This window comes from Alosa sapidissima, chromosome 23 (assembly GCF_018492685.1).
Source record: "Alosa sapidissima isolate fAloSap1 chromosome 23, fAloSap1.pri, whole genome shotgun sequence".
NCBI classification, from domain to species: Eukaryota; Metazoa; Chordata; class Actinopteri; order Clupeiformes; family Clupeidae; genus Alosa; species Alosa sapidissima.
In genome coordinates, this window is record NC_055979.1 from 6,558,936 (window position 1) to 6,626,792 (window position 67,857).

At 42.0% G+C, this 67,857-nt stretch overlaps 2 long non-coding RNA genes across 2 annotated transcripts; both read right to left on the bottom strand.

Annotated features, from left to right (window-relative positions):
• Positions 1 to 18,839: 18,839 nt before the first annotated feature.
• On the bottom strand, positions 18,840 to 27,706 carry LOC121698676. Its single transcript, XR_006026831.1, has 3 exons — positions 27,497 to 27,706; positions 23,919 to 23,921; positions 18,840 to 18,849 (listed from the first exon to the last, which is right to left on the bottom strand). It is a non-coding gene; the product is annotated as an uncharacterized LOC121698676 (long non-coding RNA).
• Positions 27,707 to 31,913: 4,207 nt separating this feature from the next.
• Positions 31,914 to 52,233, bottom strand: LOC121698653. Its single transcript, XR_006026823.1, has 3 exons — positions 52,223 to 52,233; positions 49,585 to 49,591; positions 31,914 to 32,046 (listed from the first exon to the last, which is right to left on the bottom strand). It is a non-coding gene; the product is annotated as an uncharacterized LOC121698653 (long non-coding RNA).
• Positions 52,234 to 67,857: the final 15,624 nt, after the last annotated feature.

Below are 67,857 nucleotides of genomic sequence, written 5' to 3' on the forward strand. Positions count from 1 at the left end.
TCTGTCCACATAATAAATAGCTGGGACCATGGAATAATAATTTAGCTCAATAGTAACTATATTACAGTATATGACTTTTAATGTGCATATGAAGTCTTATGTGTATAATGTAATAAGGTCTGTTACTTGTGGACCCATAGTGACCAGAGTATCAGATGAGAGCCTAACAGCTGTGGTCAGACAGCTTCATAATAGACACGGTGCATGCAGGTGCAGGTCCAGTGAAGAGTAAGCCGCAGCATCTGTGGCACCAATATAAAAATAGATGACTGTGTCAACTGGTGTGTGTGTGTGTGAAGGTGAAAGAGTGGGTGCTTCTCCATGATTGTGCATGATTTATCAGCCATAACGTTTGTGCCCATGCATATATCCACTCTAGCCAACGGGTTGACCGTTCCCACTTGGTGGCTGTAGCTACAAAGTATAGTTTAGTTATACACACACACACACACACACACACAGGGATATTTACAAAATAGCATAATTAGCTAAATAGTATGTGCAGAATTATATAAAAACGAGAAGTGAGTCATCATTAATGCATTAGTACTCAGAATCTCACTCAAAAACTCACATCGCAAGAGAGAAAATACAAAATACAGACAACTAACAACTGCTCACCTTTCTCTGTCCCTTTGCTGTGTGTGTGTGTGTGTGTGTGTGTAAGTCTGTGTGTACAGTATGCGCATGTGTATGTGAGTGTGTATTGTGTGGGGGTAAAATAGCAGCGGTCAAATAGGTAAGGTCCCCTTTGACAGGTTCTCTATTTAGCAAAAGGCCACGGACACAGGCTGTTTCTTTGCTCTCACTAATACTAGGGCATAATGGACACTTCCCACCATAAATGAGCTCGCCATTCACTTTAGGCTGTTGGTGTGAGACCCAATCTTCCCTTTGAATTGCTTTTTAGATATGTTTTGACAAATTTCCTTGAATAGCACCGCGGCCACATCTGGGAAGCTTACTGAGAGTCATTATGGAGGGAACTCATTACTACAACAGAATGAGTAGACAAAATGTATATCTTGTATAAGGAGGCCTCAAAATCAGCCTGCATAAAGAATATGGATATGAATATGAATATAAAACATGAGAGGAATTAATGATGAAGAAATGACTAATAGAGGTAAGATTATATTGCCACCATGAAGAAATGGATCAAGGGAGAGAAAATAACAGCAGTTTAAAAATGATAAATGCTATATGTAATTACATTCATAAACATGGATAACATAATAGCTTAGCATGTCATTGACATTCTATGGGCTTGTCTTGAACAGGCAAACCAGTTACATTTAGCTAGGCCAAAATAGTTCATTATTAATGATCCTGAATTATTTACAATAATAGGCACATGAATTTTGCATCAAATAAATTATTGAATCCTATCAAATTTAAATGTTTGGCTTGTGCCCATTGTTACAAAGTGTCATGCTATCACGGGTGATTATACATTGACAAGGTTTGTCCTTGTCCATTACAAACTCAAAGGTGGAGTGTTTTAAGTGTTGCTAAATACTGGTCACTCTGCTGGGAGCAAATAGCAATGCAGGCAAACATTTATTGATTTTTCTCATTCAGTAAATGGAGATATATTTTTTTTTCTACTCACACTATCCCCATTGCATAACAATGTTTAATGCATTGCTCACTCCACAGTCAGATTCAGTAAACATCTTGGCTGGATGAGAAACATCAATGATAGGCCTTCTGTCTCATGGGGACTAGAGTGATTTGGGTGCGATGAGAACTGGCCCTCCTGGGATCGTAACCAGCAGGCCTCCCATTACACCATGCTGAGAAACCCACATCAATCATCAAGTGAAATGATTAAACAAATGAGGGGGAAAAAATGCCTGTAATTTCCCCACCTTCCACACCATCCCTTGACCCTTGATCTCGTTGACCTTTGACCTTTGATCTGTAGCAGGGTCAAACGGTTGAACTCCTCATTGTTGAGGTTTGATGTCGTCATCAAGAATTCGCATGGTGGTAGGATCAAACCCTGCACTCCTAAGAGAACATGTCTATGCGCAGTAGGAGCCGTCAGTGTACATAATCCTCACATCCAGAGGTAATATGGAGGAAGGGCAGCATGAACACTAATCAGTCACATTATAAAACCACCACGCCGATTCCACTGAACGGCCGCGCAGTGGCTAAGCACACATTAAAGGTAGATTATGCTAATGATTTCACATTAAGAACAAGTGGCCAAATTCACATTTTGTACCATTCAGTAGTTTGGCACCTGCTGCCGCTCACATTGACGATTTTTGATGGCTAAGTGAATGTATCTATATTAGGTTTTGGTAGGTGGGGGTATTTCAGTGCATATTTCAGCATAGTGTTTAAGTATATTACATGGCTTACTGTATGTATGAATGTTGCCGTTTACATGTCCAGGAATCACAGTTTCCAAAAAGAAAGAATCTATTCCATCTATTAATCACCATGCTTAATGAATGCTGTCCATTTAAAGGAGAATTCCGGTGTGATATTGACCTAAAGTGTGTTGAAACATGATACCGAGTGTGAACGTTTGTCTCATAGCCCATCTCGGCTTGTCCCCTGCACTCCAAAATCTGGCACTAGTTAGCAGATGCTACCAACAGCTTTTTCAATGGTGGTGCTTCGGCATCGGGCTAGCCATGCAAATAAATCACTGTTTTACACCATTTACGAGGCTCAATGTATCTCCACACTTCATTGGTAGACTTCCGAGGGCCCTGACATTTAAAACGAGACATTGAGAACTTTGAAAAAGCACTTGTAATTTACTTACAAGACGATTTATACAGACAGTATCTTCATGAAGTTTAGCGTTTGCAGCCATCTTGAATTTAGTCAGGATAAGTCGAGCGACGAGTAAGAATGAACAGGTATGATAAGGAATCAGATTCCAAAAATAATTCCGTGGAAATGCATGGATTCCAGTTGCTGCTACTGGAAGAAACTGGAATCCATGCATTTCCACTGAATTATTTTTGGAATCTGATCCCTTATCATACCTGTTCATTCTTACTCGTCGCTTGACTTATCGCTTATACTTATTTTCTTCTTTGTTTAACCCATACAAAAGTGATTAACTTGCAGACTAGAAGGATGTAGAACTGAAGAGAGGGAGAGGTTGGCTACAGGCCTAGGCTACATCATAGACCATTTTTTTTGTACCCTCTCTGCTTGTAACAGAATAAACCTGATTCCTGAGTGTTCCTGAAGTTTGCCAGTCTAAGATTAATATTATTCACCACAATTACTTTCGCCCCTCAACAAAGAATAAAAAGACATGACCCTCCCCTATTTTCCTCCGGTGACCCCGTTTATAAATAACGAACAGTCCCTAAATAGTTAAAAAGCCTTTATTTTTGAGGCTTGGTCATATTAAACCTTTAAAACACTCCGATGTGTTTTAGCATCAAGCTTTCATCAGGGAGTCAAAAGTGTTGTAAAGGTTTAATATGACCAAGCCCTTTTAACTATTTGAAACCGAAAGTGCCTTGGAACTTCTTTTAGGGAATAGTATTACTCAAAATTAATCAAAAAAATATCCAGAAAAAAAAACATCCAAAAAATAAGCAATGAATGGACAATATTTACCCTGTGTGAGAATAGGGACTTCATATCAGTTCACTAGAACTTTTGTGATACTGAAAGAGTAGTGTATGTTGTTTCATGGATCTAGTGCATGTTTATAACCTTCTTTATATTTTAAGACTCATCACAGTTGTTGCAGTATGCTGATAATGTTGCAGACTGAGAGCCTGCAAACTGAGACAGCCATTGGTCGCTCACTACGTCATGACAACTGTACTGTTTACCTCTCTGTTCTGACCTAGCTGGACTGCAGGTGACAGGAGGTCTTAGCACCTCATGTGTAGTTGTAATGTCCGACTGATTGTATTCTCATGCACCATGTTACCATAGAGATGAGGAACTACCATTCGACCAGCACCTTTGGAGCAGTTCACAGAACAATTTCATGAAATAGGACTGAACTTCTTCAGTGATCTTTAATACATTAGAAGAACTTGGTACTTCTTTGAAATATCAAAAAAAAAACACCTACATCAGTGTGCCAAGCCTCAGCATGGAAGTGTGCGCGCACACACACACATACACACACACACACACACACACACAGGGATTGAGAAAGGTGAGAAGTTGTTATTTCGAAACACCATGAACTTTGTAGCTACAGCCACCGAGTAGGAAAGGCTGGCTTGAGTCCGACGCATACATGCAGGGGCACACCCGTTCTGAATGATAAATCGTGCATGAATGCATTATTCACAAGGTGGTGGAGGGTGGGTGGGGGGTGAGGGTGTCCAGATGCACTGTGGCTCAGTGTTCTTCAGATCATTCTTCACGGCCCATTTACTAAGGTAGCCGGCCAGTACAAGCCTTTATAAAAAAATATATTTTTTTTTAATAGCAACAGTAACCACGCTCAGTTTCACATTTACTTTTATTTGGACCTTTACAGACTCGTGGCTCAGCGTAAAAAAGGGCTGAATCATGATGATTATTATCTATCTAACTAATATCCTCCAAGCTGATGAGCTGTGCACTTCGGGAGGGGTGGGGGTGGCGGGGAGTGAGATGCGCGCGTGCACCTGAGCGCGCAGCCATGTGCGTGCAAACAGCGCTGCTGAGCTTTGCTGACTCAAATGCCCATCGCTAAGCCTGTGGTAAACAGTCATACTCTCCTTGTTTGGCTTCAACAGCCCCCCCCTCCCCCCAAAAAAAAAACAAAAAAAAAAACAACAACACCCCAGCACTTGACCCCACGCAATCCTGGCTCAGCTTTTATGGGCTGGGGGGTAGACTGTAGGATAGAGGGACTGTGTGTAATGTCTGCTGGGCATATTATCCGGAAAAGTCAATCTCTTTACACAGGACCGTTTCTGAAGTGGTGTGGCCAGCTCAGCATAAAAATTCAAGGGGGTGGGCAGCTGCTGTCCTGCCTCTTGTCTCAACCTAACTCTGCACATTTCACAGCTTTATGATCTCAGAGGGAGGAATGACACCAGACCAGCCACGAAAACCAAAAGAAGCGTGTTTGTATCTGAGAGGACGGCTGCCCATGAATCATTTATGGAGTGTCCTCCGAGACAAATAACTTAATGGTAACACCCGCCACTTTCAGATTTTTACTTGGTTACTTTAGTGTGTGAGAAGAGGGTGGTAATATCCATTGAGCAGTGTTAGCATCAGAGTCAGAGGATTTTAATGCCCAACACTATGAGAGAGAGAGAGAGAGAGGGAAGAATATCTCATACATGCTGATCTGGGCATCAGCCTAAAAGACGAAAAGAAAAGGCTTTTTCATGCATAATTCACAACCAGTGCATTTACAAAACATATTTATGTAAATCCAAACTGAGATAATAGACCAGGGGTAAAAATGCTAATTTGCCTTCCAACAATATATATGAAAATGATTACCTGTACAGTGTTTCCCCTGTAAAAAGGTCACACGTTATGCATAAATGCATTAATAAACCCTTATGTCATGTACACAAATTCTGCATCCAGAACCTTGTGATTGAAGACCTGGCTCCCAGGAATCAATATGGGGGACCAATGAGAAGCCCAGATTTGCAGTGACATCAGCAACACTCTAGCCTATGAGAGATACAGTGTCACCATGTGCTCTTCTCCCTCTCCTGCTTGACATTTAGAGTGGTAAAAGGAGGCATTCACCTCAGGGTGAATGGGTTTTATGAAACCAGGTGAACTTCACACAGGCGCCATCAATTTCCCCCTCAGCCGGGGCATATAACATGTCATCTGTTGAAATGTTAGTGCGCTTGATAGACTATAAAGGCCTAAGCATCTCTGAGCTCGCCCCATGCTGTCGGATTTGCATGCTCGTCAGTCCCAGTGCCAGACAGCGGGGCGGGGAGGTGGCGGCACACGTGTGGCCCTGAGCTGGCGCAGAGCTGGCATCTGAGCAGCACATCTGGCATCTGGGTCGTCTCACGTTTGTCCAAGGCTATCTGCCATCTAATAAAGCTTCTGCAGATTAAGTTTTAAAGTTGAGGGCAGGGCATCACTCATAAACACATCAACACCACCAGGTGCTTGAGACACACACCAGCGAAGGTGTTAGCATTTTCACTCTGGGCACATCTCAGTCCCTTATCATGAGGAGTGGATTCATCTCATTGTTACCCTTAAAGTTTGGTGGAGGGAGGGGGGACACTAAACATCGGGATACAAGAGCAATCGTAATGATGCTTCGTGCCCATGAAAGCGAGTATTTGCATCGAACATGGAATGAAATTTACGAGGGTATGAGCAAAGGGGGACAGACACACACACACAGCACTGCCATCAAAATAATGTCACAGCCTCAGGGCCTCTCAGATCAGGCCACTCAGAGCATTCGGTCAGGGACTGAGAGTGCTGCAGCAAGGAGAATTCCCTTCATCAGATCATCAGATTCTATGTGTGTGTGTGCATGTGTGTGTGTGTCTGTGTGTTTGTGTGTGCATGCATGTGTGTGTGAATATTTGTGTCTGTATTTCTGTCTTGGTATGGAAGTGTTTGTGTGGTGTCGGTGTGTAAGTGATGTGTGTATATGTAAGAAAGAGAGAGACAGAGAAAGAGAGTTGTAGAAGTTTTAACTTCTAGAATCCTGGTTGAATTCTAACCCTTTAACAAGGATGGATGAATGCATACAGAGTCAGAGAGAGCAGTTCATTTGGCTGTGTATTGCGGATAAAATATCTATCTCTGTGGAATCTCCCAACACTTGTCCTTGGAATGTGCACAAAAGACTCACAGACAATCTATTCTCCCTATAACGTGCAGAACTCTACAGTACTCAGATAGCAGGCCCACAGTGCAAATGGTAATAATTTTATACTCATCCTACTCCCTCAGATTAAATGAAAGGATTGTTATCTAGCCCCACCGCAAACGACAAAAATGAATACACACAACAGCAGGGTTAATAGCCAGGAGGTATAGTATTGTTATCAAGGTAAAATCAGGCATTAAAAGTAATGCAACAATATGTAAATTAATGATCTATTATACCACCTATTTACTCCTTAAGTGTACTGTTCCTCAGCTCGAAAAAATAACAAATGCATTTAATTATTACATAATGCATGGTTAGCTGCCATTTAGTATGCTGTAATGCAATTAGCATGATTTAAGATTTAAGCCATGCAATTTTCAAAACAACACATATAGCAAGTGCTATATGTGTTATATATAAACTATGATACTATAATAACATCATGGTAGGCCTTATTGTCAAGCTTCTGAATTGTTTCTCATAACAATATAATTCCCATGAATAACAATGCTTATCTAAAGCTTGGCCAGTTGAGACTATACCCAAGGACTCTTGCCATGCATCTGCCACAATGTCATACAACATTCTACAGGATATGCACATGATTATGACTTTCCGGTCAATAAATCCAAATGAACCCCTGCTCTGTGTGAACTGTCACTTTAAGTCAATGACTTCAGTAACTTTGAAGGCTTATTCTTTCAAAGGACAAAGTGCCAAATAATAGCTTAAAGCCTTTCCATTGAGGTGAGGTGAGGAGAGAAATAAATTTACATTGAGTTATGCAGATATTCCCTTAAGCAAGACGCCATGTCCATGTCCTTGGTGTTATTAAGCGCCAGCAGTTATGGGCGGATAAATAGAAAAAAATCCTTATGCAAGACAGGAGACTTGGGACAGGAGACTTAAATTAGTAGAACTTCTTTCATTTCATCCTACCCCATAGACATACCTGACACAAGGCTTTGGGCTTTCGGACTTTGTAGTTATTAATGGAGAGAGGCAGCATTCTACTGCTAGCGGGACAGGTGCAGCTAAGCGAAATGTTAAAGGAAAAGTTTGGTGTGATATTTACCTAAGTGTGTTGAAACATGATACCGAGTGTGAACTTTTGTCTCATAGCTCATCTCGGCTTGTCCCCTGCACTCCGAAATCTGGCGCTAGTTAGCCGATGCTACCAACAGGTTTTCAAAGGGGGTACCTCGGGCATCGGCCTAGCCATGCAAATAAATCACTGTTTTACACCATTTACGAGGCTCAAAGTAGCTCCACACTTCATTGGTAGACTTCCGAGAGCCCTGCCATTTAAAACGAGACATTGTGAACTTTGAAAAAGCACTGCCCAGATAGCTGGCGGGCGGACCACTGTCGGTCCATTGGGGGCATAGCTGGCGGTCCGCTGGCATTTTGCTGGCAGTCCGCTGGCGGGTTGCAGACAAATTGCCCAATATTTTGCCACTATTGGTCTAAAATCTTTTACATTTGTTCAGTTATACTCCATATATAATTTGATTCACTTTTCTTAATATATTAATTACACGTTAAATTTCAAGAGATGTTGGTCCAACCGGCGGCATACCATCAGCGGTCCACTATCTGCCAATCTGATTTTGCTATCTGGGTGGTAGTTTATTTACAAGACGATTTATACAGACAGTACTGTATCTTCAGGAAGTTTACCGTTCGCCGCCATCTTGAATTTAGTCACGATAAGTCGAGCGACGAGTACGAATGAACAGGTATGATAAGGGATCAGATTACAAAAATAATTCTGTGGAAATGCATGGAAACCCTTTGAAAACCGGTTGGTAGCATTGGCTAACTAGCGCCAAATATTGGAGTGCAGGGAAAAGCTATGAGCTATGAGACAAAAGTTCACACTCGGTATCATGTTTCAACACACTTTAGGTCAATATCACACCGAACTTCTCGGAACTTCTCCTTGAACAAAGCAGTGCTAACATTAGCTTACCAAATTCACACTATTGTTGCTATTCAAAAACAATCCCTAATCTATTAATAATACATAAAATGTTTAAAGTAGTTAATAATAGGTTGGAAATGACTTTTTATTTTTATTAATTTTATTATTAGTATTATTATTTTTATTATTATTATTGATTTTATTATCAGTCCAATGGATTGTATCTCCTTATGGTAATATCTGTTAATTGCACTGTGTTTCTAAGCAACGGTAGAGTTAACCCAGCTAACAAGCACACTTTGGACCAACGCACAGCAGCCATTGGCATGCCATTGGTTACTGACTTTGGGCCAACGTCATTTTGTCCGGTGGAGCAACGTTGTTGTGACGTTGGCATTCCAACCGAAAATCATTACACAATCTGCTTAGCACCAGCGTAGGCTACATATTAGAAGCATAGATGAGAGCTACCTGTAGATTACCTTCATCATTGAAACATGGCACTACATTTGACATAACCTACATTTGACATACATCAAATCAAAAACGCATATCGCACAGCTTCATACTCACTAGAATGCAAGGTTCGCTGTAACATGGTTGCATGGGCTGATTCACGATGAGCATCAATATCCGTTCTCGCCGGGAGTAATAACACCTACCTCATGTATTAAAAGCTGAATGACTTTATAGCCCTTTTTTCCGCGTACATAACGTTCATGGTGACTCTATCATGGCAATGATCATGGATGCAGCCAGTCGGTGGACTGCCGTTGGCGTGACAGTATTTCACTTAATAAAAGTCAAATTGTTGCGTTATTGACAATCTCTGCAGTTGCAAACAATCGGTGGACTGATGTGGACGTGACAGTGTTTCAACATTGTAAATCCTCTTGTTATGAGACGCAATACAAAGTAGGCCTATTCCACTTTGACAGTGTATTCATTCAGACATTGCTTTAATGTTATTTGAAATGCTGTTGCATGTACTTTGTGTAATAATTGCATTTACAGTATGTTGACTTTAGTGCCAAACATGACTAACCTATAAACCAACATTCGATATTCGAGTAGCAATCATGCTACTGGAAGAAACTGGAATCCATGCATTTCCACGGAATTATTTTTGGAATCTGATCCCTTATCATACCTGTTCATTCTTACTTATCGTGACTAAATTCAAGATGGCTGCAAACGCTAAACTTCGTGAAGATACTGTCTGTATAAGGCGTTCTACATACTCGACGCACCCGACCGGTAGCGCGACACCGTGACGTCAAAATGACGTAGATCTTGCTGGCGCGCCAGGATTTTAGCCAGGTAGTGCGAGGTAGCGCACCACTCATTTTTTTTCAGACGAGCGCGACAAAGCGGAAACAGGAAGATGGACTAGTTCAAGGGCAAGCGAGAGTTGCAGTGTTTTGTTACAGTCGTGAATTTGTAATAGTTTGCTGGATAAGTTAATAAAGTTACCAGCGAGAGTTGCAACACATGGAATTAAGAGGAAAGAATAGAAACGATTTATTTTCAAATAAAGGATATCTATTAAGGCCTGAACAAAATCTCTTTCCACTTCAGGAAATTACACAAACTCAGCCAGCTGCTAGCTAGCTAGCCAGCTAACTAAACTGTTTAAATTATTAAAATTTCCCTTGGGATGACTAAAGTATCTATCTATCTATCTATCTATCTATCTACCTACCTGTGCGCACACCTTGGAAACTAGATGATAATGATGGTGGTAGTTGTGAATAGTAGCAACCAAAGTCTGAAGTACCATCACAGAGGCTAGCTAATAGCAGAGCCCGTTTACATTCTCTGCTACTAGTGTTTCTTAATGCAGCTTCTTCTGCTGTGTAACGTAGTTAGCGTTAATCTTTTCACAACAGCGACACCTCTGTTCAGGAGAATTTTGCAACTAGTGTTGTGACCACGACGCACGAGTATTTGGTTACGGCGCTTCTGTGACGTCACATTGTCGCGCTACAGGTCGGGTGCGTCGAGTATGTGGCACACTTAAATCATCTTGTAAGTAAACTACCAGTGCTTTTTCAAAGTTCTCAATGTCTCGTTTTAAATGTCAGGGCCCTCGGAAGTCTACCAATGAAGTGTGGAGATACACTGAGCCTCGTAAATGGTGTAAAACAGTGATTTATTTGCATGGCTAGCCCGATGCCGAAGCACCACCATTGAAAAAGCTGTTGGTAGCATCGGCTAACTAACGCCAGATTTTGGAGTGCAGGGGACAAGCCGAGATGGGCTATGAGACATACGTTCACACTCGGTATCATGTTTCAACACACTTTAGGTTAATATCACACCGGAATTCTCCTTTAAGGCCAGATGTTATCAGGTGTTCGACCGTCGGCTAGGTCCGCACTTTCCTCTTATCTGTCAGATTTAGAACTGAGGGTGTCCACATATTTGGTTGTGCTACTTGAGAGGCTGTTCCATTATGACACTCTCTCGTCCATTATACAGAAAAACAACAATAACAACAACAAAACATCTATAGTTGCTTCATTTTTGAGCATTTCCATTTATTCATTTCCAGACCCCATTTCTTATGTAAATCTCTAGCTGTCAAAGTTTCTTCTGCACTGTCAGAAACATGTAGTGATTGTAAGGGCCTACAAAACCCAAATCTACAGTACATGTTCAAAGGTAGGCCTACATGTTTTGACAATAAGTTAGTTTATTTTTAGAAAGGTGTTATAATCCCATCTAGCATTCTGTGGGCCATGACATAAGGATGGTCTTATTATGACAATTCCAGTGATTGTCTTCATTTTTGATGTGTTGTTTTGTTGCAACAGAACAGAGTATAATTGCAATCATCCAATGTATTGCATTCAGAGTTTCTTTTTTTTAAGACTCAAAAGCCTGTCTCCTTACCTTAATTACCCAGAATACATTCCATAAGTTGATAGGAAAATAGAGGGTGTGCAACAGAAGCAATACATATCATAGAAAACTCAATCTTCCTAAATTATGGAGCAATCGGGGCTTCAAAGCTCACATGTAACCTCGCGCTGAACCAGAACCCGAACCTGCCTTAGTTCCAGAGTCTGGAGAAGCTCTTTGATGTCACTGACACGATACCCCCCCACCCCCCACTGCGGGGGGAGATTGCACCGGGGCCATTTGTCTGGCACTGGGTGACACATTTGCCTGTCACACAACATGTGCACACACACACACACACTCAGACAGACATATGCACACACACACACACACATGCAAACACACTCACTCACACGCACGCACACACACACACACTCAAACGCAGAGCATTCTGGTCCAGGAGGGGGCAGATGGCATGTGAACCTGGATTGGATTGGATCAGAGGGGGACTTGGCCACAGCCCCAGGCCCCCACGTAAGATCCGTACCAATCGCAGGCCAATTCCGTGCCAGAACAGAACAGCGACTGCCAACTGCGGGCCGAGCCTTCCCATAATTATGACTGGGCTTCCTCTCATTTCCGTGATTCGTCTGAAGTCCCCCCAGAGTGAAAGGACTTTTTCCGGCAACTGGCTGGAAGGCCACATTTGATGTGCTCTGAGTTATTATTTTATCTTCCTTGTGGGACGAACAGAGGATGATGGGCTCCTCTCTCTTGAGCCTGCCTCTGCTTAATGTCTCCTGCGCAGTGGCCACCACTTGTTAAAAAAAGAATGTTACATAATTAACAGTGTCCATCTCAGCAATAGACAGCAAGTGTGCAAGGCCGTGGCCAGGATTTTTCAAATACCGAGGTCAGGGGTGTCGCTAGAAATTTTGGGCACCCCGAAATGCTAGGTGTTTCTTTTAATTTTGTGGAAACTAATTGATAAATTGACATAAATATATTTCATACATTATTCACTCTCATTTAGCAAAGTAGCCTATATAGGCCTATGCAAGACATAGGCCCCGTTTACACGAAGGGAAGACACAGATATTTCCCTGCGGTTTGGCCTCTCATTTACACGAAAACCAAAAAATGCTTAACGTCATGTGAGTGCCCTATGTTTACAATTTGTTTGGCTACTGATCATCGATGCTATTAAAGGTAAACTATGAAGGTTTTTAGCTTAATATGCAAGTTTTTAAGCTTAATTTACCTTCATTTAACAGCTTCAGAGTCATTGGAATGGCTATATGACTTTTTTTGGTTTTTGGTCTTGCTTCCCCCCTAGCGCCTGTGAGCGGAAAAAACACCCTTGCAACTGTGGGCCGGCGGGCCGATGGCCTCAGTGTCAGGAAGTATAACGAGTGTAACGAATTGCTTTACTGCTTTCAAATACAAATACACGCCAGGCACCGGCTAGAAAAAGGTAGCGATGGAGTTTCTCAGACATTCGTCATGACAGAGCTAGCGAAAAAGAAGCAAAAACTGAGAAAACAGTAAGGAAATTGCCAATACTGCTTAGTTTACCTTTATGGTACTCATTTTTACATTTGTGCAAACGCTTTTGGCCTGTTTGCCTTTGCAAACACAGTTCAAAAGAGAAATAGGAAGTGATTTGTTGCTGTTGTTGCTAAATTCGGGATTCTGATTGGCTAACGTAGGATTGAGCTTTTCCTTACACTGCCAACGACAGGTTTGGCATGGTCTTGACAGCATATATACACAGGGAAACTTCTCTGAAACTGACGATGTGTGCACAATGTCATTTTTGAAAACGGAGAGGGTGAAATGTCTGTTTATGAAAATAGCCGGCCATGTATAAATGTAGCCTAAACCATAGAGAAGGCTGAAATATAAAGGTTATCCTGATCATTTTGTCAACAATGATGTAGAACCATAGATTTGTTCAGTTTATAACAGGTTTTGCTTTTCCCAAATTGACTTTGGATATTTATACTGGACCCTGTTCAATCTGTTATTAAGAATGCTCTTTTTCTCATCAGCGTAGTGTAGCAAATGTTGCATTCATAATTTGCAGGGTACTGTAGGCTGCAGAGCTTGTTGGCTACCTTCTGACACAAGCAGGACATCTCATTTCTCATATCTCTCTCCTTCATTCCTCCATCCTCCTATCGTTCCTTCCTTTTTTTCTTAACAAAAATAATTAAAAGTAGCGGTTAGGACTAGCCTGGCTAACGCCAAACCTTATCTCATTGAGATGGGGTCTAGGAACTACATGCACATTTTCTCGTATTTGAAACGTAGTTTACGAATGCCCAGAGCTGGGCGCTACGAATGTCTATCAAATGCATCTGTACATAGCTTCGGTGTGTCATCATCATCTTGCTGGCCCTCCCCCCCCTCTGTTCTGTGATTGGTTCCTTCGTTGAGGTGAAAACTGCCTAGACGCGTGAATAAAATTGTGTGCGTAAGGCAGCTTGGGAAAACCCAGGCTAGGTTAGGACAGGAGAAAGGAAGGAAGGGAGGGAAGAAGGATGGACAAATGATCTACACCCAGTGAGCAGGCGCGCCTGCAGGTGTACGTCCGTACGCACTGTGCGTACCATCACTCAACAACGAGAGAAAATGTACCTTGTGTGTGTGAATTCACACCATATTGGCCTACCATACCTTTCCAACTATGCACAGTATCCCATTAGTTGCATGCAATCAGGCTATTTACAATTTTCTATTAAGTAAAGTTAGTGAACACTTGTTCGAGCAGGAGAGAATACGCACGCAGGCACGCATAGGCTACTTGTTTTCTTTTACTCGGCTTTCTATATGGTTATCAGCACACAATGTTGAGCTAATTCACTAACTCAATACTCATCATAGATATCACAAGTTTAAACAACGAAAACAGAAAGGATGGAGGCAGCAAAGCTAGAGGAGTTATTCAAGATGGGCAAGAACAAGGTTGGCTAAGCAATTGGTGTGCTTGTCAGAACGACTGCATTACAGCTGTTTAAAGCCAGACGTACGCAGTACGCTATAACACAACTAAAGGTAGCTTTAGCCTGTATAGGGATGTATAACGTTGCCCAAATTAATAGATAATTGTCAAGTCAAGTCAAGTCAGTTTTATTTGTATAGCGCATTTTACAATTGTAGACGTTGTTGTTGCATTATTGCACGTGGATGTTGTTATGCTATGTATGCACGAACCTAAAGGAAAAATACTGTCCACGCGCCATTCGGGGGGGGGGCATACTAATTACATTAATTCCTGCAGGCGCCCCTGCCTGTGAGTGCCACATCTTGACTTTCATTCACTTGGGAGGGCCCTTCATTTCCTTCTCTTCTTCTCCTCCTCTTTTCCTCAACTGCCTGATTTCTATCTTCTAGGTTGCAGCCTTTTTTCAGGTCAGGTGAATTAAGAATACTGGCAGAAATTAACAAGCTGTCAAGTTTATTTATTTTGGACAATGGATTTGTGGGTATTGAAGTTTACTGTATGTGAGTTGCGTCACGTTCGTTAATTAATTTAGGACACACTCTGCGATAGCCGAGTCGACTCATACATGTACGTTCGTTTTGACATGTTAGGGGTATCTGCAACGATGCATCACGTGACGGTGCGTTGATGCAAGGATAACTGTCTCGTTGGCTATTTGCAGGCTATTTAATAAATGATATGAAACTTGAAGAAAAAAATACCTAAGACATGATCTCGGTGTCCTCTATGGTATACGGCCTTGCAAGTGTGCATAACTAAAGATTATTTTCCATGACTGCTCTGTGTGAATTGTTATATTTCATTTCTTTCAATGTGTGTGTGTGTGTGTGTGTGTGTGTGTGTGTGTGTGTGTGAGAGAGAGAGAGAGTGAAAGTGTCTCTGTCTGTTTCTATGTGAGAGTGTCTGTCACAGTGAGGGTCTGAGAGTGTAAAAAGACTATTTTTCTGGTTTTGACAGAACTTTAAAAAGGACCATGCAGACAAAGTGCCTAGTCTGAAAGCCTTGTTGACTGCTTTAGAAAGTCTCTAAGAGTTGTTGTGGTTGTGTATTTACATGCTTCCTGCTCAAAAGAAGCAAATATCCCTTACAAAATTCCTCACCTTCTATCTACTGTAGTTCAGAATGCTTGGAATGGTGGTGAGAGTTGTTTGTTATTGGTTGCACCACAGAGATAGTATGTTTGATCAGGTTGTTTGGCACATGTTTCATCAGACCTGCCTCTCCAAATATCCAGGACCAACGAAAAATCTAGCAATGATCCTTCATGTTCCTTTAATCTTTTGGTTTAATTACAACAGCCCTGATCATAATAAATGAAATAATAATAAAATAATTGTTCTATTTATACATTTGGCACTCGCTATGGTAGATATTTGAGAAATCATTCATCCTTCGGTTTGTGCCACTCTCATTACGCTCTTTGATAGTGGCAGAGCTACTTTTGATAAAACACGTTTGCATATCATTTCACACATGGTTAATTCATTTCCTCAGCCACAAGCCAGCCCATTCGACTGTGGCTTCCAAGACACTGAGCTTGGGCTGTAATTAAATATAAACTTTTTTTAAAAAGGTTTTCGAGGGGAACATGGATTCACACCAAAGTCTGCAATGCTGAGGATGGATTCAGGTATAAAAGACATTAACCATCAGATCTTGGTATAAGAACAGAATCATCCATTACTGGGAAAAATATTGAAATGTATATTTGAGTGACTCATATTTATGAGCATGAAATATGACATCTGTCAGAACTACATAGTCATGGGGGTTTCATCTGCTGAGCTGTTTGAGGTGAAATACTGCAGGGTTGACCCAACAAGCAGAGATTTGGTCAAACAAGGGAGAACATACATAAAAAAGGTGAAGTCAGCAGTAAGTGTAAATTAATTGAACTGGGCCTCTTCAAGCTGGGCCTACTTTAGTTAGAGTATAGCTATGCCACTGTAAATAGGCCTAAGGGATGCTATAACACACAATTAAAGCTAGCAAAGAAGACCATCTATTCTACATGGTCAAGTTAGGTCAAGAGCACCTGTAAAACACAGCCAATGAAAGCCACTAATAATATTTTACCAGTGACTGTGCAAACAGCAAATACTGTACATAATTTCACCCAAAGACAGTGAAATGGGCATTGTATCACATTAAAGTATGGCCAAATGTTACAGATACAAAGCTTGGCCAATTGTTATAGTATAGTATAGCATATATAGATGTCCTATAAGGATATTCTTTCGTTATTCGTTCGTTACAGTTAAGGGATTAATTAATGAAGTGAAAGGTCCATGAAAGGTGGCTCATACCCTGAAGGCACTGTTGGAGGTGTGACAGGCAGCAATGTATAGCAGGTAGCCCTTTTACCTGTGCTTTCATCAGCAATCAATCAAATATTTCCCAATCAATTTTTTGTCGGAAATATCTGTAAAATAAAATGATTGCATAATGGGCCTGCTTGCATTATTACATATACTGTACATTTCATGGTAAAATAGCATAATGCCCATCAACATACAGGACTATAGTTATGTGTGTAACACACTGTTATTGATACTGAAATGAACATTGGGTCTGTATGACTCTTCCATAAACTGGTGGGTCAAATTGCAATTCTAAAACTGATAGTTCCAGTCCTTGATTGTAATTGGCTGAATCACGTTCGATGCCGTTGTAAAATGCAGCATAAACATACACCTTGACCGCATTTTGTTCTATATTACTGTGCTACCATAACTTGATACAAAATTTAAAGTAGCTGCGTCTCGACGTTGCTTGGCAACCATTCAGGTAGAGGAAATATATTTCTTGGCGGAAGAATGATTATCTAGGAAGAACTTGTTATATTGCTAGTTGCTGCGCATTTAATTTATGAAACTTTGCCAGGTATTTATAGTAACAGTTTTAGAAAAGCAATAAGCCACTCGAGTCCGTAGGTTACACTGATTCTACAACAGCTAAGGGGCGTTGTTAGGCACGACGCGCTAGCGGAGTGCCTAAAACCCCCCTTAGCTGTTGTAGAAGCTCTCGGGGCTTATTGCTTAATTGTGTCCTGAAATCGACATATTTTATTATGCTATTTTATTCCTGCTTGATAACCCTAGTGAAATGCTGTCGTAGGCTGTGCTGTTGGTGGTGTTTTTTGCCCACAAAGGTTGATTTGTGATTTTGTTTTTGATGGTAAATATGCTTGGATGTTGATTGGCCGCTGTGTGTAATCCCCTACCTATAGCACTGGGAATTTAACATTTCTCCTGTCCATATTTGAAAAAAATACACTATGTTTGCAGCATTTTTGCTTTTTGTCTGTTTTGTTGGTTCACATTTTGTATCCAACTCTGCCATTGATGAGCAACTGTACTAACTGTGATGCCTACTTTCAAACCAAGCCATCTGTGAAAGGCTTTGTGAAAAAGAAATCAACACACAAAGCACATCAATCAAACAAAAAACACAACCCTTGCCATGACGGAAAAATAAGAGTCCAAAAAGTGCAGCTTTTATTACAAGTCGATATCTCAATGCAATCCATCTTTAAATCTTTTATCAACTCAATAGTATCTCTCCCCCGCTCTCACACCTCCCTCTCTTTCTATTGCTGTGGACAGTCCGGTCATAAACCCGCGCTCAGATATATTTTCTGTCTCTCCATCCTCTCCACTTGGACTCTGTTCACCTCCGGCGGTCCCGCTGGGAGACTCGATTCTGTTTAGAGCTCTCTATCTCCCTGTCTTTACCTCCAGGGAAAACAGATGCCTCTCTCTCTTTTTCTCTCTCTCTCTCTCTCTCTCTCTCTCTCTCTCTGTGTGTGTGTTTGTGTGTGTCTCTGAGCTGGTGCAGCCGTGTGTACTGCATCGTTAACTCCTTGCCTTCATGCACCCCGGCCCTTGTGGAGCTCAGGGGGGCTGCAGTAGGGGGTGAAGCGAGGATGATAGCTGCCTGTTTAACCAGCAGATGACTGGTTAAAAGGGTCACATTTTATCATGCTATCTGGCAATTGTTTTTTTTTTCCCTCATGCGTTCAACTGGCCACAAACTGGATATCCATATGATGCCTTTGTGAGTAATCCGTGTCAATTTTTTTTTTGCACTTTGGCCTTAAATGACTTTTTTATTTTTTTGTGTCGGAGAGGCTAGGGCCAATAAAATGCCAGCAGTTACTAAAAGCCTGGCACTGAATGACATAGTCAGGAAATGGCTCCCGTTGCAAAGTGTTGCGATCCAGATTATTGAATTGTCGGGTGCCAGGCCCCCCACTCGTCTCGTCTGACAAAAGGGGGAGCAGACAACCGGCAATTTGGTCGTGCTTCGATTGTCACTCTTTCCCATGTTTACAGATCTTTCAAATGTATTGTACAAACAGACTTTTAGGCTGCAATTTGTTTCGCCTTCTCTGTGACTGCGTATAGATTGTTTCACTTTGTTTTGCGGCCCTCATTATTTAAATGACACTGGCAGTCTCTCTTTCTCTCTCTCTCTCTTCCACACACACACACACACACATAAACACAACTCAGGATATTTAGTCAGGGCTGTGATAATCATTATGGTTTCAAGGAACTTAAATACTATCCACTGGTATGTGTTCTGCCAGAATCTGTATTACTATATTCATGACATAATGCCTCAGCTATAATTTATGGGGATGATCCAGAAATGTTGATCAAAATAGTCAAATAGCAAGATAGCAGACTCTATAATCTTGCCCTTGTGTTGTTTATCCTTAAGTTAGTGGACGTGGTCAGGTGACCAGTTCCAGCCAAAACAATCCATCTGCCTGGCTATTTTTATCCTGGCCCACATGCGATATTAAAACTTGGGAATGATTCAATTCAATTTGCCAACAAGATGCATGTATGTAACAATATAAATTGGATTGCTGGTCCAGAATTGGTAGCAAACAAGAGGTGTGTGTGGGGGGGGGGGGGTAAGGAATGGATTGAGAGTCGCAGGAAATGGAGTGAAAAATGATTGAATGTGAGGCAGCAAAAAATATAGCAGGAGAGAGAGAGAGAGAGAGGCATGATAGGAGAGAAGAAAGGAGACTGCTAAAGAAGTGGAGTAAGAGGTTTGGAGGTAGAAGTAGAGAAAGAGAAGGGTAGAGAGCAATAGAGTGAGAGAGAGATGATGATGATTTGACAGCTGCATAAATTAATCAGTCAGGACATTAGATGGAGCAGCACTGTCATAAAAGGGAGCTCTTCACACTTCTCAGAACATAACAATCACCCCCAACCCCATAGGGCCTGTATGACTCTTCCATACAGTATACAGGTGGGTCAAAGTCCTGACTATGTGTGCAGCTTTATGTCTGTTTTGTTGATTGACATTTTCAATCCAACTGTGCTCACTGTGATGATAAACAAGCCATCAATGAAAGGTTTTGTGAAAAAGAGATAGAATTACACTAATATGCCATTGACAAGACTTGCCACGTCTTCACTGCATTCCTACAGATGTCCTACATTTCCTATCAAGAGCATTCATAATGCCGCAGCATTACCTGACACCTATTTTTGAATCATAACAGTTCATATCCCTGCTGGGCAATTATAAAGGTCCCTGTAAAAGACTAGGAAATAGCATCTAAGGCCTTTTGAACTTGAATATTCTCCCATCCCCTCCTTCTCCTTCTTATAGGACTAACACACTAACCCCCACCCCTCCCTTACACCCCTGGCTGTCCTGTTCTTTCTTTTGTCCCTCGGGGATAAATAAACTTTTTTAATTGAATTGAATTGAATTGAATTGAAAGAGTGTTAGTCCCATTTTAATCTGTCCCATGGTTTCATTAGGGCAACTAACTGAAATGTTAATGCCATATTAAGAGATGCATGTCTTTGTCCCCACTGACCATTGTGGCCAATCACAAAATGTGTGACGGTTTCCTGGTGTGTACTCTGAAGCTGTTACAACACCAGAAATTGAGTTCATAAATGTGCGCAGCACACACACACACACACACACACACACACACACACACAAACATTCACACATATGTTATAGGAATATGTACAAAGACTGACCACATATTTCATGATACTCACACATATATACATTCACAGCAAATAATGCTCACACACGCACGCTAGGGTGATCAGAGGTCCTGAAAAAAAAAGGTTCTGGATTGATAACATGCATTGATGATAAGCTCATTTTCATTCATTGTTGACATGGAGGCTCAGGGAGGCTCAGGCCGGTGTCCTGGGAGCTGATGAGCATGCTGCTAAAAAGCACAAATGAGTGAGCAAGTTGCAGCCGTGAGGACAGGGGAAGTGCAGGCAGCCAGGAGAAGGAGTGACTGGTCGGACGCATAACATAACTTACCTTGCTGATGTCTGGGTTACACAAAGCTACAACAACACGATCATTGTGTTTCCTTAATGACCGAGTTTATACAAAAACAATAATTATTATAGCATGAAGTAGGCCTATTAGGGAAGTGGAAAGGCCTGCTATGAGTAAGCTATAGTAGGCTATGTATAGGCTATTTTTTTAGTTTAGGCTACCTAATGAAAGACTGAATATTTCTGCATAAAAATAATTTTCAAAGAGTTTTGAAATGTATGTAGGCCTATCCTATAATGATGCCCTGGTCACCCTAATGCACGCACGCACACACACATACACAAACACACACTGACCACCGCAAAAACATGCACAGGGAATAGTCTATAGTTCCTCATAAACAGCCTGTGTGTTGAACAAGAAGATGTCCTGATTTGACCCTGGTGTGAACCCAGGGAAATAATCTGAGTTTGGGCTTTCAATCAGAGTGGTCAAGCAAGGAGTCAGAGGCCATAGAGGGCTCTGAGGAGAGAAAAGACTAAAAAGGACTGGAGCAAAGAAGAAAATAGTAGAAAATGACAAACAAGAAAGAGAGAGGGCTCCTCACCTTTGTATTGAGAGAACTCCCACACAAATTTTCCCAGAAGGCATTACTTATCAACAGGAGTCAGTTACTACGTCACTTCTTTAAATCCAATTAGAAACTCTTTGTTGATGACCATAAACTAAAGGAACAATCATTGTTAGAAATGTAAAAATAGATAGATGAATAAATAAATAAATGATATCAAGTTTGTGGTGGCCATCCCTATGGCAGATGGTTAAAATTAAGCTTGCAGCACACTGTCAGCCATTAAGGAATTTATGCTTAGGATAATATATTCCCTTTCAAGCTTAATATCATTATCCCTGGTTGTACTGTAATAGGCCTAGTGATATATTCCAGCTTTCCTTTCCTTGGCACCACCGTGTTCATGAGAGGCAAAGGAGGCTGGCACATCTGAATTTATCTGAGCCTATGAGAAACACAATTATGCCTTGCTCCCCTCATAATAAACCATGCTTAAGTGGGTTTGAGAATTCATTTATTTACGTTAACTCCATTGTGTTGTGACAGTAATAGATGCCTTTCATTAATGAATGCGGGATCTCATCGAAGCCCCTTTTTCCTCTTGTTCTGTAACTTAAAATGGAATGATAAATGAAAACTTTCAGCAGATTGTATTGACCGATTTAGAGAAAGCAGAGAAGAAGAAAGCAAGAGAGCAGAGATAGATAGAGAGAGAAAGAGACAGACAGAGAGAAAGAGAGATATTGCTGAAACCACTCTTTGCTTTTTTCTATCATCCCGCCAGCTTTTTACGTTCCGTCCAAATGAAGAAAATCAAGATGCTTTCCCATTGATTTCTGTTTTTGTTTTTTTGTTCCTCCCATTTTTTAATAACATAAAAAATGTATTGCTCCCCGTGGTCTACATGGAATGAATTGTGTTCGTGCTGCGCAGTGATTTGTAAAACCATTATTGTGGGGGGAAGGAGGGAGGGAGGGAGGGAGGGATGGGTGAGGGTGGAGGGGTATGGGGATGGGTAGGAGGGAGGGAAAAGAGAGTTTGGCAGAGGGATGGAAAGATGGAGGGATAGAGGGGTTGCAGAGGGGAGGGAGAGTGGGAGTGCGATGTCACAAATTGCCTGTTGTTTTGGCCAGGCCGTACTGACAGCTGCCGCGTCTGTCCATGACTGCCAATGGGTCAGCGTCGCGTGGTCGCCTCTGGTGGTGCTTCCGCACAGACCGCTTTGAATTAGAGCATAATTGGGAATCATGAATCATTAATTCTGGTCAGACACTCCAAAAAGTCCTATTCTGACTATATGTGACACAGTGGCCTCTTTGTGTGTGTCACTCGCCTCTCTCATGCAGTTCTGAACATGACAGTCGGTGACATGTGTGACTGAACATGTCATTATCTTATTCAGGAGACACATACAGTATTGATCCAGGATTAGCTATATACATGAATCACTATATTGTCATTTTCAAGTATGTCATTTGACACTGTAGGAGATAAAAAATAATCTACATCCAAGGCTGATAAGATGTAATTTGGCTCCCTGGCCAGATAAGTGGGTCAATCTTTTGAATGTCAGTATTTTCCGTCTTATAGTAGTACCTTTATACCGATATTTTGAACAATGTTCAACAATAGTATTAATAGTATGCTTCTTTCCTCTCGCCACCAGACTTATCAACAGATCAAATCCATCTACTACCATACTGTACCTATGCTACTGTCCTGTGCACACTACTCAACATCTGCAAACCCTCATCCATTGCATCCCATTCTTGTAAACTACAATATATACACTATTTAATAATGTATATAGATATATTACAATAATAATATATTTATTTAACTAACATTAAAAATGTCATTACTCCATCTCTGCCCTGCTCTGTATAATGCACAAGTTCAGAAAAGCACATTACTCAAATGTTAAAGATAAACATTATCTTTACCTGCTTGTGTTTGAATTATTTCCCTTGCACATATAACATAACATGACTTGTAATCCACTAGTTGTTTTGAAAAGTTATATTGTCATATTTTGTCCTTGTGTTGTTGTTCACAGACTCTAAGTTACATACAAATGCAGCATGTGATGATAAAAAATTGAACAGCAGGTATTACACCGAATATAAGCATATTTCAGAAGTCTGTAAAAGTTGTGCGTTTGCTCCTTGAATGATCCAGCTTTCAATAGCAATGATTTTCTCTGGCTTAAAACGCAAGGCGCTGCAGGTACAAACAGTAAATAACACCAGATTCACGGAGTCATTTATTTGTCTTTTCCTCAAAGGCCCGGCCTAAAAATCCATTTTTCATAGTGTTTTCAATTTGCGAGTGTTTCTCTTTGAAAGTGTTTCTTTAGGTGTTGTTGTCATTCTCAGCAATAAAGAAAGTGGCCACTGCCGGAGTCAGAGAAAGGGAAAGGAGGAAAAAAAGATGAAGATTCTCTCTGCTTAGCCTGTGGCTCTGGTGAATCAAATACACCCTCACTCAGCCTCGGACCACAGACTTTCATTCTGTTTCCTGTTTCCAGCTCTTGGTTTTGCTTTCCAGATTCAACAACACATGTCTATATTTCACATTCATTTCCATTTTCTATTTAAGGCGAGACACGGCAGGTGAAAACATCGTTTTTTCATGCACTGGTCAATTTCGAGATTTTGAGCTAGTATGTTACCTTAGCATGTATTCTATCACACTACTACAACAAAAAAGTCCGATTTACACATTTAGGTGTTTATTTCATTATATTGTGTCTACTCGCGCCTGTATATTTCTCCTAAATTCAGCAAAAGTTAGCATTCTAACCTTGCATGCACTCCCGCGACCGTGGTCCAAAACATAACATGTGTACTACCGTTGGAAAGCTCTGTTTTTCCTGTATCACGCTATGTGATCCATATATGGACACTTCCTTTGTATCAGCAACCAATCGCGAAAGTTCAAAGGCGAGTCTAGGCTGAGAACGGAATCTCATTGGCTGTCTTTCAAGGCTGTTTTCTCAAAATGAGTTTCCGCTCACACTCTGAGCTCAAAAACTCCACTTAAGAAGCACGTACATACACCAAACTTTCTGGATTTATGCCTAACTATATGTCGAAGATTTCTACAGAGGGGTTTGTTGATATATTATTCCTAGCCTGACTTAGATGACATTTTATGCCTAAAAACATGGAAAAAAGCGATTTTTTAAGACTAGTGACATAATTTTCTGATTTACAGGATAACAAAAGTAGATATTCATAAATCCCTCTGTAAATGTTTTCCCATCTAATATCTGAACACAATGAAAACATAATTTTGAACTTGGCTGTATCCAATGCTCAGGTTTCGTGCCTTAAAATGTATGCAAATTAGCGCATATTTAATTAGATAATGCCTAATTTGCATATGTAAACATTAAATTACAGCAAACTTGTAATACATTGTTTTCTCATATTAATGTAAGTAATCAACTGGGGAAGTTTCATAGTGATATCTGCTTGTTAAAAATTTTACCCTATTCACCTGTAGTGTCTCGCCTTAAGCAGAACATTTACAACACCTAAAAAACAAAAAAAAACAAAAAAAAAACACAGATTTGGCAGGAGATGAAACAAAGGTCCTCTACTCACTATGGACACGATGCCAAGTGAGGGTTCAAGTTGAGTGTAAGCAAATATTGACATAAATTAGTGGTGACTCATTTGTGCTCAAGGCCAGATTTGTTTAAGCCTTCATAATGTGCAAACAGCAGCAGTTTTTTTCCCCCTTTGCAAATGGAGATTATAGAATTTCACATCTAAACGGTGTGTTTGGAGGGCCATCTGAGAGCTGGTTACTGTGGATCACAGCTGTTTCTCAACATCACATGACCCTTGGACCACAGATAACGAAAAAGAACAGAATGATCTAGATGTGAGTGCCGCAGAGTGTCTGGTCTATTCAGGTTTGTGCTGCTCTGCTTTCTTCATGCCGAGCGGCATGTGTGGGTGCTGGTGTCGGGTGGCTTCTCTTTGAATTTGCACCTGCCTCTGAGTTTATATCTCACTTTCTGTTCCCCTGACTTCAGCAACTGTCACGATTATGAGTGCTTTCTCAGTGTTGCTTCTTCCCCTCTTCTTTATACTCAATATATTTTGGGATTTTGTGTGATTTTGTTGTCCTATTATTGTCTGTATTTTTTTAGTATTCTTTTTTCCAAATAATCATAAAAATCAACCGTGCTATAACTCTTTTTTATTATTTTTTTTTTATATATATAATTTTTTTACATATACAAAAGAGAAAAGAAATAAAGAAAGAACAAAAGAGGAGTATAATAACAACAGTAATAATATACATACATATGTATATTAAAAAGCAAAACAAAACTTAAAACCCACCCACTCTCCCACCCCAAGTTGGTCCACCTTTCTCCATTAATGTATCACATCAAACAACTTGTATCTGTATACTGATATTCCTGTCACAGTACAACTGGTTAAAAAAAAAAAAAAAAAAAAAAAACATAAATGTTCGGTTTCTCTCTAAGGGGAAGGGGTCATAGCTACCTTATCAAAATATGACAGCAGATGCTGCCATGTAGTGTAGAATTGCTCGGTTGACCCTAAATCAGTCTCCCAAGACTTATCTGCTGGTGGCTTAGGTGACTTCCAGTGTAGAAGGATACATCTGCGGGCAATCAGAGAGGCAAATGCTAAAACATTTAATGTCTGTTTACTAAATTCAGAGTGGTTCAGGGGAACTCCAAATATGGCAACAAGTGGGCAGGGAATGATATCTATATCTAAAACCTCAGATATAATCTTGAAAAAGTTCTTCCAGAATCCTGTTAGCTTTGAGCATAGCCAGAGGGTATGAGCTAGGTCAGATGGGACGAAGGCACATCTATTACAGGCCTCGCTGGTGCCCGGGAAAAACTTTGCTAATTTAGCCTTGCTGAAATGCATTCTGTGTAGCACTCTATATTGTATTAAGTTACAAGATGAAGAGTAATTGGTAACACTCCAAAATAAGGTGCCATAATAAATAGTAAACTAGTAATTACCTAATCCTTTGTTAATAGTAATTACCTAACCCTTTGTTAAGTGGGGCACTGGTTAGCACTCTGGACTTGTAGCCGGAGGGTTGCCGGTTCGAGCCCCGACCAGTGGGCCGTGGCTGAAGTGCCCTTGGCACCTAACCCATCACTGCTCCCCGAGTGCCGCCGTTGAAGCAGGCAGCTCACTGCGCCGGGATTAGTGTGTGCTTCACTTCACTGTGTGTGTTTCACTAATTCACCGATTAAATGCAGAGACCAAATTTCCCTCACGGGATCAAAAAAGTATATATACTTATACTTATACTATACTTACTTAATATTTGTTAATTGTTAATCTATTTGGCACAAGTTAATAGTTTTTTCATGATTAATTAAATATTAGTTGTTTGCATAAAATCTGTATGTTAATGTTTTAACAAATCTATTAACTAATATTGTATTAATATATGTTAATAGTTAACTAAATATATTTTTGGCACTAATTAACAGTTATTTCTTACATCATTTAAATGTTAAATGTTTATTTACAAACTATATGCTAATATAAAAGTTAATGACATATTATTATTTATCTAGCTTTTCTGATTAGCTTTGTGGATAATTTATGGAATTTATGGTTTATGGCTTTATGGTCTTGTGGGGTGTATAAGGCACCCTACTGCCAGTGGTTGGTTGTGTGAGAGTTTGCGCTCCTCTTCTTCCACTTCATCCTTATTGGATACCTCTGTGGTTGGCTGTCCTGTAATTGGTGACTCTGTCTAGTGTTTGAAAGTAGTGTACTCTTTGCCTTTGGAAGTACTATTTGGTTGATGCTTGAATTTGGTGAAATTCAGGGGAGGGGGGTTTAATAGAGTTAGAAATGTAGTTTAGTGTTTGTATGTGATTTTCGCCGTAATTAAGCAGCTTTATTGAGATTGGTGTTTTGGAGCCCCCTTTGGAGAAACGCTATACTGCAGCTCTGCTGCGTTTTGTCCTTGTATTGTTGCCATAGCCGATCAGAAGTGGTATGCTTTGCATTGCGTAGGTTGACTGTATACATAGATATATACACTAGATGTCGCCTTGACTACTGCTGTTCATTGGAACGAATGCGTCAATCGAGACGCCATCTTGCTTCAGTGATCCACTCCTCTATAATGCATTACCGTCAATCTGGGCAAAGATCTATCGAAAATAAAATCACCATAAATCGTCAAAATCTCAAGCAATTATCTAGTTTTTTGGGTTGTTCCAACTGACAGGCATGTATTTAGGTTGAGTCTAGAGAAAACTAAGCTTACGACGATAATAAAGATACATTTTACCCGTCTAGCCCCATAGACTCCCATTCATTCTGCACTAGCTAGCGGCGGCCCCTAGAGGAACAATGAGTAAACTGCAACCAGTTTCGATACAATGAAAGTAAACAGGCTCTTCGTAGACAGGCTCTGGTTGAGGCCACATACCCCTCGTCTCGTTTACTCATGTAAGTTGTAATCTCACCAGAAGTTGCTGTAGATCTGTAGAACATTTACCTCTGCTACTACATAGGCTACGCCAGTCGTTACTTTTATAATCATGGGTCAGTGCCATGGGCAAACGAGATGTAGCTGAATTCATAAATGACAAAGCCATGTGAAAGGTGATTTTCTTACGTTTCAACAACAAAGAAGCCGATCTGCCATCATTGTGAGAAGTTCCCAAATTTGTCGCTAATCGCTAAAAAGGTTTTCTATCGCTGGGGATGGCCAAACGTCGCTAAATAGGTAACGCTGACAATACAGGAGAACTAGTTTAGCGCTTCAGATCCCTGTACCAAGATGGCGGCGGTGTTGACGCATGCTGAGAAGCAGAAGGCGACATCTAGTGTATATATCTATGGACTGTATAAAGCTCTCCCGACTTTGTTTTATTTTTGTAACTGTAAATGTTGAAAACTTTGATATACCACCTGTATTTCTAGCAACTTAGAGAACATTTATTAATGTTTTCATTATGACCACGAGTTCATACACACCGAGTCTAACGTGAATAGCTGTAAACTCCGCTAGCAACTTTCCATGCATTCAGTGTAGTTTAGCTTAGTGTGCATGGAAAGTGCAATTCAGTCTAGCAGGAAATGAATGTACATTTAGTTTAGCATTCTGTTTATGCATTACCTCCGTATGGTCTACGTCTGTGAGTGTTTAGTGAGTCTCAGCATATTAATAAACTGTTGTTTTGTGCACCTGAACATTCCATGTCGCATGTCTCCCTTGCTAGTAGGGCTGACAGTGATGGTATAGGAATGATGCATGTAATATAGCCCATTCAACTACTTGTTGTTTTGTTTTAACTTTTCCTAAAGGAATAAATGTGATAAGCCAGTTTTGGTCTCAGTCCCTTCACCGTCTGACTAGTTATATATTACTAATATATTAATAAAGCTTAATCAACTTTATTATAAGGGTCCCCCATACTGATAGTTATATATTACTAATATATTAATTAAGCTTAACCAACTTTATTATAAGGGGCTCCACACTGTTAGCTATATACTACTAATATATTAATTAAGCTTAACCAACTTTATTGCAAGCGGTACCGGCGCCGACAACAGTGGCAGCATGTCAAGGTAGCTCGTGTTTTTTTCTTGAATTTCCTCTTGGGGATTGTAAGAAGCCTCATAAATGATATATATTTATAGCCTCGGAAACATAGAGACATCGAGCTATATCCTCACTTGAAAGAGCTTGTGTGGACAAATAGGGTGAAGAGTTAAATGGCAATGATATTATTACATACTCGTTACTCTGACTCCATTTGATTAATAATTTGTATCACCAATCAATTACCAAGTAACTAGTTTATCAGCTATGGAGGAGAATGGCATGGCACACTACGAGAATTGAAGTTATCTGATTGGTAGGCAAATGAACAATTTAATAGGCATTAAGTCTTAAAGGTAAATGTAACCAATATCACTTCAGTTGAATGTAAAAGTAAACTCATATGGTCTACTGTAACAAAGTAGCAAATGGTAACAAAGGAAACTTAACCAATTCACAGAGGTAAACTTGACAAGTTAGAGATAATAGATACACCAGATAAAACAATACAAACCCAGAGATAGAGAAAGGGGGAGAGAAAAAAAAAGAGAGAGAGAAAGACAAAGGGAGACAGAGAGAGAGGGGAAGTCAAACTCAAAGTCTACTTTATTGTCAATTTCTTCACATGTCAAGACATACAAAGAGATCGAAATTGCGTTTCCTACTATCCCACGGTGGAGACAAGACATATTTTACCAATTAGGTCCACAGACAAACATAACATTCAAGTAAACAATATAAAAAGTAAAAATAAGAAGGCACATACAATGAAGAAAAAAGAGCAGCAAAATTTGGTAGAAATTGTGCATACAGTAGACAGTCAATATAATAGTGCAAAGGTCAGGCCAATAAATGGCTGAGGTAGTTTTGTTTGACCTAAGTATGCAAGTGGCATAGTGGTGCAAGTTATGTAAGAGCAGCAGAAGTGTGTTCAGAAGTGTTCAGGACAACAGGACAACAACAACAAGTTGCAAGTGTGCAAGTGTACAAGTGGAGTAGTGCAAGGCAGCCATTGTGGGTCTAAAAGTCCAGGATGTTATGTAGCTGAGGGTGGAGGGGGGTGAGAGTTCAGGATCCTAACAGCCTGGTGTATGAAGCTGTTGGTGAGTCTGGTGGTGCGGGAGCAGTAGATCAAACAAATTGTGAGCGGGATGACTTGCATCACTCACAATTGTGGTCACCTTGCGGGTGAGGTGGGAGGTGTAAATGTCCTTCAGGGAGGGGAGTGAAGCACCAATAATCCTTCCAGCTGTGTTCACTATGCGCTGCAGGGCTTTCCTGTTCTATTCAGTGCAGCTTCCGCCCCACACAGCGATACAGCTGGAGAGGATGCTCTCAATGGTGCCTCGGTAAAATCTGGTCATGATGGCTGGTGGAGCACTTGCTTGCCTGAGTTTCCGCAGTAAGTACAGGCGGCGCTGAGCTTTCTTCGCCAGTGATGCAGTGTTGGTGGTCCAGGAGAGGTCTTCACTGATGTGCACCCCCAGGAATTTGGTGCTGCTCACTCTCTCCACCACAGCACCGTCGATGGTCAGTGGCAGGTGTTGGGTGTGACCTCTACGGAAGTCAACAACAATCTCCTTGGTCTTGCTGACGTTCAGCAGGAGGCTGTTGTCCCTGCACCACGTGGTCAGAAGGTCGACCTCCAAACTGTATTGAGTCTCGTCGCCCTTGGTGATGAGACCCATCAGAGTTGTGTCGTCAGCAAATTTCACTATGTGGTTGTTGCTGTAGGTTGCAGTGCAGTCATGCGTCAGCAGGGTGAAGAGCAGCAGACTGAGCACGCAGCCTTGGGGGGCCCCCGTGCTCAGTGTGATGCTGCTTGAGATATTGTTGCCAACACGTACTACTTGAGGCCTCTGACAGAGGAAGTCCAGTAGCCAGTTGCAGAGGTAGGTACTGAGTCCCAGTTTGTCAAGTTTGCAGATGAGTTGTTGTGGTATTATGGTGTTGAATGCAGAACTGAAGTCTATAAACAGCAGTCTCACATATGAGTCTCTTTTTTCCAGGTGGGTGAGGGCTGGGTGGAGGGCAGAGCAAATTGCATCCTCTGTGGACCGTTTGGCTCGGTATGCAAACTGGAAGGGGTCCAGGGTGGGGGGGAGAATGGATTTGATGTGTGACATGACAAGCCGCTCAAAGCACTTCATGATGATGGGTGTCAGTGCCACGGGGCGGTAGTCATTGAAGCAGGATGGAGCAGTTTTCTTCGGCACAGGTATGATGGTGGCAGCTTTGAAACATGATGGGACGATTGCTTGCTTCAGGGAAGTGTTAAAGATGTCTGTGAAGAGATCCTTAAGCTCCTCAGCGCAGTCCTTCAGCGCCCGACCTGGGATGTTGTCTGGGCCTGCTGCCTTACGGGTTCTAGAAGAGGGGGAGAGAGAGGGAGAGGAAGAGGGAGAGAGAGGCAGAAGACCAAACCACAAGGGCCTGGCTCAAGAGGAGAGTGGAGATGAAAAAGGAGAGAGAAGAGGGAAGAGAAGAAGGGAAAAGAAGCCCCAAGATGGGAAAGAAGGCAGAAGACCCAGGAGGACCAGAGCCAGATCATTCACTTGGGCCACCCCCGACTCTTTAGAGCCTTTGTTGTCTGAGGTGGATGGGTGTGGCCCAGGTGGATATCATAACTTTATGCTACAGTTTAATTCTTAATCTACAACTATGCACAGATACATTCAATTGTACCAAAACCATAATAAGACTGTTGCCCACATTACAAGTATTAATTCAAGACCAAACATGAATGTATTATTCACAACACATATTTACAGAGCAATACTGTATGATAATGAGGTTGGCCTATCTCACCACAAGACATCAAGTAGGCCCAGGACTGAGTTATCTCTCAGTAGAGGGGCCAGAACAAGAAGCAAATGGTCACTTTATGCATGAGCGGGTGTTGGGGATCTTTGGCCATGGCCAGCTAAGACAATACAGATCAAACACAGGCATCCACACATGTAAATTGAATGCAAAAAGGCATTCTTTAGAAATGCATAAGGTTTGGGCAAAAGACGGGCCTTTGCGCGGGTGGAAAACAAACTTTACGCCATGCGCTGGTGCCCAAAATACAGCCTAATATTTAATAGATGTCTTATGTTTGATGATAACTGACGACCCCTGATGAAGCCAGTTTGGTCCTTAGAGATTATTGAGGGAAGGCATGTTTCCAATTTTCTCGCCAGTGTTTTTGCTAGTATTTTTACATTAACATTTAGCAGTGATATAGGTCGATAGGAACTGCATTCAGTAGGATTCTTATCCTTTTTAAGGATAACTGAAATAGACGCCTCTGTCAAGGTTTTTGGCAGTGCTCCTATATACAGGGAATGGTTAAACATATCTAGTAATAAAGGGGCTAAGGTACTGGAGATTTTTTTTATAAAACTCAGGCGGCAGCCCGTCAGGCCCTGGTGTTTTGCCATTATTCATTTCCCTAATACTGTCATATATTTCCCCAAGGGTTATTGGTTGATTTAGTGATATCTGTGTATCAATAGTCGGTATGTCTATATTGTCCAAATATATGTTCATGTTTGAATCTGTAGGAGGGGGTTCAGAAGTATAAAGTTTGGTGTAGTATGCTTTAAAAGCTGCATTGATCTTCAGGGGACATGTTGTAGGACCAACTAACTGATCATGAATTTGAGCGATGTGTCGTGATGCTGCTTGGTGTTTGAGCTGGAGAGCCAGCAGACGGCTCGCCTTGTCGCCATATTCATACAGAGTCCCCCTAGATCTCAGCAGGCCTATGCTTTTTTCTGCATTCTCTGTAGAGGTGAGATCAAACTCAGTTTGGAGATTAACTTTTTGTTGGTGCAGCTATGGTGTAGGAGTTATTGCATATTGCCTATCGATTTCCGTTATTTTATCGATTATGTCTGTTTGTGTCTTTCTGCGTTGCTTATTAGAGTAGGAGGAGATTTGTCCTCTGATGGTAGCTTTTAGGGTCTCCCAAAGTAATGATGAATTAATCTCCTCTGAGTTGTTAAAACACAAAAAGTCCTCAATAGCTTGTGCTATAGTAGAGCAGAAGGCATCATTGGATAGTAATGATGTATTCAATCGCCATTGTGGGGTTCCCGCTGATGGAGAATCCAATCTGAAATCTATCAATACTGGGGAGTGGTCTGATATGACTATCGCTGAATATTCAACAGAGTGTATAGATGGAAGTAATTCTTTATCAATACAAAAATAATCTATCCTTGAATAAGCATGATGTACATGTGAGTAGAATGAGTAGGCTCTGGTGTCATTATATAAGAATCTCCAGGGGTCACAGCTTCCATAATCTCTCATGAATGACTGTAGTGTTGTTGCCATTTTTGATAGACTGGTTACTCTAGTGCTTGAGCGATCCAGCTGAGTGTTCATTACACAATTTAGGTCTCCTCCGAAAATTAAATGATGCATATCCATGTTTGGGATAGTGGATAAGAGTGTAGTCATGAATTCAGCATCATCAAAGTTAGGAGCACACAGACTAATGTAACAGGTAGGTGGAATAATCTGCCTGAAACAATAATGAAACACCCATTACGATCAGGTACTATGTTCTCTGATATAAACTGAATTTTTTTAGAAATTAAAATGGCAGCCCCTCTGGCTTTTGAATCAAATAATGAATGAAATACTTGCCCTACCCATGGATGCCTAAGTCTTGTATGATCATTTATCTTGAGATGGGTCTCCTAAAGGAAGACAATGTCTGCCCTGTGTAATTTAAGATGTTGAAAAACTTTTGCCCTCTTAACAGGACCATTTAATCCTCTCACATTCCATGAAATTAATTTGATCTGTAGCTTATCTATCTTACCATGAGTATTTGTATCACTCATGAATACTAATGTATATTATATGATAACTGAAAATGTATGATAAGCAACTGAAGATAGTATATGAAACCACTAGTAAAGATAGTATATGAAACCAGTTGTACACATAACAATAGATAGGCTACTCCTGACATATTTAAAGAGTGTGACCAACATACCCCTCCCACACACACACATACCTCCCCATAAAACAAAACTGAAAAAGAATAAACCCAGCAGCATTAGAACAGTCTGCCAGTGTTTTTCAAAGCTTACGCTCATCCTTCCTCAGAAGCGAGCCGCAGGTCTACTATACAAATCCACTCCTAACAATGCAGTACAAAACTTTCCCTTTATCTAACACAAGAAGGGATTTGCTCCCATTATTGAATGCATACAATGGAAGTGCACAATAAACATTTTTTTTTGGTTCAACAATTAAGCTTATTTTTACATTAACCCAACTAACCTCACTCAACACAAAATCCGCCTTTAAGTTTCAGTCTAAAATGCGATTCAGGCCTTCTATTAATAGTCCAAAATTAGCATACACAACCAACCACCCAGGGGGCCGTTTCTAGAAAAGTTAGCAACGACGTTGCTCAACAACCATGCTACAACGCAACTTGCGACCAAACAATGACACTGTTACACCTGTTTCCCGAAAGCATCGTACCTGTGTCGCAATTCGCTACCTCCGACGTTCGAACACCGTAGTTCCAACAACGTTGTTGATGATGCAGCGATACATATCATTGGTGGAAACAGTGGAAACGTGAAATACCCCACCCCCTAGAAATGTTCTGTCACGGCCTATGTCGACATTTTTCTAATCTAAACCGAGTGATTAATGCTGGCATTGTCATTACATCAGCCAAAACCTAAACCTATTGCAAGCATATAAAACAGTTAACATAAGCAGACCAATATGAGTCATTATTTGTGTTAAATATCTATGTTGGAAAAAATATAACCTGGACAAATGTCTGGGTATCCCATAGTTTATCAACTGTCCCGTGGCTTAACGGCAGCGCGTCGGTGCACTGCGCGCTCGGCCTGAGTTCGCATCCTATCTTATCTTTTCATCTCTGAGTAAGAGTAGGCCTACGAGACACAACAATAGGTTTTGACCATACATAATTATGTATATAGTTACTCTACATTGAGAGACCATAGGTACAATACATCAGTCAAAAACAATTGAATCTACGTGTCACACTAGTTCACCTGCAGGTAGCGAGAAGCAAGAGGACAATCTCACATCAGAAAATCGAACCTACAACATTGGGATAACAAGTCATCTGCTTTAGCCACTACACCATTTGTCACTGCTGATGCAGGGTCTGTGAAGATTATAATACTAAAAGCAAGGCAATACTTGAATTAACATAAATAGCAAGAATGAGACAAGTAGGGGAGTCAGTGTCTTAATCAAAATTAAAGGAGAATTCCGGTGTGATATTGACCTAAAGTGTATCGAAACATGATACCGAGTGTGAACGTATGTCTCATAGCCCATCTCGGCTTGTCCCCTGCACTCCAAAATCTGGCGCTAGTTAGCCGATGCTACCAACATCTTTTTCAATAGTGGTGCTTCGGCATCGGGCTAGCCATGCAAATAAATCACTGTTTTACACCCATTTACGAGGCTCAATGTATCTCCACACTTCATTGGTAGACTTCCGAGGGCCCTGACATTTAAAACAAGACATTGAGAACTTTGAAAAAGCACTGGTAGTTTACTTACAAGACGATTTATACAGACAGTATCTTCACGAAGTTTAGCGTTTGCAGCCATCTTGAATTTAGTCACGATAAGTCGAGCAACGAGTAAGAATGAACAGCTATGATAAGGGATCAGATTCCAAAAATAATTCAGTGGAAATGCATGGATTCCAGTTGCTGCTACTGGAAGAAACTGGAATCCATGCATTTCCACTGAATTATTTTTGGAATCTGATCCCTTATCATACCTGTTCATTCTTACTCGTTGCTCGACTTATCGTGACTAAATTCAAGATGGCTGCAAACGTTAAACTTCGTGAAGATACTGTCTGTATAAATCGTCTTGTAAGTAAACTACCAGTGCTTTTTCAAAGTTCTCAATGTCTCGTTTTAAATGTCAGGGCCCTAGGAAGTCTACCAATGAAGTGTGGAGATACATTGAGCCTCGTAAATGGGTGTAAAACAGTGATTTATTTGCATGGCTAGCCCGATGCCGAAGCACCACTACTGAAAAAGTTGTTGGTAGCATCGGCTAACTAGCGCCAGATTTTGGAGTGCAGGGGACAAGCCGAGATGGGCTATGAGACATACGTTCACACTCGGTATCATGTTTCAATACACTTTAGGTCAATATCACACCGGAATTCTCCTTTAAGCTACAGGATAGATCAATCATTGAGTCACGAGATAAACATCCACTTCGCCAATTTTGGTTAGGCGGTTGTGATTTTTGGTTAGGCGCTCCAGACACCAACAGGAACTACCAAGGAACGACACAAGTGCGACTGCCTAGGGGCAGTAGTTCAAACGACCAAACTTTGCGTCCTTGTTTGCGTCCTTTGTTTGAGAGTTCGAACTACCCTTTTTAGAAACACCAAATCCAAGAACGATGGAGCGAACTACCAAGGTTGCGACGCAAACGATGCTTTCTAGAAACGACCCCCTGGCTAGTTAGCCCACTGTTAGCATATATCAAACCTTTCCGATGTGGCAGGGATCATGTAGCCTTGGCCTCAGTCAGTGTTGGCTGGAAAGTTCCCTTTCATCTTATCGTAGAAAGTTTCTGCTGCTTCAGGGGTGTCGAAGAGATGTTTGTCCCCGTTGACAGTGATGCACAAGCGAGCAGGGTGGCGTAGGGAGAATGTGATTCCAGCAGTATAGAGTTTAGCCTTAATGTCCTTGAATGTCACTCGTTGTTTGGCCAGGCTTGCACTCATATCGGGGAAGAATAGGATTCTGTTGCCATCAAACTTTATATCTTCCGTCTATGACCTTGCCCATGTCTTGATAGCGATGGAATCTAACAATGATGGCTCGCGGACGTTGTCCCAAGGCCGGCTTTGGAGCTAGTGTACGGTGCGCTCTGTCCAGCTCTGGAGAAGTGGGGGAAACATTATTTCCAATGACTGTTTGCAGAAGCTCCGAAATGAATTCCAACGGCGAACGTCCTTCCAGACCTTCAGGTAAACCAACGATTCTTCAATTTTGTCGTCTGGAACGATTCTCAAGGTCCTCCGCTTTGGATGCAAGTGCAGCATTGGCTTTCTCAAGCTGATCCAGTCTTGTTATTTCGGCTAGCTCGTCACTATGGGTGGTGAGTGTATCTTCAATTGTCTTTATCTTTTGGTTATGAGAGTCCAATGCAGCGCTGATGGTTTCGACAGACGTCCGTATAGGTGTAAGGGAGGTCTCTAGCGATGTCGTGAGGAACGTTTTGAGTTCTCCGGTCAAAATTTCTTTGAGTTTTTCAAGTTCCTGCACCAGGCTAGTCACTGTTAGCGACTCCGCCATCTTAGCTGCAGATGCTGCTTGAGTTGTAGAATCTTTTCCTTGTCGCTGTTGTCTCGACATTGTGAGCCAGTTGAATCGTTTCAAAATGTAGGCAAGTTCACTTTTAAGATAATTAATACGGTCAAATAGGGTAAACGTCGAAGTAGTGCACTTAAATTGTAAAATAGGCTATGTGGGAGCTGTCCCTAAGCGTGACTGCCCTACATTGCAAAGCCGGAAGTCCCGTGCTATAACTCTTAAATTACACAAGATCATGATCATTTATTGTTGTTTAATTTATGACACACCAAAATGTATTTTTATCGCTAAATTGTGTTATTCCCTTGTACTAGGACTGTTCATTTTACTGGGCACACCTCAGTGTGTGAGTCATATAAGGAAACCTCATGCTAGTTACCAATGCCATGCTCACAAATGTTACCATAAACCTGTTTCTTACTAGTTTAGAAACTTTATACATGACTAACTAGTGATGTATAATTTATCCTACACAACATTTGTGAGCTTGGCTTAGTCGGTTGGCATGGCCATCGGCTGTTGCCCAACAACACCCTGCTTGTTTGCTGGTTGCCTAGGAAGCTTATTTACAATCTAATTTGCTCCATCCTGCCATATTTCTTTCCGCTACATACTTTGTCTTTAATAACCATCACCGCCATGTAGATAATGAAAAGCCCATCAAGTCTCTTCCAGGACACACACACACACAAAAACACAAACACATATGAGGAAAACATATCACACACTTGAAACACCACTGCTTCAAAACAAGATCAAGCAAAACAACTAACATAGTACTGTGTGAAAAAAAGCCTGGCAGGACAATGGTCTCCCAAAAATCAATGTTGATTTCCTGAAACGGAATTCTTAGTTGTATTGGCCATGTCGCTTTCATGACATATCAACCCCACTGGTTGTTTGTTCACATCTCACAGCTGACTGTCTCGGGGGCTCTCCACAGCGGAATGCAATTAGGGATTGAATATGACCAGATAGCTGTATCCATCTGTACGCTTGCATTGGACATCATCTTTATCCTCTAGAAGATTATGAAGAATGGAAGTAGTGAGCCTATCCTAGTGCCGACCAAGAAAATGTCCACTTTTCAATACATTATTTAAAGATACTGTACCTTGAATCTCTGTAACTCAAAATAATATACAGTATGAAGCAGATTAGCTTTGTATAGAAACCCTAATATCAAGGGATGCAAAAGGTTTCTTCAAATTCATTCAGGTGTTCAAACCTTCTTTGCTGCCAGAATCAGTTATTGTAGTCAAGTATTTGGAATAGGGACCATTGGAGACAAGCTAAGTGTGTTTTCATGTTTTGCCTTTTGACCATAAGCCCTGTGGACTTATGCATAAGGTGACACCGAACAACTATCATTCCACAAAACCCATCGAACACTAATTCTGCTGTAAGCAGTTGTGGAATAAATGTGCAAGCTAGCATAGAACTGTACAAACCTGACATGTCAGCAGTGGCCTAACTGAATATTTCACCAGAGTTCCCTAACTGGGATTTGTGCATAATGAGAACATTTGAAATGTCACCCATATGTCCAGACTGAGGGATGTGATTTTCACAGTGTAATATTACTGTGTATTTTCCCTTCTCTTCAGGGTGACTTGTTGCCTTTTGATTATCAGAAAGAGGAAATTGCAATAAATACAAAGTCACAGACAGGCAGTGATTCTGTGGCAGATGTATGAGCAATTTATTTTCTTTGCATATGAAATGTGCTTCTTCTTCTTGACTTCTAGTCAAATATTGGTGCCTTCTCCATTTTCTAGAGGTGAATCTATTTGCACCAACCTAATCTTTGAATATAATGACAAAAGAGTTAACCAGAGACTTCAGACATCTTGGTTTCATCAATTTAGCCAAAAGCTAAATGTATCATTCGCTTGGTCCAGACTATTCTGACTATTTCAAAGTTACTCAAACAACACAAAGAAACAAATACAAGTAGTTTCTTTTCAACAGATCCAAGGACGTGCTGAAGATGCCTCATTCAAACAGAGGAGTGAAATGTCGATGTTCATTAGGGAGGCTTTTCAAAACATTTCAACTGCAAGTGCATAGGTGACAGTGACAGACCTTTATTATGTAACCAGCATTTAAAAGGAGAATGCAACTAATGCAACTATAAAGCCAAGGTTTTCGGCTTAGCATTTCATCATTTTATTTATTTATTTATTTATTTGTGTTCACTCTTGGTCCAAAGCATGTGCATTTCATAACTAGAGTTTGACAACTAAAACTGCTACCTTCAAAAACTGGCATATCAATTTGGACACTATTTTCTCTTTGAAAGAGCCCCTCGATCAACCGGTTGGATGGTCAGTCGGTAGGTAGGTAGATAGGTAGACAGGTGAGTAGTCAGGTGGGTAAGGGGACATTTCAGAAATGTGTTCATATATTGAGCACTGCAGAACTTTAACTAAAATACATGCCAAATCCAGACAGGAAAGTGAAGAGATGAGATGTTAATTATGGTATATGATATGACTACACACTGACACATTATAGCTCAGAATTGCCCTGATCTGTGATTCCCAAGCTCATTCTTTGACAGCTTTTCTGCGTACCGCAGACCATTTTGTTTACTCATAGTTCATCTCTGAGCCCTAATCAATAGCCATGCCTTTTACTAGAATGACGGCATTTCCATATTTGATTTCATGTACTCTTTGACAAATTCCTGCCCGTGCAAAAGGTTATGATGATAGATGACAAGAGTCTGCCAATGATATGAATAAATATGCATGGAATAAATCACACATAATTATTTATTGATTCATCAAATGAAATGTCAAAATAAGAATATGTTTAATAGATCGTCAGCTGGAATACTAGCCAATGCATTAATGCTAAACAAACCACAGCCCATTATTTTCTCATCGAGCCACTAAGACTGCTCTTTGTTCAGGAAGTTTGGGTCCAGATCTATCCATCTCGATCCACCATACGTTTGATGAAACCAACGCAGGTTTGTATTTAATATTTTGCATTATGCTTTCCATTCTCTAAATTATGATTCATTCAGGTAAGTGCACCCCTTCGCACTGTGCAGTTTCCGAGCCAAATCATATGGTTAAAACAAGAGAGAGATGAATATCCACTAATTGCTCATCATCTTTCTTATTGTGAGGGGACCTCTGTGTTCACATCTGCAATTTGCCACTGTAATTAATTGCCCCAAGTGAACCTTGCAAGGTGGGTTGTCTCCCCGCAAGACAAATGCTCGGATGCCAAGACAGGGAGAGACCTTCAGGTGGGTTGTTACCACGACAGCGCGAGCATAAAGCACAAGGGGGCGGGAAAGAGAGATGAGGAGAGAGACAGAGAAAGAGAGGGATAGAGAAACAGGTAGACAAACCAAGAGATGGACAGACGGAGAATGTGAAGAAATTCTGTGAAATTAGGAGAATGTAATAATGTGTGGTTACATGAAGCGTACTTCCTGTTGTGTAGTGCTCAAGGAAGTAGACTGTAATATGGAACGGCATATAAAGGGGGAACAGATTATCAATGTGAGAGAAGGAGAGAGTGGGTGGGAGTGAGGGATGGAGAAAGACAGAGAGAGAGAGAGAGAGAGAGAGAAGGTTGAACTGCAATGCTTTCCTACCCACTGTACCTGTTCAGTGAGCTTCAGCCTGAGTGTTGAATACTTCTTCCTCTGCTCTTTGGCCCTATTTGCAGCTGAACACACAGCCAAGAGCACAGAGATCCCTAATCCCACACCTCGAAATGTTGTCTTTGCTTTCTCCTCTCCTGGCTTCAGCCAAGATGGCAGCCGCTGTTTTGCTCCCATTTCCTGGAACGTGTGCAAGCGGGTGTCTATGTGTGTGTGTATGTGTTTTTTCTCTCTCTTCTCCGAGTGCCGAAGGGCTGTTCAGAAATGCATCCTCCAAACAAATGAATGTTTTATGGGCTCCACGGCAGCGTCCCACGGTGGACGGAGAGAATCGCGGCGGAAAATAAATAAGCACTCAGTCGTCAGGATGGCTTATTATGGGTGCCGCTTAGCAAGAGTTAACTGGGCTCCAAGCCCCCCGCAGAGTGGGGAGTAGAAGGATTCCAGTTAGTGTGGACCAAATGGCCTAGATGAAGCCACCAGTCTGGTGGGAGCAGGCTGTGTCAGTGCATGTCAAGTATTTATGTGGCCTAGAATGACAAGACAGTAGGGGAGCAGCAACAGTAGGGGATCTTCCACAGAGAAGCCCAAATTAGCTTCCGCTTTTGCACTGGCTGGTGTCTTGTACCAGTGTTTAGATACAGCAGTTGTCTTGTACCAGTGTTTAGATACCAGATAGACCAGTGAGGCACATGGTACAAGGCCTACTGTATGTACACATAACCACATCCAAAACCATAAAAGGGTTCAGAATGAGAATAGCTGTCAAAATCAATTGAAATTAATCTCTGTGTGAAGCTAGTAGTCATAGTGGCATAATAGATCAATTCCATATATAATGGCTTTTAATTAAAGAAATGAGTTTATAAATTAAGGTGAGACACAAGCATAAAATATTTACGAATAGAACTTTCCCAGTTGTTTACTCACATTAACGCTAAGATTTTCTGAAGTTTTCTGTTTAATATGCAGATTATCAAAGAAAGCAAACTAGGCATTATGTACTTAAATCTAGCTAATTACATTCCCAAATAGAAATCTGATTATTGAACACAGTCAGGCTGTTTTGTTACATTTTAGATACAAAAGGTTTTGGGCTTTGGGTATCTCTTTTTAACACTCCCTTAGATCATAAAATACAGCCAATAGTAATTAAGTGTGCTTGCAAAGCAGCACACTTATTTAGGGGTCCGAGCAGCGTAGCTCTTGAACTCTTGAAATTTTCAGGTATGGTTACCAGTACCCCCCTCTACCCATAACCCAAGATTTGGGGTACTGCACCCAAAGGTGGCACTATTGGAAAAAAAGTTAATTATGCTTATTTCTCCTTACCAGATTGACCTAGACTCAAAATTCTTTCATAATATTAATCTCTAAACTCAGATGCATCTTTTTATACCTGGTCTTATGGTCTAAAAATGTTTACTTTTGCCACAATTTCAGAGAAAAGCCAAACATCATAAAAGGTTTCACAGGCTTCAAAAATTATCAAATCTTCACCAGTTATCAAAATAATTAGGATATGTTGTTCCATTTCAGAGATATAGGCCAATAAAGTTCGACCACTCAGCCCATTTCTCCTAAATCACCTATATTCCTATATGAGTAATTTATTTTTCTTGGATAACAACCATACAACCATCATTAGGTGGATACCATTAACAGTGCACATTTTCAGATCTGTACTCTTTTTATAAAGCCCTTAATTCTATTGTCAAATGTATACTAGAAGCTACTAGAATCTAGATACTAGAAACTACACAATATGTAGGATTGTCAGTGGTTCAGTGGGATAATGCATTGTACTGCTGTTTCATAGGTTGAGAGTTCAAATCCCTGTTGGAGTTTTAGGATTAAGCTGCACATGCTATTGGTCATTTAAGATTCACATTGAACAGCACCTGGATGACATCAGGCAATCAACATACACAGTCATTAGTTGCCAAGAATCAGAATGCCGAGACACTCTGACATTTAGGGGAACTGTTTACTATTTTTCCTTCATCATTAAGTCTATATTTATATTTCATCCATTAGTGTTCTTCTCTACAAATGTCTAATTTCCCCAGAATTTCAAAAAGTTTTCAGGTGTACTCTTTCAGGAAAGCCCTTCATTTTATTGTCAAATGTATGCTTGGAGTTTTTCTTGTGTGTTTACCAACACACATTTTCACCATGTGAATGTGACTGCCCAATGTGTATGATTGTCAGTGGCTCAGTGGGATAATGCCTTGTACTGGTGTTTCTTAGGTGGAGAGTTCGAATCCCCATTAGAACTTTAAGATCAAGCTGCACATGCTATTGGTCATTTAAGATTCACACCATTGAACAGCACCTGCATGACATCAGCCAATCAACATTCACACTCATCAGTTGCCAAGAATCAGAATGCCGAGACACTCTATGACATTTAGGGGAACTTCTTTGTTTACTATTTTTCCTTCATCATTAAGTCTATCATATTTATATTTCATCCATTAGTGTTCATCTCTACAAATGTCTAATTGCCCCAGAATTTCAAAATGTTACAATACACATTTTCACCATGTGAATGTGACTGGCCAACATTTAGGATCGACAGTGGCTCAGTGGGATAATGCCTATACTGGTGATCCTTAGGTTGAGAGTTCAAATCCCACTTAAAGCATTAGTGTTAGAATACTGTTAGGTTGTGGATTGATGTACAACAATAGAATGCTGTTGGGTTGTGGTTATACAGTTTATAAAAACTGTATAATTATAGGCTGTTTATCTTATTGACTCCGACACAGCTGTAGCCTATAATTATTTGTTATTCTTATAATATTTGTCATTTCTATACATATTTAGTCGGCTCTTCCACTTGACAGAACAATGTCAAGCATGAAACAATGCTGCAGCAACACGAAAATACAACTCGTAATAATTTTCAGTTCCTGTTTATCTATTGCACGATGGGTAATCATTTAAAGGAATCATGTTGCAGTCTTGTAAATAGTGACCCTGCAAGATCCCTAGTCATTGCAAAATCATAGTCTGTGACTTAAAACCCTACTACTTGTCTTTAGATGTGAGAGGGTCTGAGACTGTAGTCTTTCAAAAATCTTTTCCAAATCTTTGCAAATCTTTCAAAGTCTGTCAATGTAAGGAGGGCTTGAGGTGAAAGTGCTGTGGAGAAATTGCAGGATTGTTTGGCTCTGCCACCTAACCACACCCAGTTTACCTGCTGGGAAACCCTGTAGCTCCGGAGCAGGGGCTCAGACCAGGATAAATTGTTTGCTCGCCCTCAGCAAAGTCCTTTTAGGCAAGTCCCTCCACTCAGCGGCCGTATAGCAACGATTTTTGGGCACTCATCGGGCACCCTATTCAGCAGAAATGCGCATGCGCAAGGCTTCACGACACCAATCTTGCTCCTGCGGTGAGTTCACAACACATGATTGGGAAGATGTCTTCACAATACCACATATGATTGGCTCAATGTATTCACTTCACACCACATGATTGGCTCAATGTATTCACATGTCGACGTTTTGCCGAGGAAGGAGTGGGATATGTGTAGACAACGGCGTTACAAACTAACCCCATGCATTTCTATGGAGGATTTTTTAAGTGCTGTGTCTCCTCATTAGAAAGTCTCTGCCCTCAGTTCACTCTTTTGTTCATCTCAACCCAGCACTCCAGTGTGTCCTGCTCTGTGTGCGTCTTTGAGTTAACGTAAGTAATCACTTTAACCCTTTAGGCGCCAGAGGTTTTTTTTCGAAACGTTCAACTTTGACATCTTAATTTCAAAAGGCTATATCTTAAAAGTGATAAGAGATAGAGACTTTCTATAAATTAGAGAAATATTAAGGATGACCCAACGTTTATGTAGGGATTAAATTCCCCCATCTAATTTGCATATTATGACATCATATGATGTGGCGGCCATCTTGGATTATAGAATTTTCATGAAAAGTCACATTTTTGAATGATAAAATTCAGCACTTCTTTCCCCCCAAAATGTCCCTCACCTTCTGTGTGCTATATTGCACAATACTGAATGCTCAGGTAAATAGTAAGTAGTAAACAAACTGTGTAAATCATTAGTAATAAATGGCAGTAACAAACCGAATGAATGTAGCGTTAGGTTTTCCTTTTGCTGTAGAGATTTTCCATTTAGTACATACAGTAGGCACTCTGAAGCCATGTATGGGGCACATATATATTATTCATATGACACACAAACACAAGTAGACAAGACCTGTTTAGTTCAAAAGCTCACTCGCCACGGCAAGGCACAGATCAGGAGTGAGATGACGAGACAAGACGAGAGACAATGTTTTTTTTTTTCTTTTTGTTGTTTTTGTTGATGTTTTTTTGGTTGTTTTTTTTTAGCTGACAAAGACACATACATCACAAGGACATGAACTCACAAAAAAGAACACATAGTGTACACTACTAAATGGTCAGGGAAATAGATAGTAAATCAACAGTCTAAATCATTACTAATAAATGGCAGACAAAAAAAAGAATTATGTAGCAGGCCTTTTTCTGTAGAGATAATGACTCCCTATCCATCCAGGTGACATTTCTTGTAGTGTTTCAGGGTGTGGTACCTCTCATTGCAAGGCACAACACAAAGACCCACCCCACACTGCCTACACATGTATTTTGTCTGACGGCGGCCTTTAGGGCGGGTCCGATCAGAACAAACAACACAATCTGGCTTACCATCAGCCTGGCAGATAAAGTGGCGCTCAGTGAGTCTCTGCTGCATGTCTCCCAGTGAGGATGACTTTCGGCCTTTGTTTTTCTCTTTCCTGGAGAAGCCTTCCAGTAAAGCAGTGATGACATGCTGCACGAAGACTTTCAGGGGCTTGTGAGGAGCAGCAGTGCAGCGGCAGTAAATGATGTGGGCATTCACCATGCTTACACTGAGAATGGCATTGAAAATCCTATTGTACCATTTCCTTGATCTATGGGGAAAGAGGTAGGTCTTCATTCTCTGGTCTGCTGTGTCGACACCCCCCATGAAAGAATTGTAGTCATCAACACAAACAGGCCTATTTATCTCCCTATAGCCACTATCAGTGTGTTTGGTCCTGATGCGCTTTATGACACATGTGTTGGAATGCAGTGAAGAGAGCATTGTGAGGCGCTTTGTATTATGCCACGCACAAGCTAGCAACTTCCCCTTCCTCATGAAGACTGGGTCATCTCCCTTGCTCAATGGTAACTGTTCACGGGTGAGGCCCTTTGGCATCCCCTTCCTGTTACTGCTGACAGTCCCACATAAAGCCGAATCATTACTTGCCAGCTCATCTGCTATGGCTGGCGAGGTGTAATAGCTGTCCATGTACACCTCATGCCCTTTCCCTGTGTACCGGGCCATCAGCTCACGGACAACAAGGTGTGTGGCACCGAAATCACCATTTTCATTAGGCCTATTTTGTCCGGTGTACATGGACCACTGTAGCACATAGCCTGACTTTGCTTCACTCAGAAAAAATACTTTGTAACCATATTTGTCTGGTTTGTTTGGGTTATACATTTTGAGTGTGGATTTTCCTTTGAATGCAATGGTCATTTCATCCAGTGACAGCTGCTTAGATGGGCCATACACTGCTGAAAACCAGGGGATGACCAAATTAATGATTGGGCGGATTTTGAATAGCCTGTCATAGCCTGGCTGACCCCTGTCAACATACTCCTCATTATTGGTGAAATGAAGGAAAGACAAAATCATCTCAAATCTATTCCTGGACATCACCTTCCCAAATCCAGGTGTTGCTGTTGGCCAATATTCAGCCCAATAATCCTCCAACTCTGACTTCTCTACCAGACCCATACTCAAATGCAGAGAAAAGAAGGCTTTCATTTCACTGACAGTTGAAACGTCAGACCATTGATGAAATCTGGAGTGTGGCTCGAGTTGATGGGAGGCTAAAAACTGATGGGCATAGCGATTTGTCTCAATAACAAGTAAATTCCAGAACTCATCAGAGAGAAAGAGTGATAGAAAATCTAGGGGCGAATTGGCATTGGAGAGTTCTCTTTCCCCCAGATAACCAATTGGCTGATCAAAGGGCGTGATCCAACTTTGGTACTGCTCCTCATTGGCCAAGTACTCAAAGCCGGCATTCCCCTCATCTTGCACTAAACTATGCATGGCTCCTCTGCCCCGTGTCACACCGCCTCTGCTCCTGCTGCGAGCAGCACGGCCTGATCTGCCTCGCGAGCGCGCCGAGTGGAGAGAATTAGCACAGCTCGAACTAGGCCTACTGTCATTCTCATTGTGACTCCGCCTGCCTCCACGTTGCCCCCTAACTGTCCTATGAACACTTCGACCTCATCTAACATTCTCAGTGGCATTAGACAAATGCTCCACCACGTTACTGTCGCCACGATTGCAGAGAGGCACACGGTCAGAAGACAAAGAAGCTAGCTGGCTAGTGCTGTAAAAAGACTGGACCCCCACATAACTTCCAGCCTCGTTTCTCACATCACTAACACGCCTGCTAACTTCCCGATGAACACTCCGACCCCGTGAAACATTGTTCCCAGCACTGACATTGGGCAAAGGATTCATTTGTGCTTGGTGTAGGTCTAAACTTTGTCCAGCTGCACCATTGCAAGGCAGGGACGCATCTGAAGCGTGGTGAGTAAACGAATCACCGTCATTTTCTAAAGGCAGATATTCTCCTTCAGAATCAGGGTCAGCGAATAGAAAACCCAACACTTCATTGCGGGTAAACTATTCTGATGCCATTACACGATAATGTAATACAAATACTCTCTGACGTTGACAATACCGCTCTGATAAAAATGGCACACACGCACACTAGCTCCGGTATTTCTCGCACTGATTCAATGTCCTCTAGCGGGAAGATTTAGTATAGAAGCATGACGTTTTTTTGACTCGGTGATGACGTATGACATGTCTGCCATCTAGTGGAGTGGAGTTTGAACAAATTATGACACCCTATTTGACAAAATCGGCCGTTTTATTCAGTGCCGCATCTTGTCGACAAAAGTCGACCGTGGCGCCTAGAGGGTTAATGACCCTCACTATGACCTTTGTGATGTTTATCAGTTTGTAGAGTAGCTCTGCCATCATGTGTTAAGTCTTGTTAGTCTTCACCTACCACATTATCTTTGTTTGTTGGTTTGGTGTGTTGGAGTCCCATGTGAGAGATGATTAGGTGATGTTGGTTGACTTGGGATGTCAAGTATTGTTTAGTTGTACCTTATATAGCCATATGATTTCAGTTTATTCAAATGTCAATTGGTTTGTTTGTGAGTTGGGATCTGTACTAATTTACCCCATTTCACTGATTACTCCATTTTCTGTTTGTTTCCTCTTTGATGCAGCACATATACAGGTAAAGAACAAAAGAACAGATGAATTGAAACTCAAATAAAGTTCACTTGTGTTGCAACGAAACCTGCCATCTCCGTGTCATCACTCCATACCATTGAGCCTTCTGACCGAGGCTCTGCCTGCTCGCCACACACTCACTCTACTTCGACCCACATCGCCCCGTACAGTTCCTTCAGTTGGGTTGTGAAGGTTAGCATACTAGAATAGAATACTGTTAGAATACTGTTGGGTTGTGGAGGTTAGCACCAGGGCTTGAAAACTAAATTATTTTTCAAATGTTCCGTTCTGAACGGTTCAGGTAGGCCTATGTTTAACGTTTTCGTTCTTGCATGTGTTCCGCCACCAACATATCGGTCCTGAACCGGTTCGGAACGCAAAATATCGTTCGTTCTTAAAGTTCCGGCAGTGTTTGGCAGGCCTATCAAGTCTATTTTTGTGGACTTTACCTTAGAATAGACGTACTCATTATTTCCCCTTGATTTAGCCTATACCGTAGCTATGCCCAAAAATAATAAATCACAGGCGGCATCCAAAAACATTCAGATGGGCTATTCATCCCATAGCCTACAGACTTACTATAGGCCTAACCTATGCCTATAAATAATTTTTTATCAAAAATATTTCTGGATACATGCTAAGCACCTGGTTGTAGCCTAAGTTTTATCCATATGGAGATCTTCAAAGGCTTGCGCTATAATTCCAACCCTGTTTATAAACAAACCTGTCTGTTGCTGACAAGGCCTATCTCAAATTTCCCGTTTAACTCTTCTACATAGAATAGGCTATAATTGCGCAAACATTTCAAATCCCGACTTTAAAACGACAAGGCGTGGACAGGCAAAATAGGCTATTACGCATAGGCTACAAAGAATTTCCAAATCAGTTTCAGTAGCCTACGCTACGAGCTGGCCTAAGATCCGAAGTGGCAGACGGATAGGTTACATTACAACAGCAAGACAAAATATACACATTTGGACGAAAGGTCCATTTATTCGTTTTTTTTTTTTTCAAACTGCAGAAATCAAATTATTAGGCTGTTATATAGAGAACGAAAAAAAAAACGTTATTTACCGGTTTTGTGGATTTCAGAATAACGTTTCTGTTCCGGAACAGTTGAAGACCATTTTGTTTTCGTTTCCATTTCCGCTCCTTGTAAAAGTAGCTGTAAAATTCTGTAAAATTCCGTTCGTTTTCAGTTTTCGTTCATTGAACCGGTTCGGAGCCCTGGTTAGCACACTATAACGTTACAGCTACTTGTCAGGACTTGTCATGCAAGGCAAGTATAACTGCGTAATTATAGGCTGTTCATCTTATTGACTCCAACACAGAATCCACCCCCACCCCCCTTCACCTACCACCACAAATAAAATTCCATTCTGTGGGAAACACTGCCTTCCATTATCAGACCCTTCATCTTATCCATGACAAATGCGTAGTCCTGTAGAATAGAGTATTGTTAGAATACTATTGGGTTGTGGAGTTTAGCGCACTAGAAACTACTGTTAGAATACTGTTGGGTTGTGGAGGTTAGCACACTAGAATAGGGTATTGTTAGAATACTATTGGGTTGTGGAGATTAGCACACTAGAATAGAGTACTGTTAGAATACTGTTAGGTTGTGAAGGTTAGCACACTATAACGTTACAGCACAGGATAATCCTAATTTTATGGATCAAATTTATTCCAATCCAAATCAAAAGTTTTGAACACAAAGTGAAGGTTTTATCCAGATCAAAACCAAGAATAGATTATGTGATCTAATCCAATTTCAGGATCCTTGTTTCCCTTTGGACAACCCATTTTCAAGATTTGATCAAATCCGGAAACTGAAATCCGATAACCGAAATCCCATCACGTTTCTTTTGAACAATTGGGCCCAAACAATCAAAGCATATGTAAACTAAAAAGCTATGCTACCTCATGTTAATTTTGCTCGGACCCCGTTATTCACCGCTTGCGGTTATATTTATTATTAAGTGTGCTTGCAAAGCACACTTATTGTTCTTCTTAAGTTTTATTATTATTTTTCCTGTCTCCCTAATTTTTTGTCAGCCCTAGCGCCTAGGCCCTTTGAGACAGAGACACCGTTCCAACTTTAAAACGTCCGGTCAGTACCGGTGTAAGTTGCTCGCGAAGATGACATCAGGTGGGCGTGTTGTTCGTCCGCCATATTGAATTGAATAGAAAGCGAAACTAAATTTTCACAGGTCACAAATTTGATCCGAACGCCACGAAACTTGACGTACATTATCATTGGACCAAGCCTCACAAAAGTTACTGACTGATAAGTGAAGATATCTTTTGATGAAAATATGAAAACAAAAAATATTTTTTGTTACATTACAATACTTTGTTTTGTAATGTATTGTAATTGTGATCTACAGACTGAATTATAAGCTGTAGTAAAACAAAAAACAACAACAAAAAATATATTTGCCATAGTCAGAAAGACTCTTCTCAAAGAAAATAACCCAAAATCAAAACATTGACCATGAAAAACAGTACCTTTGCCCGTAATGTCTACCCTGAAAAAATAATGCAAAAGTTAATTACAAAATACAAGAATAAGAGATATGAACACAAAATGTCAGCTCAGCTAATTTCCATTCCACACATTTTCATTCCCATACAAAAACAATAATCAGGGCCTGCTTCTCAGACACACACACACACACACCAATTCTCAGGTGTTTTTCCCCCCTGTAGGTTGAAGATGTTATCAAATATGACTCTGCCAGATTGATTCAACCACGCTGTGTTGACTGATGTTTTTGGATTCCAACAATTTGTCTGTCATACCATCCTGTCCACTCATGTTTTAATATTTCACACGAGGTAAGGTGCATAATCCATCTTGCGTGTGCACCATTTGTCATTAGAATGTGACTTTTTGGGAGAGGAAGTGCTTAATCAAATTGTTCTGTTTTTCTCACTTTCTCTCCCACCACAACCTCCGACCCATCCAACCTCATCTTCACTTCTATCCCTTTCTCTATTTCTCTCTCTCTCTCTCTTGCTCTCTCTATCTATGTCTAGTCATACTTCGCCTCATCTCTGGTGATTTGTGACCCTGTTGCTGCTATAATGGGTAGAGCGGCGGCGGAGGCATGTTTCGGATGACAGTAACTTGTCACTCAAATTGTGCCATTGGAAGATCCAGGTTGGTAATGGCCCAATCGTGATTGCTCCGCTGTCCGCACCCCCTGCCACCCACAAGTATGGCTTGATAGATCAAGATTTCACCGGGACCCTGGAAGTATAGGTGCACGAGGGCATACACCTCATTCCATTCCATGTTTTCGTCCACTTGCTCATCTCGCTCAAAATGAAGCTGTTGGCATCCACTTTTGATTGCCTCTGTGTGGGGGTTCTTCTATATTTTTAAAATGAGGTTGTATTCCCACTCAAGTTAATCACCCACTCACACAAAGATGTCTGCTGGAAATGGGAACCTCCTTCATTTTGTTGTTGGATGTTCCTTGAAAGTGAGACGCATGAGGAGCAATACTGTTGAACAGGGATTCCCAAACTGTAGTACGTGTGCCTCCGGTGGTACTCGAGCTTCCACTATAGGGGATACGCAAGATGAAAAGGGCAATGTCGGAAAGGTGTTTAAAATGTTTTTTTTTGTTTTTTATCTTAAGCCTATGTTCTCTTTGTTCTTTGTGTTTCATAATGTTGATCTCCACACTGTTTTTTTTTTTAGTGTGAGAGCTCATAGACCAGTTGCACATTTTGATTTTGCTATTTGTTATTATGTAGGGCGGCTAATTAAACATGATGCCTGGAATGCATCAATAGAATGTGTTACGTTTTTATGTGTTGGATGGTGGGGTCAAGATGTAGGTGGTGGTATGCGGGAAAAAAAGTTTGGGAACAACTGCTGTAGAAAATAAATAAATAAATAAACAAGCATTAACTGAGAAAGTGCGCAGATCATAATCATGAAATTGCTTATCGGACACAACTGACCTCTCAGTGATAACAAGACTGTAACTGTTTAAGTTAATTTGGGCATAAAACTACACCCAAACATAATCCATGTGGAATCTATGAATGTTGTGGATGTCCAGATCAAAAGTCATCAGCATAATGGTTAGACATGGTGGTATGTGCATTAACCTAAAAGTCCTGTATTTAGGTATCATGTAATTAAAGGTACAGTACACTATGCAAGATTTTCACCTTTACGAAGCCAATTTGATGATATACAAACTTGTAATAGGCAAATTGACCTGTCGCTAAGCTCCGCCCCCCATTGTTACCGTGTGAAAACTCGGACAAACAAACCAGACTTGACTAGAAATACATTGTGGACAATGGCAGCTGACAGTATATGAAAGCAGGCTTTGAGGATGTTTTGGTTGATAAAGGATTTACTTTCCTCCAGAAGCTATCAAAGGGTACTTAATTATGCTATGGAGGGGTGTATTCAAAACTTTAAAATACATACAAGGTGACAAGCAGTTGTGGCGAGTAGCCGTGCAAATCACCGTGCAAAAACCACTGACGTTAATGCTAGCTAGCTAGCTAGTGGAAGATTGATACTAAGATATGTTAGGTTACGTTAATATTTGATGTAGTAAGAATATAGTAGTTGGTTAATGAGCATTTTCATCTTGGGATTGAACAGGGAACCTGTGCCCACGTTGTTGGCTTAGTAGCCTACATTACGTCGAGCTGTTGCAAACGTGAGAGACTCCTGTAGGCTACTGTTGATGAAAATATACCCCGTTTTCTAGCCTCTCGGGGTACCGACTATCAGTATTACATGTCCCCCATGCAAAACGTTTGACCATGGTTATCCGTCGGGGTTTTTGGAGTTAATAAACTCCATAAATATCCATTAATTTGTCATTTTATGCCTCCTCCCTGTTGTTTCCTATGGAGTTGTCCGAGCTGATGTCCGAGTCCCGTTGAGGCTGGACTGTCATTGGCTCATCAGCGTTCTAAGGGTGGCGCTTAGCGACAGGTCAATAGTTCACCTAGCATAGCTATACAGCATAGACCGAGAAAACCAGCAAGTCTCGCAAGAATCTTAAAACATTACCTTGTCAGTAGATAAAGCTTCTTGGAGTTTTTGCCTCTTGTTAATCCTTCACCTCCACAATAAAAGCATTTGGGGGGATAAGTCATGAGAAGTTTGCTATTCACAACAGCAGAGTAACATATAAATACATCGCGACTCTAGAGGGAGCTCTACAGTTGCCAAAAATACCTAAATCTGCATAGTGCACCTTTAATGTTTAATAAATAGTTAAAGGTACACTATTCAAGATTTTCACCTTAATATAAATCTTTACGAAGCCAATTTGATGGTAAACAAACTTGTAATAGGGGAATTGTTGAAAATCTTACCTTCCTGGTAACACTTTATAATAAATCTACACAATTCATCATTTATTAAGCATTTGTAAACAATTAGTAACAAATTGTCAACAATAGTTTTTAGTTTTTGCCTCTTGTTAGTCCTTCGCCTCCACAACAAAATCATTTTCATTGTGCACAGGGGTAACAAGCCGCAAGAAGTAGGCTATTTACAATGGCAAAGTAAAATATAAATATATCGGGACGCTTGGGGGAGTTGTCAAAAATACCTGAAACTGCATAGTATACCTTTCTGTACTTTTTAGATTGATGCATGTGCTTATAAAATGCACTGGGTCATGATTTGGTTTGTAATATGCCATATTTATTTTATATTTATAATAAATAATTTGGTGACACTGAAGGATATACAGAGTAACATGGAGTCGTAAGTGAAAGTGGGGTTGTTTTATTCTGGTTTGGCTTTACAAAATTGAATATGAATCATGGCAATCAGTATGCAAGTTGTAATGGTACTAATGACTTTCCATGATAACATGAAACTGAAATTCCCTTGGTATGTGCTATGGGTCTTTCCCGTTGGGCCCTCTTTATCCAGAAGACATTATGCAGACATGAAAGTTTCAAAAGTGTATGCAACAAAGTCACTATCTCAAGAGACCACTAAAGATGTGTCTGATTAATGTCAATGACTCTGTGTGTACATTTACAGACTACTAATGAATTGAGAGGAATGAAGCTCCAGTGGCCCAGCATAAACACCTAAGTTTTGACAAAGGGGGTAGATTTGATATTCAAATACACAGAAAGATGTGGACTTCTGCTACAGACGGCACTGCTAAAGAAATAAATGAGTTTTTCAAATAGCATTTTCTGGTCCTTTAGCAGCATGCTTGTTTGCTTGCAGTATTGTGCACTTGGTAATGGTAATTTGATAGCATTCAGTTTGCATTTAGATTCATGACAATCTCTGAAATTTACCATATTAGGAATCATTTTAACATTGTGTCATGTTAAACAAGAACAATACAATTTGCATGGCATTGATGCAAATATACATAGATCATTGGCAACCACACCAGAGCATAGCTACTGCTATTTTTCTCTGCTATTCTATATTTTTCAACAAAAAAACTGGGACATTCTCTCTTTTCTCTTATAGAGGCATAACGCAAGAATAAGCCTGGAATAGTACATGCCCTCTTCTCACAGCTCGGGGAATTCTTTTCTCCCCCTGCAGATGGTCATTTGTGTAGTTCTTATACCTCCTGACATCATTCTAATTTTGTTCTGCAGGATGAAAAATCATGGCCAAAGCAAGCACAGTGTCACATTGTAAGTGCATTTACATTGCCAAGCTGACAATCCTGCAGACATTGTATCCCAGCAATCAACATCAAAGCCGCCCACACTCCCGCCCTCACACAAACACACACACAAACACACACCCACACATATACATTCAGAGACATTCACACAAACACACTTGTATGTAAACAAATCTATATGTGTCCACATCCATAAATCCACACACATTTATTTCTCTCTCTCTCTCTCTCTCTCTCTCTCTCTCTCTCTCTCTCTCTCTACAGTATCTCTCTCTCTCACACACACACACACAAAGAGACTAATGGGAAGGCTACCTTATGCTTTAAGCACGGATGTGAACACACACACATAGACACACACCCGCACATTCTGAAACACACACTCATATACAAACAAACTTATATCCATATCCATCTAATCATACACACACACACACACATGCAAAGACACACACACACACACACACTTTTAGATGTCCAACAGTAGGACTGGTCCAGAAGAGAAGGACTTCCTCCTGAGTCCTGTGTCCTAACATGCACACTGGAGGGAGGGATGCAAGCAGAGCACAGGGCCCACTCTCAGAGTCTTGGCTGTCCTCCACCGCCTCCATCCATCTTCTGCGCGCACCACGCGGTTCTGTTTTCTCTCTCTCTCTCTCTCTCTCTCTGTCCTCCCTCCCTCCCTCCTTCTGTCTCTTTGCCTTAACTTGAGCCAGTGAGCTTCCCACCCATGGGAAGAGCCTGGTGGTGGAGCCTTGCTTTGAGGGATTTGTGAGCGCTAACATCCCCACAGTGCAAGAGTGTCTCTCTCTTTCCCTCTCTTGCCCTCTCTCTCTCTCTCTTTCTCTCTCTCTCTCTATCGCTGTCTCTACATCTCTCTCTGTGTCTTTCTCAGGCCTAGAGTGAGGTAACAATGGAACCTCTTTGGAAACAGGAAGCTTTTTAGTGTGCCTGCCTTGCTTTGCTGTAACCGTCTAACACCCTTCCGCCCCCATACCCCCACGCCCCTACAGGCACTGTGAAGCCCCAGCAGAGTGATTTGTATACTCTGCGTGGGTCGCTTTCTCCAGCTGTGCATGCGGATATCGGTGCGGGATGTATTACTTAACCGCTCCCTTTACCCGAAAAAACGAAAGTCTCAATACACCCACCGAAGGACATTTACAAGCAATCCCTGGATATTAAACAAATTCGAAAGGCTACCCTAACCCCTCGCCTTCCCTCCCCTGTATCCGTCTCCGGTAGCCTGTTTTGGTTTGTGATGTCGGAGGGGAGGCCCCCCTTGTGCACATGTTGCTTTCAAGGAGCCACAAATTTGTCACGTTGGCCAGATATGTTTGTAGCAGGATACACCCCCCTCTGGTGGTGTTTTCCTAATATTATCCGTTGGATGGCAGGTGGGTAATTATAGGCCCAGTGCTATTTAAGGAAGTCAGCCCCCCTGATTGTATGTCTTCCACCTTTCCCTGGAGGAGGGACTTCCTGGTCAGTGTTGTTGGACGTGGGTCCTACTTAGAGATCAGTTCATAGAACATGTGCTAGACAGTGCCTTACGTAGGGAGTTGAAACAGTTTGTACGCGGTGAACCCACTGCCACCTTGTTGAAAGTGTGTGGGGAAGCTATGAGATGGGAAAGGGAAGGCTTTCTGGGAGGTGCTGAAGAGATACAGGCATGTATGCGGGCTCGCCACCTATCTGCAGCTGATCAGGCTTTCTTTATATTTGACCATTTGGAGGGAGAGGCAAAGGAAGAGATTAGATACCGGCCTAGTGCAGAACGAGGGGACGCTGTTAAAGTCCTTGGCATTTTGAAAGAGCTATATGGCCTGTCTCAGTTGTATGTTACGTTGCAATAAGCATTCTTTTCAAGGCAGCAACAGGAGGGGGAGACATTGCAAGAATTCTCATTGGCCTTAATGGCATGTGCTAGACAGTGCCTTAGCTATATGGCCTGTTCATATGGACAGGATTCAGGTGTCAGACTTGGCAGGACCAGAGCAGGTGGAAGTCAGGAAGTTACTTCAGCGATATGGTTCTGTTTTCTCGACCCATGAGAGTGACCTAGGTTGTACGAATCTCCTTTCGCATGACATCCCCCTGCTAGATGAGGTTCCCATCCGGCAGAGATACACAAATTCCTCCGTCAGAATACGAGACGGTGAAAGCGCATATCAACCAGCTTTTAGAGGCTCAGGTGATCAGGGAGAGCTGTAGTCCCTACGCCTCCCCGATTGTATTGGCTAAGAAAAAAGATGGGACTCTTCGCATGTGCGTGGACTATCGCTTGCTCAACAGTAAGACAAGGAAGGATGCCTTCCCCCTCCCTCGCATTGAGGAAAGCCTTGACTCACTGTCTGGGGCATGCTGGTTCTCCACCTTGGATCTTGCCAGTGGTTATAACCAGGTTCCTGTTTCTGAGCAGGACAGGCCCAAGACAGCCTTTTGTACACCATTTGGCCTGTTTGAATGGAACAGGATGCCATTTGGGTTATGCAATGCCCCAAGCACCTTTCAACGACTGATGCAGAGAATGTTCGGGGAACAGCAAGGTCAGTCGTTGCTCTTGTACTTGGACATCATCGTTTTCTCTGCCTCAGTCCCTCTTGCCAAGCTGACAATCCTGCAGACATTGTATCCCAGCAATCAACTGCAGCGCCTGGAAGTGGTCTTAAGTCGGCTCCACCAAGAAGGGTTGAAAGTGAAGTTAGAAAATAGGGCTGAAACGATTCATCGAGTTACTCGAATAACTCGATTACAAAAATTACTCGAGGCAAAAACCCTGCCTCGAAGCCTCGTTAAATTACTATGACGCGCACTATACGCGCAGGAATCTGATTGTTCCACACAGACCGTTGTTCAGGAAGCACACCACTACCGCGTGAATCGTGATACATTCGAAATTTAGCTGGCGCGATGGCAGAGTCAAGATGTCTATAAATGGCAGAAAATGTCTAAAGTTTTCAAGTAAAGTTTTGGGATCATTACATACTCAAAAAGTAAAAGAACAAGCATCTGAACCGAAAACATCCACTCCATGCTGTTTCACCAAGCGTCAACAAAGTAGGCTATCTATCAATCTATGTAGCCTATCTATCATCTATCTACGTAGCCTATTGTTGGCTGATTTTAATCACATACTGTATTTGTAGCGATGTCGTGATATAATGTTTAGCTTTGATGTTTTTAAGTAGTAAACTTATTCATGTTCAATTGCAAGACAGTATGCCTAAAAAAGAACCCCTTCTTATACCGTATGCACCCTCATCTTCCCTCACGCACCGCACGCGTGCACACACACACACACACAGGTTGCTAGGTTACCATAGCAAATAGGCTCACCCCAGAAATTATTTTTTGTAGCCTAATGGTAAAATTATTTGTTAGTAGCCTAATGGTAAATGCTGCAGGTGTAGAAATCTACATAAAACAGATATTTACTTTAATGTCAGGTCTAGATTACATCATGGAACTTGTGCATATTAATACATTAAATTCAGCGCGTTCAGGACGCACCCCTACCAGTGGGCCAGTTGGTCTATCTCCGGGACCACAGTGCCAGGGGCCGCCATAAGATCCAGGACATCTGGAGCTCAGTCGTCTACCAGATCCTGAAGGCCCCCCAGGGAGAGGGAGTAGTCTATACGGTGGCTCCAGTGGACGACTTGAATAAGGTAAAGCACGTCCATCGTGACATGTTGAAGGCGCAGTTGGGGCCAGAGTCCTTTGAGCCACCGACGAGGCCCCCCTCTCCCCCAGAGTGAGTAGATTGTGTCGATTCCCCTCGTGACAGAGACTTATGGGTGTTGCTCTCAGTTCTCTGGGTCAGCGCCGTACCATGCGCTCTACAGCAGGTCAGCACTCTAACCCTCACAATCTCCCCCGTTTGGTGGGCCTACGTGATGACGTGACCGCAGCTATGTAAAGTCTGGGCCCCACCACTCAGTCATGTTAATTTAAGCCTGGGTACTAATCTAATCTGGCTAATCTGTCATCGGGACGACGACAATAAATGGGGGGGTAGATTGTAACAGGATACACCCCCCTCTGGTGGTGTTTTCCTAATATTATCCGTTGGATGGACAGGTGGGTAATTATAGGCCCAGTGCTATTTAAGGAAGTCAGCCCCCCTGATTGTATGTCTTCCACCTTTCCCTGGAGGAGGGACTTCCTGGTCAGTGTTGTTGGACGTGGGTCGCGTGTGTGTACCATTACTGCCAGCAGGTAAGCGATTGTTGTTCTCTCGCGTGGTATGCCTGTCTACACGGAGCCATGACTGTTTGTTTGTGTGTTTGTTATTGTTAGCAGCTCCGTTGTGCTTTAACCCGGTGTGGATTCGTAGTGAATGTTGCCATCCGGATTTGGGTGTGAGAACCTTATCGGCTCAGGTAGGCTACCTCTGTATGGTATTTCTATCTCTTCCTTTGCCCGATTAGCTATCCTGATCCCTCTGTCTTATTTAGCTTGTCGTGAGCAGTGTTAGCCGCACAGGCGTTATCTCGCCACTGGTAGTGGGAGACGGAACCATCAGCCAATCGGTACGTAAACGGAAAGTTTGTATTGTGTCTATTTTTAGAACAAACAATATTGTAACTTTTACTACATCTACAGATTGGCAGAAGCATCGACGGTGTTCGTGCTGGCCTTTGGCCTGTTTCCGCAACCGATGAGTCTGCTGCTTTGTCTCCACTGTTTGTTTATTTAATTGATGTTCATTTAACTTCCGAAGAGACCTGTCAGTCTGACGACCATTCGCCGCCTCTTCATCTGTATCTCCTCGCAGTGCATGACCGGGCTTGTGTTTGTAACGTTGGATTCTCGGCACTGTTAATAGCCTAACGATTATCGTGGTGCATGATCTGTGCATGTCTATGCATGTATGCATGTGGAGTGTTAACTGGGCCCTGGTTAGTGCGAGTCCTGTGTGTGTGGGTGCCTGCGTGTGAGTTTGTGCATGCGTGTGTGTGTACTGTGTGTGTGCGTGCATGCTAATTTACTTCTTTTCTCAGTGACCCAGGTTGTCCACCTAGCCCAGGATATCGCACTGCGAAGAGGGGAGATATTGTTGGCCGCCCTATTTAAGCTAAGTCCTGTTCTGATACACCAAAACCACTAAACCGGTGTACCTGTCCTGTAAGCTGTGCATTGTGGACTCTTGATTAATCTCTCTCTCTCTCTCTCTCTCTCTCCTCTCTCGCTAGACAGGAGCTGTGAGCCCAAGTGGTTGCGTGGTGGTCCCAAGGTGGTGGAGTCCCCTCACTTTTCCTGCTGTAGTACACTGTTTGTCTTTTGGATTGAAGTATTGAAGTAATCACGTGTGGTGTGGATTTTCCGGGCCTTCTCTCCTCTGATAACCCCTCGCACCCCGGTAAGCCTCAGCCCTGCTCCTAGCGCCTCTATCTGGTTTAGTGGGCCACTCGAGCCATACGGCGTGGTGCACAGCCCAAAGGTCACTGTGTGGCTAATGAACATGGTCTTTGTTATGTGTGCTGGCTCATGTCTGCCTGGTTTATGATTTGCTGTGGTTTTTGGTTGCCCTTTGTTTTGGGATTGTGTGCATACATTTTGCTGTGTATCAATTCTTGTGTGTAATAAAATATTGGTATTTTTGGACTCACGTCTCTGGTTTGCTTCGTGGTCACGAACCTGTGTTGCCTAGTAGAGCTTTAGGTGGTTATTATAACCCTTTCACTACTAGACCTAAAATTGGTAGAATATTCCTGTGGTGTAAGTCCTCAGGTGGCGTAGTCGGATATAAACAATTGCTATCTCTCCTCCATGCCACATGTTGTTTTTTGTTTTCCTCCCCCTACATGCTGGCGACTGCCTGGGTCCACACATCCATCACACGCAGGCAGAGGTAGGGTGGTAGATGGCAGTGGTGGAGGGCTATTTTCCAGAGAGCCAGGGCTCTCTATCACCCTCCCACGCACATAATGGAGGCTGGAGGGACATCAGTGGGCGTTATAACACGGCACAATTCGCACACTGGGTTCCTCGTCTCCTCGAGCGAGAGCTCGCACTCCAATCCCAAGGCACGTCCTCCTGGCTATAGATGAATGGGCGGCGGCGCGCGTACATCTCTTTTTGGCGCTGCCAGGGGTCTGGACTCGGCTCACCGTCACCATCTGCGTAATGTCGGTGAGCAGGTTGCAAACGGGGGGCGACGGCGCGGCAGGGGATCCCATCTCCACGGCCGTTTGGTCCCCCGTTGCCGCACTTTATGGCTTTTAACACACCGGTGTCCGATGGCTGCGCACACACACATCATGGGCCAATCCCCAACAGGCACCTCGTTCTTCCTTATCCCTTCTGCTTTCGCCTTGTGTTCCTCACCACTGTCAACCCCAGAGGGAAGGTGGGGTTGTTCGGGAAGTCGGGGTGCAGTTTGTTGCCGTGTGTGTGTGTGTGTGTGTGTGTGTGTGTGTGTGTGTGTGTACTGAGGGGGGTGTTAGCTGAGGGAGATGCGGCAATGCAGCGGTGGTTTGCGCTGCTGCCTGGGAGCCCGTCCACACGTCGGAGGGCCGGCAGCGTTCGCCAGCTGTCAGGTTGCTCCCAACAAATGGTCCCCCGGGGCCTTGGCCCAGGTTTAATCGCACCACATCATTCACAGGCTGGATTTCCTTGTTTGCATGAATTTAGCCAGACTGTCGTCAGCAAACGCAGACACCCGCATCGCTGACAGAGAGAGAGAGAGAGAGAGAGAGAAAGAGAAAGAGAGAGAAATATTGTTGTAGTATTTTTGACTAGCTCACAGCCCATCCTAACCTCAAACAGTGCACCCAGCTCCTGTCTCTGGGCAGCATTTGGTCAGGCCCAGGGTAGCAGCGTGTCCGAGAGCGAGATGGATTACCGCGGATGCTCTCTCTCTCTCTCTCTCTCTCTCTCTCTCTCTCTCTCTCTCCCTCTCCACAAGCCCACTGTCCCCATGTCACTTCGCCTTGGAAAGCAGTTCCGATAAAAAATGAATGTGGATCAATTAAAGAACAGCGCGGGAGCTCGGCTGGATCCCCTGCTGCCGGGTGGGCGGTGAGGGTGGTGCGGGTGGTGCGGGTGCTAGGACACCACCCAGGGGCCTGGGAGATGGGGTTTACGGTGGGAGAGAGAGCCATGTGCGACTGCCGTGTGTGATGAAATGCGAATAGCTGAAAAATCAAGTAATGCACCGTGTGTTTTTACACTCCCCCTGTACTGATTCCCCAAAAAAGGGGTCAACTCAGTTTGCACTCAGGGGAAGATTGAAATGTACTCTACAACTTTTTTTTTGTCCTTGTGCTTCATATCCCATGATAACGGGATGCCATCTTTACTCATGTGTTCAAATACTGTTCAGCTTCAGTCTTGAGCTACATATTTTGTCTTCACATTTTAATTCCACAATATGCAGACAATGATTTTCACGTTTTGTATGTATTCATTTCTTGTCATGTTGTTCTTGTTCTGTGTGACTATGACTAGATGGCTGGTGTGGAGGCAAGCATTCATTAGCTGCTTAACACCTTAACACTGTCCCTTCAGCTAATCTCTCAATCGGTGAAAAAAGGGAATGTTTTTCTGATGCTGAAAGTGGCAAGTAAGTTGCATCTGGGTGTAGCTCTTCAGTAAATAGCGAGGGGTGAGTGAGCAAGGTGGCGAGCCATGGGTGGTGGGGGTGGTGGTGGGTGGGTGGGGGGCGTACAGAGTGCTCATCGGGTGAGGTCAGGAATGGCAGTGATGAGCGGTTGCCATGGAAACCAGCTGAGCAACGCTTCAAGGCCCTTGACATATTAATGTTTCCCAGAAGAGAAAATGAGAGATGGAGAGTGTGTGTGCGTGAGAGAGAGAGAGAGAGACAGAAAGATGGAGAATAAGAGGTTGAAGGAGGGAGTGAACAAAGAGGTGACAGAGAGAGAGAATTAAAGAAAAGAGAGACAGAATGAGAGGGTGAGAGAGGTTAAGAGTGAGAGAGAGAGAGAGAGGTACACAGAGTGGGAAAATGACATCCATTTGGAGCGTAAAAAATAGCCAAGTCAAACTGATGTGCTATTGCAAGTCAGTCTTTCACTGACCCTCAGTAAGAGATGCACTCGGAGCTGGAGATCTCACATCATGACAAATCTGTCTGGAGAGCGCATTAGTGAGAGCGAATGCCCTGGCGGTGTCAGTGGAAATGAATCTATTGGGGAGGGAGTGCCCTTGCAAGCGAAGGCCTCCACACAGTCCCTAATTTGGTGTTTGGTGACAACTTCAGTTCAGAACCAACTCGAAGTATATTCATACAATTGACAAGAGACATGGTCTAGCGTCTAATCTTAGGTTGCTATTTCATGAAGTGGAATGACATAAAATCCATTTATCTATGGGTAAATGTGGAAAAAATATTCCTAGGAAAAAAAATGTTACAACCTTTCTTCCGGGTATACTGTGTGTGTGTGTGTGTGTGTGTGCGTGTGTGTGTGTGTATGTGAGAGAGTGCATCTTTTATTTGCTTGTTTATTTTAATCACCGCACATCAACTGTTCCTTTTTTAACATTCCAGAGCCTGTCGGTTTGGCAGTGAATGCAGGTGGGCCTTAGGTTTCCTGCGATCCCATTAAGATGGGCTTGTTTACCTGTTGCTCCTCAGGCTTTGGTTTGATGCCGTCTTCATTTCGAGCGCACACACACACCACAGCAAAACCTCTCCAGGAGGCACTGGCTTGTGATATTGAAGTGGTAAAAGCCCGAGTCCCACCGAATACATTTAGCTAATCTAAAGTTTCCGCTCGACGCCATCTCAAGTCTCAACCTGCCCATGTATTGCCCAAAAGAGAGTCTCAAAGTCCTGATATTTATGGGTGCATTAAACAGGTAAACAACAAAGATGATCAAAACCTGGAAAATACAACACTCACGGGCATCGTACTCAGATAGAATATGAAATGGAGTTATGGAAGGATCAGGCGACTTTAAATCATGACTGCATGTACACCACACATTTTTAAATCTTTCATGACAACACGTCACTTTTGATTCCTGAATGCACATGTATGCACATTAGATTGTGGTTATGTAATCTTACACCATACCAACCACTAGTATATCATTTCAAGAATAAAAAAAAGTATTTTATTAACAAAAACATTCAGACTGCAAATGACCAAGTATGAATACACAACCGTAAACAGGTAAATAAATACAAGTTTAAAGAAAAATCAGCCGTTCGGTCGGAGACACTGACGTGTGGGCACACCAGAGTGGCTGAGATCTGTCACAGACCACTGGCCATTCCAATTCCACGCCACTCTCAACATCTGCCCCCATCCCACCCCCACCCCCCTGCAATTTCCACCTCCGGGGTCATGCCCCCCCCCCCCCCCCCCCCACTACCCTCATCTCTCTCTTTCACCCCCTCTCTCTTTCCCTCGCTCTCTCCCTCTGGGGTAGATTAAGACACTGAATCACAAAGACTGCCATTCCAAAGGCTTTGATCCCCCCGTCGGCCACGCCGAGATATTAGACCGCTGACCTCAAACAAAATGGCAGTTGGCCTCGGCAGGCTGAGTAAACAGGTAATATCCCCTCCTTAAACAGACAATTTGGGAGATTGCTCGATGCAAATGCCATGTTCACCCAATCCTTGCCTCTCCCGCTTCCATTACACAGTGCAAAGAGGAGAGTGGAGCAGCCAGAATGAGCAATGAGCTTTAATAATTTATCGGCCTGCATGTCTAAGTTGGGCATGCCCTTAAGTGTTCTCTGTCTGATATGGAGAATCGGTGAGCAGGGAAAGGAAGAGGGGAGGACTGAGAGAATACACCCTCTCTCTGTGTCTCTCTGTCTCTTTCTGCCTCTCTCTTTCTCCATCCCTCTCTCTCTCTCTCTCTGTGACATGACAAACGAGCGGCTCTGCCGATGTGAACTGTGCTGTCTCTTTCCTGCCGACGACCAACACAGGTTCTCCATCCTGTTCTTAGGGTGGCAGATGTTTACTGACGGGAAACAACACCGATGCAGTGTTTTCCACAATGACAATGTTTACTCAGGTTAGTGCAGCCTCCAAATGCTGTGTCATAGTGCCTTATGTGCTGGGAGATAGAAGTCGGAGTAGTATGGTATAATTTCTTTAAAAGTAGTCATTTCAAGTATTAAAAAAGTAAAGCACATGTTGATAGTCATATTAGCAAGACAAAGGTTTGATACAAGTTCATATTAAAAGAAACAGATTAAATCCTGAAAAGGGCACGAAAAAGGCATCACCATGGTAGAGGACATTGCTTGTTGAGTTACATGCATGCATGTATTCCTAACTTTATTATCTCTGAATGTAACATGGTATTCAATAGGAACTTACATTCTGGCAGTTTATGCAATGTAATGTGTACAGAATGCTTGACAGCAAGCAACTTCAACTGTGAACACTTATTAATTCCCGGCTATGTGAATGGTTTTTGGAAGATTGTCTTTTCATTGGACTTTATCTACGGGTCCCAGTGGAGACATCAAGACTCAAGTGGCCCCAATAAGAGAGATCATCGCTGGGCTGGGACTGGAAGATATGGCCACGTATAATTGCAGGCGTGTGTGTTAAACGATTAGCACACAAAGTTTAGCCACATTAATTAAACCTGGTGGTCTCGCTAAGCGACTGCTAGCGTTTTTTTCCCCCGGCTTCGCTTTTGTTTTGGGGGTATTAGCCAATGCAAGGGACAAGTAAATCCTATTCAGATTTGGGTAGCAGCAACTGAGACAGTGGACAGTCCTGATGCAGTTTTTATGAGGGTGGGGGGCAGCTGTGGGAGGGCTATCATAGCCACACAAGACATCCATAATTTATCCTTTCGACCGATGGAGCGCTCACACTGGAGAGTTCTCAGCCAAACCCAAGCGCTGTCTGGTGGGGGTCGAAAAAAAAACTTGACAAACCCTTGCCCCCCTGTGTGTGTGTGTGTGTGTGTGCGTGTGTTTTCTACTCACATTTGAATATTTGCTGTAAGGAAGTGGAGCTGAAGGGTCTGAACTTTAATTTCACTGGTCATCACCAACCTCAAGCAATGACACTCTTCCTCCTCTGTGCTCATTTCAAGACAAATGATCACACAATTAAACTAATCTAATAAAGGTCATTGTCATTTCATATGTTAATACAATTTAGTATTCATATTTAGAGAAATAACATTTCTCATTCCTGTGTATGTTTTACAAATATGTATTAGTTCTTATGAATATAAACGACACGTTAAGCATGCTATGATTCAACATTGATTGTATCACACTGTGTACATGGTAATTTCCTGATGTCGCTTCCCTCTAAGCAAGTGGCAATCCTATGAAAAAAATATCTCAATTTTTTTGTGAATTCCAGATAATATGAATAAAAATGCAGATGGGTTGTTTTGATTAAGTGAACAACTAAATCAAATCCAAACAACCCACCTACAGTTTGATTGAAAAGCATAATAAAAATGATCTATGAAAATTCAAGACATGTACTGACAATTTTTTTTTTTGCTAATTAACTCTTCAAATGCTGTTGCATATTAAGATGTGTTTGTAATCTGGATGATAAACTAACAATGTTCAGAAGGAGGTTTTGGGATGATTGACAGCCATCACTCATCTCAACTTCTGCTTTTACAAGATTTATACCCTCCTTACGCCTCCCACCTCCTTTGTCCTTCACTACACTACACTAGTAGCTCTAAACACACCTTAGCCCTTATCTATAGGGGGGTTTGAGCTCACATTACCTCTTATCCACTGGGGGGGGGGGGGCATTGCTTACACGCTATGACCGCTATGGACATCCTAGCACCACGGGCCAGCTATCGCGCCAAACATGCATATTCTCAGCACTCAGTATGAAGCATTCTGATGGGAAAACTAGAGCATTGCACGTTGTACTCATTAAATGGAGATTCATGTTTGCCCACAGGACACCACACACGCGAGCATATGCTACTCTGTGTCTGTTGTATATCACTGACACGGACATAGACAAATACAACAGAAACTGTGAAGAAAGCAAAGGTGTCTCTGTAGAGAGGCTGGAGAGGTCCACTCTGCCTTTGAAATGTCTTCTTTTTTTTCGTAGCAGTGTCACAAGTTCAAAGTACAATGGAAATTAACACAAATGTCTAATGTCTGAATGTCTAATGTCTAAATGTCTGTAACCTACACCAGCTGTCTCTTAGGTTTATTCATGGTCACCTCACATCTCTCAAACTTTATTGGTTTGCAGCAGAGCTCATTAACTTTGAAAATCAATTATTTCATGCATTCCACTGTACCAGACTTGGACTTTAACCAAAGTCATTTTAGGCAAGTCCCTCCACTCGGCGGCCATTTGACAACGCTTTTTGGGCACTCGTCGGGCATCCATTTCGGCAGAAATGCACGTGCGCAAGGCTTCACGACACCAATCTTGCTCCAGCGGCGAGATCACAACACATGATTGGCACAATGTCTTCACAACACACCATATGATTGGCTCAATGTATTCACATGTCGACGTTTTGCCGACGTTTTGTAGACAACGGCCATATTGGCGTGACAAACTAGCTCCATGCATTTCTATGGAGTGTTTTTTGAGTGCTGTGTCTCCACATTAGAAAGTCTCTGCTTTAACCTGCCCAATCGGTCTAGCTCACTTGTTTGCTTCCATTTTTTTGGAATTAGATACAATTATCGATGGCAATTATTAGAGATGGGTAATGGAATGGGTGTCACTTGTGCTCTAGTCCTTCGGTGCTCAAGGAGCAGGACCACAGAATCAGCGGCAGGCCCCAGGCCACTTCAGAATACTGAACCCAGAGAAGGACCAGAACACACAAATATATAGCTTCAGTCTCAAAAAGCTATTTGTGTGCTCCAGTCCTTCCCTGGGTTCAGTTATTTGAAGTGGG